Raw genomic sequence first — 57,908 nt, forward strand, 5'->3', positions numbered from 1 at the left:
TTACAAGGATGTTGCCAGGGTTGGAGGATCTGAGCTATAGGGAGAGGCTGAACAGGCTGGGGCTGTTTTCTCTGGAGCATCGGAGGCTGAGGGGTGACCTTATAGAGGTTTACAAAATTATGAGAAACATGGATAGGATAAATAGACAAACTCTTTTCCCTGGAGTCAGGGAGCCCAGAACTAGAGGGCATAGGTTTAGGCTGAGAGGGGAAAGATATAAAAGAGACCTAAGGGGCAACGTTTTCACGCAGAGGGTGGTACGTGTATGGAATGAGCTGCCAGAGGAAGTGGTGGAGGCTGGTACAATTACAACATTTAAGAGGCATTTGGATGGGTATAGAATAGGAAGAGTTTGGAGGGACATGGGCCAGGTGCTGACAGGGGGACTAGATTGGGTTGGGATATCTGGTCCGCGTGGACAGTTTGGAGTGAAGGGTCTGTTTCCATGCTGTACATCTCTATGACTCTATGTTCTTCTCATCTGTATGATCTCCTCCACAATAGGAGCATCCTATCTTTTCTCTGCAATTGTTCCGCCCACTGGGACTGAAGTGTCTATTATTACAATGCAAGACTGGTCTATTCTATCATGAATGTGCTCTAGCAGCTGAATAGAAAACTCAGCTTTCCTGAGCATGAGCTTGTCCTCCCTCAGTAGGCATGCTCTCAATGCAGGATCTCTTGTGTATAATACCATTTTATTTTCATCAGATCATCTGTTAGTTATGCAAATAATTCTGCAAGCTAAGTCAATAAAGTCATATATTGATCAATGAATCTTTTTTAACCCTGGATCCTAACATCATAATATGTACAATTGATAGCTCAAAGGTTTTCAGAATTGATAGAGACAGTGTAGAGAGGAATCTTTAATCTTTATCTAAGCCAGTGCTACAAATGTCTCAGGCGTTGGGAGATTTGCATCATCACCTCAGATAATGTTATTTTAATTTAGTAAGTTTCCGTTTTGCTCTATAAGTTTCCATTTGACTGTTAAATTGTGATTTACTTCAGTACCGTGGCCCAGTAGGGACTATTTAATTATTATTATTGAATTCGTGTTTCAGTAAAATAGTCAAGGGAACTTTACTCTCAGTTTACTCTTAGTTCAAAGAAGGGAAGAGAGCTTTACTCTGTATTTAGTCCCGTGCTGCCCCTGTTCCGAATTGTTGATGGGGATGGTGTGAAGGAAAGTTTGGGTTTAATTTTAGTTTGAGAGAGCAGAGAGAGCTTTACTCTGTATCTAACCCCAGCCCGTACCTGTTCCGGGAGTGTTTGATGCGGGCAATGTATGGAGGTCTGACTAAGTGCTGTGTCTGACTGCAAATAAATATTTCAAGTTAAAAACAGCCTATTGGGGAAAAAGAACTTAGCTTGCCGCTAATTGTAAAATGTTGCCCTTCTCAGTAGGTTTGGGATGAAAGTGGGGAAACCGTTGCTTTCTGCATCCACTATACTCATGACATTGTTTAACTTTCTGGCACTGACTGCTCACCAAGTGACCACTAGAAACGTGAGCTCTGAATTCTCCACAGCATGTATATTTGTAAAATAAATACACCGTGGTGCAGTTTCTTTAACAAAAAAAAAGGTCTCAGCCAAAACAAACCTGACAGCAAGAGTCCCTGATGGGGGTGGGGAGGAGAGGGTGTGAGCCCGAGATAGAGGGGGTGTTTGTGTGTGTATTGGGGGGGGGGGGGGAGAAGGGGACTTGGTCTGATTATAATTACTTCAACGTGAGAGATGTTGATCGTGCAATAAGTTGACATTTAAACGAGCTGGCGAAGTGGGGGTGCCGTTGTGATATTTAGGAAACAATTGCAATTCCTTTCCCAGCCTCTGCTCTGCAGCGAGAAACACCAAATGGGGAGCAGATCTGCTGACTAAATTCAGTGGAGTGGACTGGGGAGGGGGGGGGGGGTTCTGAGGGCCTGTGCAAACTTTTGGCCAGTTGCTTAAAGCTGGGTCTGCTATTGCCAAGCTGGTAATTGGAAGAGAACCTTTATATATTTGTACAAAGCTCTGACAGAATATTTCCACCCGTCGCAGTGAGCACTGACCTAATCAACTGCGCCGTGCTGTTTTTTTCAGCCTGACAAGTTTACAAATCACGGGACTGACGAAAACCTGAAGTCTTGTCATCCTTCCAGATAAATCTGAAATGAGGTTTTGGGCAGGAAATGGGCCCGGAATCAACGTCAAGCCAACGCAGACCGATGTGCTGTCAGACTGAAGGCTTTAATTTGTTATGAAGCTTAAGCAGCTCGACACTCAAATTTACAGGACTGTCACCAGGAGAGGTCTGTGCAAAAACAAACAGTGTAATCACCTTCACCTTATAAAATTTCGACGTGATCTTTTGTTTGTTACAAGCTGCTCTGAGGGGATTTGTGCACTAGTTGCAGCTACAGGTTTTTTTTAAAAATGGCTCAAAAGCATCAAGAATAGGATGCTGGGGAGGCTGAATAGCCTGTTAGAGTTTACAGCAGTTATGTGTCCAGCCCGCAGACAGGCTATTCGGCCCGCCTGATGTATTCAGGTGTTGACCCTTCACAAGAAGATCTTCACTTTCCATTTCATTTCGCTTGAAACTATATTCTTTCCCCTAGTGACTTTGGCCAGCTTTCCCTTAAGTACATCTATCCTAAACATATCAATTAATGTTTGTGACAGCAAATTTCACATTTAACAACAGTTCCTCTCCAACTCACTAATGTATTATTTAGTGGCAATCTTATACAGCTGACTTCTGGGTTTGGTCAGTGGAAATTTCTTTACGGCCGATCCGTGTCTTAACTCCACGTTTTCACTTAAGTTGCACACTCCTTGATCTACTTGCATACCAAATGAGATCCCCAATTACTGAATATCCTGTATTGTGTTCTGACTTACTTTGCCAACAGACTCAGGAATGGAGTCATTCACAGCCCGGGGACTGCCTGTAATCGAAGCATTGAGAGATATGATTTAGAGGAGCCGGCGTTGGACTGGGGTGTGTAAAGTTTTTTAAAAAAATCACAACACCAAGTTATAGTCGAACAGGTTTGATTGGAAGCACGAGTTTTCGGAGCATTGCTCCACAACCACCTGATGAAGGAGCAGCGCTCCGAAAGCTAGTGCTTCCAAATAAACCTGTTCGACTATAACGTGGTGTTGTGAGATTTTTAACTTCAGAATAGGAACAGGAGTAAACCATTCAGCTCCTCAATCCCATTCTGCCATTCAATTAAAACATGACTGAGCTGTGCCTAACTACATATATCTGCCTTTGGCCTATATCCCTTTAAATCTTTGCTTTGAAAACAAAATCTCATTAAAAATTAACAACTGACCCTGTATCCATTGCTGTTTGTGAAAGAGTTCAAAACAACTATCACTCTTTGTTGTGGGAATGCTTCCTAACATCTCTCCTGAAAGATCTGGCCCTATTTTTTTAAAAAAACTATTCCCTTAATTCTAGAATCCCCAACCAGGAAATAACTTATCCTTATCTATAGTCTTTTCCTGCTAATATTTTGAAGTCTTGGATCAAGTCACCCCTTAACCTTCTGAATTCTAGAGAAAATAAGCCTACTTTGTATAATTTCTTTTCATATTAACATTTGCTCGATGATATATATAAAAAAGAAACTATTTTCCCTGTTTCTGCTTTGTTCTAAACTTGCCCCAAAACTTTTAACATTAGAGCTAAGCACTTTAGCAATGAAATCAGAGCACTTTTTTCCAGACAAAGCCAAGTAGGGGGGATTCTGGAAGTCTTCACCATGAAAACCGGTGGATGTTGACAGAGAGCAGTCAAGGAGTCAATTGGAATGTTTAAGACAGATATAGTTAGAAGAATATTGAGGGGTGGAAGAAAATTCAGCTACAGACAAAGGAAATTGATGGCATAAGGGTATTATTACTAGACTATTAATCCAGACATTTTTACCTCATTAATCCAGACAGTCAGGTAAGGACTTGGGTCCAATTCCAGATGGTATTTGAATCCAATAAATTATTGCAATTAAGAGTTGTTGATTGTTGCAAAAACGTATTTGGTTCACTAATTTACTGTATGGAAGAAACTGCATCCTCACTTGGTCTGGCTTACATGCGACTCCAGATCCACAGCAATGTGGTTGACCTTTAACTGTCCTCTGGCTAATGAGGGATGGGCCATTGATGAGGGCAGAGCAGTAGATGTGATCAATATGGACTTCAGTAAGGTGTTCGACAAGGTTCCCCATGGGAGACTGATTAGCAAGGTTAGATCTCACAGAATACAGGGAGAACTAGCCATTTGGATACAGAACTGGCTCAAATGGAGAAGACAGAGGGTCATGGTGGAGGGTTGTTTTTCAGACTGGAGGCCTGTGACAGTGGAGTGCCACAAGGATCGGTGCTGGGTCCTCTATGTTTTGTCATTTACATGAATGATTTGGATGCAAGCATAAGCGGTACAGTTAGTAAGTTTGCAGATGACATCAAAATTGGAGGTGTAGTGGACAGCAAAGAGGGTTACCTCAGATTACAACAGAATTTGGACAGATGGGCCAATGGGCTGAGAAGTGGCAGATGGAGTTTAATTCAGATAAATGTGAGGTGCTGCATTTTGGGAAATCAAATCTTAGCAGGTCTTGTACACTTAATGGTAAGGTCGTAGGGAGTGTTGCTGAACAAAGAGACCTTGGAGTGCAGGTTCATAGCTCCTTGAAAGTGGAGTCGCAGGTAGATAGGATAGTGAAGGAGGCATTTGGTATGCTTTCCTTTATTGGTCAGAGTATTGAGTACAGGAGTTGGGAGGTCATGTTGTGGCTGTACATGTCATTGGTTAGGCCACTGTTGGAATATGCGTGCAATTCTGGTCTCCTTCCTATCGGAAAGATGTTGTGAAACTTGAAAGGGTTCAGAAAAGATTTACAAGGATGTTGCCAGGGTTGGAGGATCTGAGCTATAGAGAGAGGCGAGAGAGGCTGGGGCTGTTTTCCCTGGAGCATCGGAGGCTGAGGGGTGACCTTTATAGAGGTTTACAAAATTATGAGGGGCATGTATAGGATAAATAGACAAAATCTTTTCCCTAGGGTCAGGGAGTCTAGAACTAGAGGGCATAGGTTTAGGGTGAGAGGGGAAAGATATAAAAGAGACCTAAGAGGCAAGGTTTTCACGCAGAGGGTGGTACGTGTATGGAATGAGCTGCCAGAGGAAGTGGTAAGGCTGGTACAATTGCAACATTTAAAAGGCATTTGGATGGGTAGAGGACTAGGAAGGGTTTGGAGGAATATGGGCTGGGTGCTGGCAGGTGGGACTAGATTCGTTTAGGACATCCACACTAACATACATCAAGAGCATTTCCGAACTGACAGCCAGACTACTGCGACCACTAGGACTCATAACAGCACACAAACCAACAGTCACACTCAGACAACAACTCACCAGAACGAAGGACCCAATACCCAGCATGAGCAAAACCAATGTAGTGTACAAATTCCCATGCAAGGACTGCACAAAACACTACATAGGACAAACAGGAAGACAGCTAACAATCCGCATCCATGAACACCAACTAGCCACAAAACGACACGACCAGTAATCCTTAGTAGCCACACACGCAGATGACAAGCAACATGAATTCAACGGGGACAACACTACCATTATAGAACAATTCCAAACAGCCAGGGAATTCCTAAAGGCATGGCACTCATCCACAGATTCAATCACATCGACCTGGACCCAATATACCGACCACTGCAGCGGACAGCTGGAACTGACAACCGGAAGCGGCAGATTCAAACCACTACAAATGCCGGAGGAAAGATCACAGAAGCGCTTCACAGGAGGCTCCCAAGCACTGAGGATGTTACCTAGACAGGGGACGAAATGTCTCCAACACAAATTCCCAGCTCCGCAAACAGAACCACAACAACGAGCACCCGAGCTACAAATCTTCTCACAAACTTTGAACCTGTTAATTATAGGCCAGTGAGCCTTACTTCAGTCATGGGTAAGGTGTTGAAAAAGGTTATAAGAGTTAGGATTTATAAGCATCTGGAAAGAATTAATTTGATTAGGGATAGTCAACATGGTTTTGTGAAGGGTAGATCATGCCTCACTAACCTTATAGAGTTCTTCGAGAAGGTGACAAAACAGGTGGATAAATGTAAGGCAGCTAATGTGTACATGGACTTCACTAAGGCGTTTGATAAGGTTCCACATGGTAGGCTATTGCACAAAATAAGGAGTTCAGGATTGAAAGTGATTTAACGGTTTGGATCAGAAATTGGGCTAGCTGAAAGAAGACAAATGTGTGATCGTTGATAGGAAATGTCCATCCTGGAGCTCAGTTACCAGTGGTGTGCCGCAAGGCTCTGTTTCGGGGCCACCGCTGTTTGTCATTTTTATAAATGATCTGGAGGTGGGCGTAGATGGACGGGTTAGTAAATTTGCAGAGACACTAAAGTAGGCAGACTTGTGGATAGTGCCGAAGGATATTGTGGGTTACAGAGGGACATAGATAAGCTGCAGAGCTGGGCTGAGAAGTGGCAAATGGAGTTTAATGTAGAAAAGAGAGGGGTAGTTCACTTTGGAAGTAATAACAGGAATGCAGAGCCCTGGGCTAATGGTAAAATTCTTGGCAGTGTAGATGAACAGAGATCTCTCAATGTCCAAGTGCATAAATCCCTGAAAGTTGCCACCCAAGTTGATAGGGTTGTTAATAATGGTGTGTTGACATTTATTGGTAGGGGGATTGAGTTTCAGAGCTATGAGGTCATGCTTCAGCTGTACTAGATAGTAGTAAGGCTGCACCTGGAGTGCTGTGTGCAGTTCTGGTCACATTATAGGAAGGATGTGGAAGCTTTGGAAAGGTTCAGAGGAGGTTTACTAGAATGTTGTCTAGAATGGAAGGTCTTACGTGGAAAGGCTGAGGGAATGGAGGCTGTTTTCGTTGGAGAGAAGAAGGTTGAGAGGTGACTTAGTTGAGATGTATAAGATAATCAGAGGGTTAGATAGGGTGGACAGGAAGAGCCTTTTTCCTCGGAAGGTGAAGGCTAACATGAGGGGACATAGATTTAGGACAGATAACAGGGGTAGTTTCTTCACTCAGAGCAGTAGTAGAATCATCGACGTTAAGGGCATTTAAATGGGCATTGGACATACATATGGATAATAATGGAACGGTGTAGGTTAGATGGACATCAGATTAAATTTGCAGGTCAGCACAGAGGGCCGAAAGGCCTGTACTGCACTGTAATGTTCTATATTCTAAAGTGGTAGGTAGTGACACATACTCAAAGGGCTGAATGACTTCCTCCAGTATGTAGATTAGGACACCTTTCAATGTTAAGTCGGTTCTGCGATAACATGAGTTTCTTCAATGTGAATTGGCTACAACGTGATTGAAGAATTTAGATCATCATTACTTGTAGAATGCAAACTTTCCTTACCTTGATTGGGTATTATGTGATTCCAGTCCTATTGGCTTAAATGGTGCTAGTATTGTGTGTTTTTCTCATAACACAGGAACTGAACTATAGCATTGCAACAGAGCAGTCTGTACTTTCCAGTAAAAAGTCTTTGGGCAATATATCATGCAATACCACGTTTATCCACAAGATGCCAGTAGACTCCTTTGATTCCTGATTTGACCATTAGCCCAACTTTTCCAGGAAGACTAGTGCAAGTCATAGAACTCCCAAAAATAAGAACAGCTAAGGGTGGGTATTGTGCCTACCTAGTATCCCCTTCCTTGGAAACCACAAATATCTCAATCACAGTGAAAATACACTTTCTCCACCATCAGTGCAGAGTGGCTTGTTAACAACATAAGAAATGGATCAGAAGGCCACATGACCCCTGGAGCTTGCTCTGCCATTCAATAAAATCACAGCTGATCTTGTATCTCCTCTCGAAATCTTTATCCTATCCCCAAGAGTCTAAAATCTATTATTGCCAATCCTGAACATACACAATGACAACACAGCTACAGCTCTTTGAGGTAGATAATTCCTAAAAATTATGCAGTATATACTAACAACTGGTTGTACTGCAGCCATTCACCGAGGCTTCTTCAATAGTGTTTGATCATTACTCATTATCACAGTGCACTGGAAATCAAGCCCCACTCTTCCTGGAGTTGTCACAAATGTGAAATTCAGTGACTTGCCCAACTTTACATCTCTAACTCAGGTTGAAGAAATATCTATACCAGGCTTTTCCCTATAACAAGAAAATAACTATTGTAGTTTAACTTTTTAACCAATAGCAAGGTATAGAAATTACTAATACATAATTTTATAATTTAAACTCTAACAAATGTTAAAATTCCAATACATATTCAAACAAGCAACGAGACAAGTATTATGGGAGGGGGTTAAAGTTAGACATGTACAATTCTGGTACCAGTCTGGATCTCACACATTGAAGTTTTATTTCAGATTTCTTTAAACTCCTTCAGATTCTTTGCTAATAATACAAGGTTATGGATATAACAATTCTTGCTCTTTCATTCACACTGGTTAAGGATTCATCTTTTCAGTTCCTCTATAGGTTGCTTTCTCCCTTTTCCTTTGGAAAATTTCCAAAGGGGAATTTGAAGAGAGAGCAGTTACAGGAAAATGTGAATCGGAACACCTAATAGGAGATTTTGTTAATTCTTGACAGAGGAGACAGGTTTAGGTGCTGTTTCTTAGCAGGCTAAAAGCAGTTTTGCTTATTGAACACACTGAGGATATAGTTACCTACTCAGAAACAATAATTTACAAAAAGGAAATCATGCTTGGCAAACCTACTTGAATTTTGAGGCTGTTACTTGTAGAATTGATAAGGGGGAGCCCACAAATGGGGTTTACTTGGATATTCAGAAGCCTTTTCATAATGTCCTACATGAGATTAGCAAGTAAAATTGAGAAGCGGGGATTGGGGGTAGTGTACCGACAGTGTAGAGAACTGGTTGGCAAGCAGGAGACAGTAATAAACAGGACCTTTTCTGAAATGACAGGCAGTGACGAGTGGTATACCACAGGGTTCAGTGCTATTCACAATATATAGATTTAGATGAGTGAACTAAATTAATATTTCCAAGTTTGCAGATGACACAAAGCTGGGAGGATGAATTGAGACAAGGATACAAGCAGCAGAAAAAAATTAAAGCGAATGTGGCTTAGTCCTCATTATAAGCACTGCACTGGCTGACATGATCCTTGATGCTGTTACTCATGTACGGCCAGTAGAGCACATCTCTTGCTTTCCTCAGACTTGCCTCAATTGGCTCGCATGATGGCTTGCATGGATATACTGTGGCATTTCTCCTCTGAACTAATTTGGGATAGTGACAGTTTTCTTTCTACAATATGCCATCTTTGTGCTATCAATTTGTATCAAAGCAACAGGCACATCCTTGATGCCTTTCATGACTACTATTTGCAACACTGGGAGTTGCAGTTTGTTAGGTCATTTGCTGGAGTTCAGCAAGTCTGTTGTTTTCCCAAAGGAAACTAATGGGGCGAAAGAACAATACATCCTCTGAGCCTGATGGAATGGATCCTAGGATATTAAAACAAGTGGGTAGAAATAGTGAATGCATAAGTCGTAATGTTCCAAGAATGCTTGGATTCTGGAAAAGACCTAGAGCACTGGAAAACTACCAATGTGACACCTTTAAAAGGAGCAAAGCAGACAAAGAACAGGTCAGTTAGACTAACATCGGTTACTGGAAAAATGTTAGAGCCTACCAAAAGGGTGCAATAACAGAGTACTTAGAAATAATATGATCAAGCAGAGTCAGAATGGCTCGCCTGAAGAGAAATCATACTTGACAAGTGTATTGTAATTCTTTCTTGAGGTAGACAAATAGGAAGTAGTGGATGTAATATATTTGAATTTTCAGAAGATGTTGAATAAGGTACCACGCATTAGGCTATTTAATAAGATAAGCCACGATGTTAGAAGTGGTACATCAGTGTGGATAGAGATTTGACAAAGTTGTACAAGACACAGCGAGATAAGGAGGCATTTTAGGATGGCAACCTGTACATAAGAGTGCCACAGGAATTAGTGTTGGGGCTCACATTTATTTACAATATATATTAATCACTTGGTTGAGGGGAGTGGGGAGGGGAGGGGAGGGGGGGGGGGGGGGGGGGGGAAGGAGGGGAGGGGAAGTACTATAGCCAGGTTTGTGGGAAACACAAAACAAATAAGTGGGAAAGCAGTTGGTGACGATAACACAGATTCTACAGACAGGTTAAATGAGTATTCAAAACCTTAGCAGATGGAACATAATATGGAAAAATGTGAAGTTATACACTTTGGCAACAGGAATAGAGGAGCTCCATGTCATTAAGTGGAGAAAGACTGAAAAATGCTACAGCACAGATGGATTTGGAAGTACTTGTGCATAAATCTCAAAAAGCTAGCATACAAATGTTCAGCAGATAATAGGGAAGGCAAGTGGAATGCTGATCTTTATTTCAAAGAAAATAGAGTACAAAATAGAGGAAGTCTTGCTAAAATTATACAAGGCACTACTCCGACCACAGCAGGAATATGGTGAACAGTTTTGAGCTCCTTATCGAAGGAAAGGTTGGGATTGGGACAGTCCGGCTAAAGTTAATTAGGCTGATCCTAGGTATTGGGAGATTGGCTTATGAAGAGACCTTATTGAAATATACAAGGGATTTATGGGACTTGACAGGGTAGATATAGAAGGGTTGATTCCCCTTATGGGAAAGTCGAGGACTAAAGTGCAAAATCTCATAATTGAAAAGTTGCCTTTTAAAACAGTGATGAGAAGGAATTCTCAGGAGTTACTGAATCTGAAATTCTTCACCAGAGAGCTGGTAAGTCTGAATTGTTAAGTATATTCAAGGCTGAGATTTTAACAAGCAAAGGTTATGGGAAAAAATTTTAAAAAGTGGATAAGAAGATGATCAGATCAGCCATGAACTCATTGAGTGAGAGAACAGACTCAATGGGCTGGGTGATCTTTTTCTACTTTACATCTTAAGGTCACTGGGCTAGAAGGAGAGCAGCAGAGAGAATTTTAAGCTTATTGGGTTGACCAAAATTATTGCAAGTAAGGGTAAAGCTATGGAGGAATTCGAAAACAAGGATGAGACTTAACTGTGTTTAGCTTTCAAATTCAGTGGAGATGAGAGAACAGATCAGTGCAACTTCAAATATGGGCAGAATTTGGACAATACCAAAGATTTGAATGAGCAAAGTTGGCTGGAAGTGTTTTGTGGATTGGTTTGTGATGGTGTTGGATTCTTGAAAGTTGTTTAAAGTTACTCTCATCTAGTCAGGTGTGGAATATTCCACCACACTCTTGACTTGTGAGTCATAAATGGCCAACAATCTTTGGGGAATTGCAAGACACGTTAGACGTTGCAGGAGGCTCTAAGGATAATCCTAGGCAAGAGGGGTTTTCAGAGGCAACCAAGACCTAGGCAGCTGAAGGCACGGCTTTTCATTAATATTTGCTCGTGGGACATAGGTGAATTAACTATCCAAATTGCCTGTGAGAAGGTGCTGGTAAACTATTTTCCTCATCCACTGCAGTCCACATGTGGACTTACACCAATGGTGCTGAGGGGGAGGAAGTTCCAGGTTTTTGGTGCCAAAGCAGTGAAGAAACAATGAGTTCCCAGTCAGGATGGTGGCATCACCTTGTATATGTGCAATTGCCTTTGACTGGTTTAGGTTGCAGTTTTTGAAGGTGCTGTCAAAAGTAGAACAAAGATTGTGAGGAATGTGTAAGAAACCAGAATTGAAGAAAGATAGAACTCTCAGAGAGCTGTAGGACTGGAGGAGTTTACTTAATCAAAAGAAGATTGAGAAAGACCATGAAGTAATCTGAAAATAATTCAAAATGACAGTGTGTAAAGGTTGGAGATGGGTAATATCATGGCTGCAAAAATAGGCACTGATGGGACGACATATGGAATTTTGAGCTGTGTCAAGCACATCATCATTGAAAATTAAAACACTCTGCTCAACCTTGCATTCTAAAAAGTGTGCTGCAATGTCGAAATTAATCCTAATTTTACTAAATTCAAGCTTCAGTGTGCTCTCATCTCTGGACAACGTGCCTTGGTCCAAATTTTGATTCTAGTTCCTTGCTGCATGTATTAATTCCAGCAGCATTTACATAAATAGGAATTAACAATCTCACCACCTGTCAAATAAACAAGCCGTTTATTTAATCAAAATGTTACTGAACCATTTCACAAAAATATTAGGCAAAACAAAGCCTTTAAAAATTACACTATTTGAATATACACTTTATCTACAGATAGTGCCACCAAACTGTTCCAAGCTATTCTTACATACCAACTGTAAAAAATAACTATGGGCACAAGTTCATAAATCCCATGATTCCAGCTGACTGAAGAATTTGGTCCTTTAGCCAGTGGATCTGGGTTCCACAGCCTACTACCGAACTTAGCCAGAGAGAAGTATGGAGCCTAGTTACACCAACATTTACAAAAAAAAAACAAACAATGATAAACAAATTGGTAACAACTTTGTGTGTTTGAGGGTTTCTGTCTTTAATTAATGGGACGAATTTTCTTCATGTTTTTTTTAAAAAAAAGAAAATCACAGGCCACCGCATTGGTTTCTGTCAAGACAGGTGTTTTTCAAATGCTGTAATATGATGTCCTGACCAACAACAGCTCTGTCCCACTGCACTGCCCATGGTCTGTAGTACAGTTGATATCACCAAGTTGCATTCACATATAATGCAATAGAGTTTCTCAGTATTAACGACCATCATGAAACAGATCCTGAATGGAGGCAGAAGACATACGAAGCAACCGCTCACAGGATGTCTTGGGGTCGTGGGAGGTGAGAAAGAGAGGTGTTGCCAGTGTTATACATTGTCTTAAAGAGCAATGATGAAATATTATTTCCTGAAAGGAATATCAAGGTTCCAAATATTCACAAGCACAAAACCTGAGTAACACCAAATTTTAATCCCAGCAGGAGTTGATACAAACCCATCAGCATCAGGAACTCCGCTTGATATTTTCCCTCATCTCCATAGCAGAGGATGATCCAGGCCAATTGTAGTATTTTTACCTGGTGTATGAGCATGAAGCATTCAAAAACTTTTTCCCCTTTCCAATTAAATTGAATGTCATTTTTTTTCCCCAGTTCCATCTACTCAAAATGTATTTGCAGACCACAGCCAAAGAAGACCAGTCCCCATTCCTTTAGACTCCCGGAACGGTAACCCTTCGTCTCTGCTTAGCAGCTCCTGAAGACAGTACCACTCATATCTGTAATTAACCACTGACAACATAAAAAGCCACAGCTCCTAAAGCACAGGATGCAGGTTCCAACTCACCAGGAAAACCAAAGTATTTCAGATAAGTTTGTCTTGTCATTCACCAGTTGTACTGCATCTTAAAGTCCAACTTTAAAGCGAGAGGAAGTGCAGTAAGGAAACAGTTTTAAATTTGATGTCTAAATAGCTTTTCCCAATGCAATTTATTGTAATCCTAAAGTCATGGTGATGTCGTGGGGATAGGGACAGCAGGGAGCACCCACTTCAATTGCGACCAGTTTAATCTGGATCCTAATTCAAAACCCGCAATGAAGATTGACTGACAGGATGCTCAGGGCTGGAAATTCACCTTATCAAACATCCCTATCCTCCCAACAAACACCTTCCATCAACAAAAGCTGAAAAGTCAAGCTTTTAATTTCTCCCAAGTAATGTAGGGTTTCATTGCCATAGATCATCACTATTAGGATGGCAAGAAAGCAAACAAAAACAAAACAAGGTGGTAAATGGGAAGGGTTGAGGCTAAGAGTGATAATATTGTTTTACAGTTCACAGAAACCAGAAGGTTACACCCCAATGCAGTAGAAAGACAGTTTATAACTGAGATGTGGCACTAGAAATGGCAACACAGACGCATGGCTCAAAACATCAGCTCAGAGAGAATGGGGCTGATAGTTTAGGGGACTGTTTTCATGACTTTGGTTGGGGAAGCTAGTTGATTTTCCCACTGATTCTATGATGAAAGAATCACCTTGAATGGCAGTAAAACCATAAAGGCCAGTGGCACCCTATCCATGTTAAATGGTCTCAGTTTCCTAAACTATGGAGTTAATTAAGAATTGTCTCACCCCTCCCCAACCCAAATCCATTGAATTCTGCTAGAAAAAGTATAGGCTGGGCATCAGTTGATGACAAGTTCAGGCTAAGAGGTGGGAAAGACATTGGAAAATAAACTAAATCACAGAGACGACAGAAAGGCAAAAAACATTTCTGTAAGTTCACTTAAAAAATGATCAAAAAGGAAACAGTTGAACTAAATGAAATAAAGTCAGCCTGCATTTAGCCTGAAAAGGACTCGACACAGAAGATTACATGAATGAAGCAGGAGTGTCAACAAGGTGAGCATCCAAACAGCATCTACTGGACAGATTCCCCTTTGACTACAACATAAATTATTAATACTCATTACTTTGAGCCATCGGCACAAGAGCAACCAACGTCTGGTTATCACATCCTAACCTGGTGAGAAGCTCTGAGCAATTGCACAATATTTTTCTGATGCATGTTGCCAGTTTCTCCTTGTATTTAGTTACAAAAACAGTTATACTTTAGAAGTACATTCAATAGGTTGGCAATACTTCACTGATGATCCAGCTGGTAGGAAAGGCAGCAAACAGCTGAGGCCATAATGATCAGGAAAAATCATGACCATGGGAGGGGACAACATGAGAAACAAAATTACACAGGGCTTCTGTAGCTGGTAATAATCAGGATCCTCTTGTTTGATTGGATAACAGGTAAGGGTAGGATTGGAGTTTGAAGTGATGCCCTCCTCAGATGAATAATTTCCCAAACACAGAGTTTCAAATTTGACACAGATTCAGGAGGGCAACCAGCACCTGTCCATGAAGCTGTGGTTACCTGAAGTCTTTCAGGGAAAGACAGAAGAAATGAAGGAAATGTCCATTTAAAAAAAAACTTCCAATGGTAAATTACGATAACATTGGTGTCTAAAAGGGCTCTGGTGGGACAGCTTGCCTGGAACAAAATTACACAAGTCACATTCTGCAAGCTCTAGATGGTAAAATCACAAACTGATTTGCCTCTCACCCAACCAATATTCCTTTGGCATTTCCATTATCTTAAAAGCAGCACACTTGAAATTCTAGTTCATTAAAAGAAACAAGTATTAAAATAGCCTAATAATGGAGACTGTGTATGGAGATTGGGCATCTTACATCAGAACTTCATTCTGCTCAGCAGGCAGTGTTTGTCCTTGAAGCTTCATGAGGGCTCATTTGCCACATGCAAGTCTCACTAGTTGTTTTTTTTAAAAATCAACCAAGGGGTTTCAATCCAAACTTGGCAAGCAGCGAGAGGTGATCAGAAGAGCAGATGCCATTGGGCAACCCGTTGGCCAGCCAGATGTCATGCTCAGACAACAAGGAGAGTCGGCCCAGTAGTTTGAGGGGACCATCCTTGTACCGCCTACGCCCTATTAGGAAGGAAAGAAGCGAAATTAGTGTGTTATAATGCCACAAGAATGGGATGAGAGCTGAGTGCTCACACTGATCACTTCAAAGGCAGAATTTAAACCTGTGTTATGGTGATTACCACACGTTAAATGCACAAATTGCCTTGGACTGTGGACGATGCTTATTCCACTTTAATTTCATGTCCCTGTCATAAGCTTAGCTCAATAATAAGGTACAAGTATATAGCACACGATAGTTTGAAACCAAGCATGTTGTACACACCGGGGAAAGCAAGGTGGAATATGTCATGTTATCATTCTGCTGGTGGAATATTCGCATGCATGAATGCAATCCCTATATCAAAAGAGAGCAGCATTCTTAAATCAACTTTTGAATACAAATCAACATTCCCACCACCCACGTTCTGCCACTTTCCAGGAGGCAAACCTTTTCCACTCTTATCGGTGACTAGTTGTGCCGAGTAGAAGATGTAATCCACAGTGAGGCCAAAACCAGATGAGCAGGTTGTAACCTCAGGCCGACCTGTATCAGGTAGGTAATGACTGTAGACTGATGTTAGGTTGAGCTTGTGTCGGAGGGTGGTTGGAGACCTGAGGGGACAGAAAGAAACCAAACAACATCATGTCTGTCACATGGTTAATTTCAGGAAGCCAAATATAGAGAATATAGTAGTGAAGTATACCTGCGATTATAATGCGATTAGGCAAGACTTAGGAGGCATAGAATGGAGTCAATTAAAATGTGGAAATGTGGAGCTGGTTTGAGGAACGGATATGGTGGTATTTGATAGGTATGTCCCTGTCAGGCGGGGGGGGGGGGGGAAGTGACAAGGTAAGGGAACCATGGTTTACTAAAGAAATTGTATCACTTGTTAAGCAAAGGCTTATATGATGTGAGACTGGATGGTTCAGATGAGGCAATGGAGAGTTGCAGATTAGCTAGGAAGGATTTAAAACGAGAGTTAAGAGGAGCAAGGAGAGGATGTGAGCAGTCTATAGTAGGTAGAACAAAGGAGAACCCCAAAGCTTTCTATAGGTTTGTGAGGAATAAAAAGATAACTAGGATAGGAATAGGGCCAGTCAAAGACAGAAGTGGGAAGGTATGTGTGGATCCTTTGGAGATCAGACAGGCACCAAAAATGATTTCTCATCGATTTTCACTCTGGAAAAGGAGAATGTTGTAGAGGAGAAGACAGAGATATGGGCAATTAAACAGGAAAGGATTGACGTTAGTAAGAAGGAGGTATTATCAATTCTAGAAGGTGTGAAAGTAGATAAGTCCCCTGGGCCGGAAGGGATTGATCAGAGGATTCTCTGGGAAGCTAGGGAGGAGATGGCGGAGCCTTTGGCCGTGATCTTTGAGTCGTCATTGTCTACAGGTTTAATACCAGAGAACTGGAGAATTGCAAATGTTGTGCCCTTGTTCAAGAAGGGCAGCAGAAATGAATCAGGTAATTATAGACCAGTGAGCCTTACTTCTGTTGTAGTAAAAGTTTTGGAAAGGATTCAAACAAATAGGATTTATAATCATCCAGGAAGCAACAATTTGATTGGAGATCGTCAACATGGTTTTGTCAAGGGCAGGTCGTGTCTCACAAACCTCACTGGACTTTTTTTGAGAAGGTGACCAAGCATGTGGGTGAGGGTCAGGCAGTTGATGTGCTGTACATGGGCTTCAGTAAAGCCTTTGTTAAGATTCCACATGGTAGGCTTTTGGAGAAAATGCAAAGGCATGGAATGGAGGGTGATTTAGCAGTTTGGATTAGAAACCAGCTTTCTGTAAGAAGGTAGCGCGTGGTGGTTGATGGAAAATATTCAGCCTGGAGTCCAGTTACTAGTGTGTGCCATAAGGATCGGTTTTGGGACCACTGCTGTTTGTCATTTTTATAAATGACTTGGACGCAGGCATAGGTGGACAGGTTAGTAAGTTTGCAGATGACACTAAAGTCGGTGGAGTGGTGGACAGTATGGAAGGATTTTGCAGGTCTAAGGGGGACTTGGATAAACTGCAGAATTGGGCTGAGAGGTGGCAAATGGAGTTCAATGTAGATAAACGGGAAGTGGTTCACTTTGGGAAGAATAATGGGAAGGCAGAATACTGGGTCAATAGAAAGATTCTTGATAGTGTGGAGGAGCAGAAGGATCTTGGTTCCTTGTACATAGATCCCTGAAAGTTGCCATGCAGGTTGATAGTGCTGTTAAGGTGGCATACAGTGTATTAGGTTTTATTGGTGGAGGGATTGAGTTCTGGAGCCATAATGTCATGCTGCAACTGTACAAAACACTAGTGCAGCCTCACTTGAAATATTATGTACAGTTCCGGTCACCCCATTACAGGAAGGATGTGGAAAAAGGTGCAGAGGAGATTTACCAGGATGTTGCGTAGTCTGGAGCAAAGATCTTATGAGGAAAAGCTGAGGGACTTAGTTTTCTTCTCTCTAATGAGAATAGACCCAAGAGGGGATTTAATAGAGACATACAAGATGATTAGATAGGGTGGACAGTGAAAGTCTTTTTCCTAGGATGACGATGACATCAGCTTGTACGAGGGGGCACAGCTGCAAATTGAGTGGTGCTAGATTTAAGACAGATGTCAGAGGCAGGTTCTTTACGCAGAGAGTGGTAAGGGCGTGGAAAGCCCTGCCTGATACTGTAGTTAACTCAGCCACATTAGGGGCATTTAAACAGTTCTTGGATAAGCATAAGGATGACGATGGGATAGTGTAGGGGGATGGGTTTAGATTAGTTCACAGGGTGGTGCAACATCGAGGGCTAAAAGGCCTGTTCTGCGCTGTATTGTTCTTGTTCGATGAACAGGAAGCCCACTGGGAGTTAAGAACTCAAATTCTACAATAAGTTGTGAAGGATATTAGTGTAATAAAATGTTAATTTAAAACAATGCAGCAGCTTTTATAGTTACTTATGCCATTGCCAAACTATTACAATCTTTCTTAAACAAAGCTATAAGTTTTGGAAGGACACTGCCAGCAATTACAGGGGTGTAAAACTTGTAGAAATCATTCAGGATAATTAGAAGTCATCTGAAAAAAAGAGGATTGATTAGGAAAAGTCAGCACAGATTTCTAAAAGAAAAATAGTGATTAACTAACTTGCTGGATTTCTTTTGAAGAGGTAACAGAAAGGCTCAATGACGGTAATGCTATTGATGTGGTGAACTTGGATTTTCAGAAGGTATTTCATATAGTACCACTCAGACTTGTGAAAAAAAAGATTTAGGTCATGACGAGAAAGGAACAGTAGCAATGTGGAAATAAAATAGGCTGGAAGGATCGGAAACAGAGTAACAGGCAATGAATTATCAAGGCTTGAAGGAGGTTTGTTATGGAGTTCCCAAGGGTTGTTATTGAGGCCCAAGCCTTTCTTGATATATACTAATGATTTGGATCTTCCTGTACAGGGGACAATTTCAAAGTTTGCAGGTAACACTAATCTTGGAAGAATGTTATACATTGAGGACGACAGCATGGAACTCTAAACTTCGATGCAGAAAAGATGCACTTTGGTCAGAAGAATATTGAGAGATAATATAAAATAAGGAGTACAATTCTAAGCAGGAGCAGAGGGAGCTAGATGGCAGGGCGGGTGGAGACAGTAATCATAGTGTTCTCAGTTTTATTAATAATGGCATAGAGTACAACACATTGTAGGCGGTTTAAATTGTACTGAACATTTGTAACACCTCAGCTAGAACATTGTGCACAATTACAGGCATCACATCTTAGAAAAGATGTGATTCCATTGGAGAGAGTGCAATAATGATTTATTAGAATGGTTCCAGGATTAAGAGACTTCTGTAATGAGGATAGTCCGAAGAACTTGGGACTGTTCTTGGAGAGAAGGCAATTCAGAGGAGATATGATAGAGGTTTACAAAATCATGAATAGGCTGGACAGAGTAGATACAAGAAACTGTTTCCACTCAAAGGAAATAAGTATAACATGGCATAGATTTATAGTGATGTGCAAACAACACAAGGCAAAATGTGACACGAACAAGTCAGACAGCAAGTAGTTAGAGTATGGAATGCTCAGTCTGGAGATGTGGAAGAAACAGATATTAGAGAGGACATTGGATGATTATTTGGATAGACATGATGTGCAAGGATATGCGGAAAATGTAGAAAGTTAAAAATCACGCAACACCAGGTTATAGTGGTGCTCTGAAAGCTAGTGTGCTTCCAATTAAACCTGTTGGACTATAACCTGGTGTCGTGTGATTTTTAACTTTGTACACCCCAGTCCAACATCGGCATCTCCAAAATCGGGAAAATGTTGGAGATTGGCACTCAGTAATAGAAATGATATAGGCATAATGGGCCAAATGGCCATCTTCTGCAATGTAATAACTCTGAAAATCTGATTAATAAACTGGATTCCATAACTTGCTGGGAATGGACACTGAATTCAAAACCTTTACAAAACCTAGTACAGTGGCATAACCACTACAAGAACAACATTTTTCACCCATAGCTAAGGAAGGACTCTCTCACATCTCATTAATTGTACAGGAGATAATAGCTCAACTGTATCCAAACCCCACCAATGCTAGGATTCATTTATGGATAAGCTGGAAAAATTATCTTCAAGTTTCTTTCCAGCTCTTGGATATTTATGATCACAAATCTACACAGTTCTGATCTGCTCAGGATGTTGCTAAAATTCTGAAAAGCCAATTGAAAACTCTAATCGAGGCACACTTTTAAACACAACTCACCCTGCTCATGCCCTTTTGCAAATTTTAGGAAATCTACAAAGCCCACTGCCTGACCAAAATCCAATACAAGTGCTGGAAGATTTTTCTCTGCTACGAGAGTACAAATATTACAATTTAATTTAAGGTAATTCACAAAATGGCACATTCTAAGGTTTGGAAAGGATACACATATTTACTAGAAGCTTAAAAAAGAATGAGGGAATTTAGTTATGTGGAGACTGGAGAAGTTGGGATAACCCGTCTTACAGAGAACCTTAAGGCAATATTTAATGGAAATGTTCAAAACATTGTGACAGATTAAGTTTGCAATGTGCCAACCTTCCTAAGAAACACATTCCAAGAAACTATAGTGACAAGAGTTCCAATATTTCAGCACTGTAAATGATACCATCAACATTTCCAGTTGCCACTTAAAGCTAGATTTTATAAATGCTGTTTGACAACACAATACATACCTATTACAGAAGAGTTCATCCTCTGGCTCGGACACACTGACGTAGCGTTCTGAACCATCCCCTGGAGGCTCTGAATGGAGATAGCAATAAGATTGGCAAACTGAGAAACAATGGCCTCACTATTAAACTCCATCACAAAACAAATTGGAGGGGAACTGTAAAAAATTGTCCAACCTGATCCACACATGGCCACTCACATGGATTAGAGAGAGAATACCCAGAACAGATAATTGGGCATCGCCTTTTCAATTGAACAGGCCCCCACTCCATCCCTACCTCTCAGACAAACACAAAGACACACACACAGTCATGCATCTTTGCTGTTCCCTCCCATCTCCACATTAATATCAGGAACAGAGCTTCACTATTAGGGGAGTGTTAACAGATTAGACTTGAACATCAGCCCTACTGTACCTGGTTTTGCATCAGTTACACCTTCAATGAAGACAAGATTCTCTGGACGTTCAAGAGCTGGTGTGGAATATTGAAGCTGAAGGAGAAACTCACGACCATATCTGCGTTTTCCTAAAATGAGAAAACAAAACCAGATACCAAGCACTGCAAACATATCACTTGAGTAGTGAAACTTGGCAGAAAGCCGCAAAGTGTGAGACATATAGGACACATTGAATTTCCGAAGTTTGGCAGTGATACACTAAACAGATATTAAACACAGCCTACAAGACAACAGGTTTGACAAAGAGAATTTCCAAACTGATCTTGTACTTGTTCTTTTAACAGTCTGCTACAGAGCAAGAAAGAAGATCATACACCAAATCCATCCAATAGAGCAAAAGCAATCAAAATAATGAAATTAAAACACCTTAAATCCAAACGACAAAAGCATAATGGTGGTAATCAAATTGGTTGCAACTCCAAAACTTTCACACAGTTGTACAAATTAACAATTCATTTCCTCAAAACTTGTTAAATGTCCACTAAGTTGCAACAATAATTGTGAAGAGGTTGGGAAAATGCATGGCTTTGCCAAGCTTGGGTTTTATTTCTATTATTTTGCATTTTCATAAAGTGTACTCACTGTAAAATGTAGAAATATAGAACATTCTCAACATTAAGTTACACATTAAACAGCAAGAGAAAAGAAAAATTCTTATTTAAGGAAGTTCTACTTCAAAATATATATGTTTCTTACTGAAGTTCATTCATACAAAATAGATTCGATAAAACTGTGTCCTCAGTGTAATGTTGTAAAGTTCATAGAATCATAGAATACAATTACATACTCCCTCCATTGTGGAAGCAGCCCATTCAGATTATCAAATTCATAGTGACCCTCCGAAGAGATCCAGATCTACCTCCCCTCCCTATCCCCATAACTTTGTATTTTCTATGGTTAATCTACCTAATGTACATATCCCTCGATATAATGGGCAATTTTGCATGGCCAATCCATCAAACCTGCACATCACTGGACCGAGGAGAAACTGGACCACCAGGAGGGAACCCACGCAGACATGGGAAGAATATGCAAACTCCACACAGACAGTTGCCAGAGGGTGGAAATGAACCCAGGTGTCTGGTGCTTTGAGGCAGCAGTGCTAGTGACGACCACCGTACCACCTTATTCAGTGTGCAACCTATGCTGAACGTACTATTTAAAGGTTTGGAGGCAACCAATCTATAATGTTCTGCCACACCCTAAATTCAAGCATCACAAAACAGGACTTGTGTCAAATTATCCTGGTTTTACATCGCACACTACATTCCAAAAAGAGGTCAGCACCATGATGAGGCCTCAAGTGTGCAGAATAATTCAAACTAATAGTTGGCTATCTACTTCAATAGGTCAGTTGTAAAATTAAACAGTTAATTTACACCACAACTTCATTTACCTGCTTTTACATTCTATAACCTTACTCATTAAAGATCTTGCAAATTTCAAGAGATCCATAGCTTCTATCAGAACAGAATTTCAGTTTACAACTGTACTTTATATAAAACAGTATTCCTGATTTTATTTCTGAACGGCCTGTCATCTTACGACACTGTGCTCTTGTTCTGGACCCTCCCATTAGAGGTAATACTTTCTTTGTAACTATATATTCCTTTATCATCTTAAACACCTTTATGAGATCACCACTCAACCTTTTAAATGCAAGAGAACACAAGCCAAATGTATACATGTCCTAATAATTTAACTCTTTCAACCCTGATATCATTCTGGCCAATTCTTATTGCACAATCTCCAAGACGAATATATCCTTTCTGAGGTCCAGTGCTCATAACTGAACTAAGTCAGATAGATGGATGACTGTCACGAGAGGTAGGAACATAGTGCAGGAGTGTGGCTATTCATCTCTCAAACAGATATACATTTCGGCTACCTGTGGTTTGGTGGGGTTGGGGGGGGGGGGGGGGGGGAAGGGGGAGGGGTTGGTGGAGGAGAGAAATTGAGTCATCTCTCAGAAACCAGAAATGGAAACCGATCTTGGGTACCAAGAATGAATTTTCTGTTGAGTGGAGTGTGTCAAGGTTCAAATGAGCAATTGTTTCAGGGACTCTCCAGTCAAAGACACAGACAGCAGATTTTGCAGCAAGAGAGAGAATTCAGGCTGGTATGTTACTTCCCTGGTGCCAGGGTCAAGGACACCTCAAAGTGGTTGCAGCATATTGTCAAAGGGGAATGTGAGAAGCCTGAAGCTGTTGCAAGGACACTGGTAAGAAAGGCATAGTTAGGTTTGAGACTTTGAGGTTCTGCTTTTGATACTCCTACCTAATTTCCTATATTTGCTCTGCAAAAGATAGTAATATCTTGATTACTCCCAGTGTCAAGTGCTAGAGACAGTAGGAAGACGACGACTGGGAAGATAAATCAATGCCCGAAGAGATGGTTCAGTGGGCAAGGACTCCAATTTTTGGATCATTCAGATTTCTTCTGGGGCAAAAAGACCTGTTCAAAAGAGACAAGTTTCACTTGAATTGAAAGGGGACCAATATCCTGGCAGGGAGATTTTCTAGTTTTATTTGGGAGCCTTCCAAGTAGTCAGCAGGAAAGTGAGGAGCAAGTATGTAGAGAACTCTCAGATATATGCAAGATTATGAAAGCAGGCCTTTTGGTCCATCAAGTCCACACAGACCCTCCGAGGAGCATCAGAAAGCATGTAAAACGAAGCAGATGATGATACAAAGTAGAAATTAAATGTACATGAGAGGCAAAGTTTCAGTTCTTGGATAAAAGTTCAGAACATACGGAGGCGATAAGCAAAATTGCAACTAACCTGTTCTCTTCTTTTCACACATATCAACATACTGACAATTGTCAGTTATCCTGAGTCTGCTTGGCCACAAAGGGCCATAGAGTTTCCTTGAACACATCTGGTGAGAACAGTCCTCCTGACTTGACACCTGCCAAAACATGAAATAGAACAGCTCAAAATGGTCACTGGTCTTTCTTGGAGACAGACAGCAGGTTATTTAAAAAAAAAATCTAATTTTGAAAATTGGCCTAATGTAATTTACCTTCCAGGTTGGCATTCCATAATAGTAGAGCTCTCCATTTTGGATGAGTTTATACAGAGGAGATTCCGGGACAGAGTTCAGATCACCACAGAGAAGGATTGGACAGCGATTACCATCAGAACCTGCTGTGTGTATTAGTTGCTCAATTTCAGCAAATAACACAGCAAGTTGGGTGAGTTTAATATCACCCCGTCTGGGATTGAAAATCAGGTGAGTGTTTGCCACACAGATGTCAGGAAATTTTGAGTTTTCTTCAACACAGTCTGGAGTCAGGGGTCGGAGGAGAACCAGCAGCGCTACATTATCTCTGTTCAACGTTTCCACAATGGGTCGAAAATACTCCACAGGGTGTTCGGAAACCAGGGAAAACCGCTCCTTTTTGTAGCACACAGCACACCCATCCGTCTTGATACCAGTGCGTCGTTTATAAACGCACTCGTAACCTGCAGAGCAAACAGTAAGACTAGCACTCGGGTAACCCATTCAGATTGTTTAGAAAAAAAAAAGAACCATGGATGCTGAAAATTATAAACAAAAACAAAAAACACAGAAGTTGCTCATAATTCACGGAAAGGGATAGTTCCACCAATGCAGTGGAGTGCTGCTTCTTGTTATGGTCTGTAAATGGAAGAACATCAAAATGGAACCTGAAATGGATCTAGTGAAGAATTCAGCTGAGTTTTCCCAGCAATTTCCATTTTTGTTCCATTCTGTGTTCTTCCATTTACAGACAGTAACAAGAAACAACACTCCACTGCATTTGTGGAACTCAGTCTTTCCATGAATCACAAGCACAGTGACTTTCAAGTTCAAGTTTATGTTTATGCTGAACAAATGAACTCGATGTTTGGTCGTATATAATAAAAGTGGACAATTTATGAATAGGGAATTTCAAATAATGCCACTAAAAATAAATGTTTCATGGTATCTAAGTACACAATTGGTAATCATAAGGTGAGCTCCCGTTTCCTGTTAAACCAGACCTTTGCTCTCACCATTGCTAGCTCAATAACTTTCTTTGAGTTATTGCCAGCACAACTCCAGAAGGTCACAATTTATGATAATAAAATATTTACATTGCCCTATTGACATAGCTCAAAGTACCTCTGGTGCAATACAGTGAAGTACAGAAGTTAAAATATACCAGAAAAACCCATTCAACAGCAATTGTGTAAATGACTAGGATATCTGAATTGAAAATCAGGAGGCCATTCAGCCCTTCCAGATCTGTCCTGCCATTCAGCTAGAATGGCTGATCTTTACAATAATTGCATCTACCCACCCTAGGTTTTTAATTTAGCAGATGTCTATCAATCTTAGTCTTGGGAATGGTTAGGTTGATTGAGAAAAAATTGCTATTGTGAACACCGAAAGAAAACTCCACTCGCTTTCAAATCGTGCCATGGGATTTTTAATATCTAGCAGTTTGGAGTGCTAAATTGACCAGGGTGGTATTTCTACTCTTGTTTCCTAGTCAGTGATCACTGCTGGGAAAATGCACACATGTAGTTTTTTCAGTGAGGTATCCCAAGACAAACAACTTCAAAGCACTCTCTACATTAATATAAAGGTGACAAACTGTAGATTCTGTCAGGCATACTGAGCATTTCCAATAGTTTCTATTGCTATCTCTCAACATTCTTTGCTGAGACTCAGACATGGAGACATTCCAGTAAAGTGAACAAAAGGAAAAATAAATAAGTTAATGCTGACACTTCATCCCTCATTGTTTCTACAACACTTACCCTGCAGTTGGAGAGCTGGTCGAAACTGCTGATGGTAGTGATTCTCCTGAACTTCCTGGAGGCACAGAATCTGAAACAGGATCCACAAGATGTCAGGCTGTCACATCCTATTAGTACCTGGTTTGCACTTTAAAAATATTTATTTATATTTAGTTGGACACAGTAGCTGCACAGAAATGAAAAGACAACCATTTGATCTGGCAGTAATGTCAGTCAGAATAAATGGCCAGGAATATAACCTAGCTCTAGTGTGAAATATTTAAGATCAGGTGTACAAATCAACTACAGACTTAAGTTCAGAAAAGGCTGCTTCAGAAAAGTTACACATTTCACACAGCAGGTAGTCTCATTCAGGTAGCATACCTGAATTACATAGTCAATTCACTCTCAATTGATCTCTTAATGAACATAACCAAGGATTTGGATGAATCTGACCAAATCATTTAATTCAGAATCCTTTCAGTTCAAAAAGATTCCCTCATTTTATGCAGCGCAAATATTAAGCTGTGTTTTGCAATGCTCTTATTTCTAGCTAACAGTCAGAACATCAAGTCAAATACACTGTTCGGTGTGGGGAACTTTGGCAACAGGTATGCTCACTGACACCGCTGATCAGGGAAAACAAGCCATCCAGTGAACCTTCAGGCAGCAGGATTAATGATTAGATTAGATTACTTACAGTGTGGAAACAGGCCCTTTGACCCGCCGAAGCGCAACCCACCCAGACCCATTCCCCTACATTTACCCCTGCACCTAACACTACGGACAATTTAGCATGGCCAATTCACCTGACCTGCACAATTTTGGACTGTGGGAGGAAACCGGAGCACTCACGCAGAGAATGTGCAAACGCCACACAGTCGCCTGAGGCGGGAATTGAACCCGGGTCTCTGGCGCTGTGAGGCAACAGTGCTAACCACTGTGCCACCGTGCCGCCCAAAATTAAGTTGATAAAAATCTCTCAACTGTCTGCACAAATTTTACAATTTAACCTGGATTCCCAAGTGAGATTCAGCGTTGTTTTCTTTCCATTTTCTTGCCCAAAAAGTATCCGACCTTTGCTGTAACTTAGTGAGCAATTCTGCATATCAAAGCACCCAATCATAGCAGATTGCAGGGTCGACAGGATATTGATTTACGAGAACTCACTGACTAAATATTTATCATTCTTTTGTGAGGCAGACAGCAACCAATGGTTAGGCCATTTGACAGAGAATGTCATTTCTCTATGGGATGTTAGCCCAATCATCTCCAGTTGTTTCAACAACAGCTTCCCTTCTATCAAAGGTCTAAAGTAGGGATGCTCATTGATAATTGCACCATGTGCAGAACATTCCAAATTGCTGTTGAAAAGGTGGTGACTTTCTAGAATTCAACTCAATAGCCTGTGAGACCACTCCAGAGGATAGTTAATAGTCAATAGCATGAGCACGGGTTGGAATCATGTGGGTGGAGGGACGACGAAAAAGTGGACTCATGAAGATAATTTCCTTTCCTACAGAACACAATGGGGAGTAAAACAATCCAGTATTTTGAGAGTCACAATTATTCACACTGACTTTTTAAATCAGACATTTAATTAATTTTAACAAAATGTTGGTTCATTTGGACTGTACTCACATCAGGTTGCCAGGTCTCAAACTCCTGCAGAATATTCTGAAATCGGAATTCCCATTTCAGGAACTCAGGCTGACAATGAGAGTACAAATCAGAATTTGTCTCCAAAAGGTCCTGTGACAGAATATTGTACGACATTATGGTAAACTCAAATGACTTGTTGTCATCATTGCCATCCACTTGGGGTCTTGACAAATCCTCCCATACTCTGGCAAGAAGACCTGTAGGGAGAAAAAGATAAACAATACATAAGCAAATATTAATTAAGATAGGAGATGTTTTTAAGAGTGAGCTGTTGTTGGGTGGGCAGTTGGCCAGTTGTAATTTGTCACTTTGGGGTTTGAAGAGGGGGGATTTTGTAATTGTCAACACACATCTCATGCACAATCTTACTTTCATAGCAGATTCACACAGACTGTGAATCAGAGCTCCTTACTCTGCGTTACTCACAAGGAATTCATATCAGCTGGATAGACACAAGCACAGTAGAGATCTGGAAACAGTCCTTCTGGCCAGAAATTGTACACAATAAGATCAAATGGTTGAAAAGCATCTTGCACATAGATTTATTTTTCCAAATGGATATGCAATTTCTCTCTTCCACATTCAAGTTAAAATATTAGGCAACGATCATTTACAACAAGCTCCATCTATTTTTCAACATTACCATCATTGCATCATCTACTTCCTTACAATTGACCAGTTTTTTCAGAGAGGTGTCTGCTGGGTGGGAAGTGCTTAAAAAAATGAGTCTCTTCTTTCAACGTATACAAGAGGTGAAATATTTGACTGACCAGGTCAGAGTTGTTTCAAGGGTTTTGTTTCAGCAAAATTCAAGGCCAGGCCAAACTTCTCTTAGGCACTTCACCTGACAAAGGAGCAGTACTCCGAAAGCTTGTGATTTCTACAGCCTGATGTCGTGTAACTTCTAACTTTGCCTATCCCAAGTCCCACGTGGCCACCTTCACAAGAGTTAAAAATGACATAACACCAGGTTACAGTCCAACAGGTTTATTCAGGAGTACTAGCTTTCAGAGTGGTGCTCCTTCATAGAATTGCAGAAATCAAGAAATGAAAAATTCTTGTAAACAGTGAGCAATAAAGTAATTGCAAAGAGTCAATCATGTATATCAGTTTACTTTTGGCAACTGAAAGTAAAGAGATTTCTAAATAGATGGTATTTAATAGAAGACTAATGATCTTTGAGGAGTTGAATATCCACTATCAAGTACATTATAAACTCTAAAAGGTCTCTGTGAAACATGATTTGGAGATGCAGGTGTTGGGCTGGGATGTACAAAGTTATAGTCCAAAAGGCTTAATTGGAAACACTAGCTTTCGGGACACAACCACCCCATGGAGCAGTGCTCTGAAAGCTAGTGCTTCCAAATAACACCAGTTATAGTCCAACAGGTTTATGTGACTTATCTTTGAAACACAGCAGCATTGACACTAATGATTGGGACAAGCTGCTGCAAATCATACAGAATGATGAAAGATAGTCTGACAAGCTGCATTGGACTTGAATACCAATGTCTTAATGATGAGGCATAGAAAAAAAGCAAAACAAAATAAAACCTGCACTCTGGATTCCACTACCTCATGAGATATCCTGTCCCATGTGCCCAAATTTGAGAATTAACCTGTTCAGTGATGTGAAGACCCATGAAAGAAACTCACCACTATGAGTAAATCTCATCTTTGAATCAAGGGACAGCTAATGACAATTATCAATCAGAAGCTGAGCTGGACAAGCCATATAAATATTGTAGCTAAAAGCACTGGTTAGAGGCTGGGAGATTTGTGGTACTTCATTTTCTCATTCACAAAGCCTACCAATATTTACAAAGTATAAGCAGGAATGCAATGGAATACTCCCCATTTGCCAGGATGAGTACAACTTGAAAAATACTCAAACACACATCAGCTAGGATAAAACAACTTGCTTGACTGCCATACCATTCACCAGGGTTGCATGGCAACACCATGTGTAACATCTACAAATTGTGCTACAGCATTGCACCAAAGAACTCTGACAGCACTTTGTTCTTCTAAGTAGTAGAGTTCAAGGTTTGCAAAGGACACCATCTAAAATGTTTCCCTCCAAAGCAGACACCATCCTGACTTGAAACTATTAACTCGAACAGTTTTGTTCTCTTATCTATGGAAAGATAAAATGGCATTGCAGGCAATCCAAAAAGGTTCACTAGTAGGAACAAATTACTCCAGATGCTGGAATCTATACTGAAAACAACAGGTGCTGGAAATCACAGCCGGTCAGGCAGCGTCCATCGAGACAGGGCAAGCTAACGTTTCGAGTCTAGGTGACTTAGTCATGGAATCCTACAGCATGGACACAGGCCTTTGGCCCAAACTGGTCCATGCCAATCAAAATGCCCATCAACACTAACCCCATTTCCCTGAACTTGGCCCATATCCTTCAAAGAAGAAAGTAAGGATTGCAGATGCAGAAGATTAGAGTCGAGAGTGTGGTGCTGGAAAAGCACAGGTCAGGTAGCATCCAAGGAGCAGGAGAATCGACGTTTCAGCCAAAGCCCTTCATCGAGGTCGTTTACATGAAATGTTGATTCTCATGCTCCTTGGATGCTGCCTGACTTGCTGTGCTTTTCCAGCACCACATTCTTAACCCATATCTTTCAAATCTTTCCTATCCATATATTTGTACAAATACCTTTTAAATGTTGTTAATGTATCTGCCTCAAACTCTTCTGCTGGCAGCTCATTCCATGTGTAGCACCCTCTGTGTAAAAACGTTGCCCTTCAGGTTCCTTTCCATTCTTTCCCCTCTTACCTTAAACTGATGGCACTTAATCCTCGATTCCCCAACCCTGGGAAAAATACAGTGCATTCATCCTATCCATGCCTGCCACGATATTATACACTTCTTTAAGATCCCTCCTCAGTCTCCTACGCACTAAAGAAAAAAAGTCCTAGCTTGTCCAACCTGTCCCTATAACTCAGGCTGTTGAGTCCTTGCAACATCCTTGTAAATTTCTTCTGCATTCCTTCCAGTTTAATAATATTCTTCCTACAGCAAGGTGACCAAAGCTGAACACAATATTTCAAGTGTAGCCTCACCAGTGTTCTGTACGACTTCAACATACCAACTTCTATACTTAATGCCCTGACTGATAAAGGCTGATGTGCCAAAAGCCTTCTTCACTGCCTTGTCTACCTGTGGCTCCGCTTTCAGAGAACAGTGCACCTGAACTCCAAGGTCTCTGTTCTGCTAGACTCCTTAAGGCCTCACCATTCACCATGAAACTCCTGTCTTGATTGGACTTTCCAAAATGCAAGACCTCACACATACCTATATTAAACTCCATTTGCCATTTCTCACCTCACTTCTCCAGCTGATCAAGGCCCTGTTGCAATTTATGATAACCTTACTCACTGTATACAGTACCTCCTACTTTAGTGCCATCTGCAAACTTACTAGTCATGTCTTGTAAGTTTTCAGCCAAATCATTGATACTGGTAATCAACAGCAATGGGCCTTGCACCGATCCCCAAGACAGGCCTTCACTCCTTCCACTATTATCCTCTACTTTGTACCATCAAACCAAATGTGTATTCAATTTGCCAGCTCCCTTGGATCCCATGAGATCTAAAATTCCAGAGCTGCTTACCATGTGGAACCTTATCAAAGGCCTTACTGAAATCCATATGAACTACATCTACCACCCTAGAGAAAGTGAGAACTGCAGATGCTGGAGATCAGAGCTGAAAAATGTGTTCCTGGAAAAGCACAGCAGGTCAGGCAGCATCCAAGGAGCAGGAGAAGCAACGTTTCGGGCATAAGCTTGTGCCCAAAACGTCGATTCTCCTGCTCCTTGGATGCTGACTGACCTGCTGTGCTTTTCCAGCAACACATTTTACATCTACCACCCTGCCCTCAGCAACCTTCCTGGTCACTTCATCAAAAGAACTCTAACAAACGTTAGAGGCATGATCTCCTACGCACAAAGCTATGCAAACTAGTCCAAATCAAACCCTGTCATTCCAAATGCATGTATATCTTATCTGTCAGCAAGTCAATCAGAGCTCTGATGAAGGGTCATCTAGTCTCAAAACATTAGTTTGCTCTCTCTCCACAGATACTGCCTGACCCGCTGTGACCTCCAGCATTTGTTGTTTTCAGGTTCACTGGATTGATACCAGGTATAGACAGACAGACTGTCTCATGAGAAGAGGAGGAATATATTTGGGCCTATTCTTGTTGAAATATAGAAAAATGAGAGGAATTCTTGTTGAAATATGCAGGACTCTTAGAGGATTTGACAGTGTAGATGCAGAAAAGTTGGTTCCACTTGTGAGAGAGTGTATAAACGGAGGGCATAATCTCAGAATAAAGGGTCGTACATGAAGGAGAAATAAGGAGGAATTTCTTCTCTTAGAAGTATAGAATCATAACCTACTTCCATTAGGTATTCTATTTGGCTTATCAAGTCCACACTGACCCTCCAAAGAGCATCCCACCCTCAGCATGCTCTGCCTCCATCAACCCCCATCCCCCAATCCTAGCAACCCTGCATTTCCCATGGCTAATTCACCCAACCTGCACATCTTTGGACTGTGGGAGGAAACCACAGCATCTGTGCAGAAACCCATGCAGACACGGGAAGAATGTGCAAACTCCACACAGTCACTCAAGATTGAAATCGAACCTGGGTCCCTGATGCTGTGAGGTAGTAGTGCTAACCACTCAGGCAGATTTTTAATTTTTGAAGAAAATCAGGGATATGAGGAAAAAGGCAGCAAAGTGGATTTGAGGATTATCAGATCAGCCACACCACAAATGGCAGAGCAGACTCAATGGACCAAATGGCCTATGCTTGCTCTTCTATGTCTTATGGTTTTACTGCATGTATGTGGAAAAACAAGACCGATAACATTAACATGCAGCCATAATCTATTACCGAACAGTTTCTATCATGACCAGCAAATCACTCACGTGCTCAAATGAAGTATTTGGATTCATTTCAAGTTTCAAGGTCAAATATCCATATCTGTATTGCTGGGAGTGTGACTGGTGTTTACTGCACTAAACTACGTAAATTTAAAAACCAACCTGCACACTTTACGGACAGTCTGACTTGTTACTACTCAGAAGACAATGTACTTTTGACTTTCATATTATTGTTTTGAATTCTTTTCACTGTTAACAATACATAGCAGGTTAATTGTTGGTTTCAGAGTTATCACTGAAAGGTGCAGAAATATGCATTGTTGTTTTAGTAGTTGGCCGGGAACTTGGTTTTTGACAAAGAGAAGAGTATGCCAATATTAATTCAAATGTAAAAAGATCAACTTAATTTTACTGCCTGGTGGGTGAATACATAAAAATTTAAGTGCCAGTTTGATGCCCATCTTTCTACTGCATTGTTGGAATACTGTGCAAGGAGCCATTCCAGTGGGGGGAGAGAGGAGAAATGAAATATAAGAAATGAGCTTGTGGTAGAGATTGAAATTGGCAGGTATGACATGGTGGGCATCACGGATATGTGGCTGCAAGAGGATCAGGACTGGGAGCTGAATATTCAAGGATATATATCCTATCAACAAGATGGGCAGGTGGAGAGAGGGGTTGGGATTGCCTTAATAGTAAGAAATGAAATAAGGTCAGATGGTGCAGAATCTGTGTGGGTAGAATTGGGGAACTGCAAAAAAGTTAAAAAAAAGCAGAGCTGGAGTCATGTACAGGCCTCCAAACAGTAGTCAGGAGCTGGGTAGCAAGATACACCAGAACATTGTTTTTCCTACACATAGAAACAAAGTTACAGTGATCATGGGGAATTTCAATATACAGGTGCGCTGGGAAGATCAGGTTGGTAATAATTCACAAGAAAAGGAATTTGTGGAATGTCCGAGAGATGAATTTTTGGAGCAGCTGGTGATGGAGCCCATTAGGCAACAGGCAATAGTGTTGTGCAATGAAGCAGACTTGATAAGGCAGCTTAAAATGAAGGAACCTTGAGGAAGCAGCGATCATAACATGATCAAATTTACTCTGCAATTTGAGACAGAGAAGACAGAATCAGAGGTAACGGTATTACAGCTGAATAAAGGCAACTTTGGAGGCATGAGGTAGGAGCTGGGTAGAACTGACTGGGAGAGGAGTCTAGCAGAAAGGACAGTGGAACAGCAGTGGCCAGAGTTTCTGGGAGTAATTCAGGAGACACAGCAGAGATTCATCCCAAGGAAAAAGAAGCATGGCGCAGGGTGGATAAGGCAACCATGGCTGATGAGGGAAGTCAGGGACAGCATAAAAGCAATAGAGAAAGCATGTAAAGTAGCAAAGAAGAGTGGGGAAACCAGAGGATTGGGAAGCTTACAAAGATCAACAGAGGGCAACAAAAAGAGAAATAAGGAGGGAGAAGATTAAGTAGGAGGGTAAGCTAGCCAGTAATATAAAAGGAAGACTATAAAAGCTTCTTTAGATATATAAAACGGCAGAGGCAAAAGTGGACATTGGGCCACTGGAAAGTGACACAGGAGAGATAGTAGTGGGAAACAAAGAAATGGATGAGGAACTGAATAATTATTTGTGTCAGTCTTCACAATGGATGACACAAGTAATTTCCAAAACATTCAAGACAGTGAAGGGGCAGAGCTGAGTACGGGAGCCAACACCAAGAAGGTACTAGAAAAACTGAATGCCTGAAGATGAATAAATCACCTAGACCAGATAGCTATCTCCCTTAGAACTCCAGGGTGTAGGCTGCAGAGATAGTGGAGGTGTTAGTGGCAACATTTCAGGAATCACTAGAGTCAGGGAGAGTCCCAGAGGTCCAAAAAACCTTTAATGTGACACCCCTGTTTGAATGATTCAAATTGCAGAGTAGATTCAGAGAGCGTGAGTGCGAGAAAAATAGAATCAATTCTAAGGGAATAAGGAAAAAGACAGAAAATTACAGACCAATTTGCCTAACCTCGGTCGTGGATAAGATCCTGGAATTCATTGTGAAGGATGAGATTTCCGAATACTTGGAAGTGTACGGTAAAATTCAGCAAAGTCAGCATGATTTCATCGAGGGAAGTCATGCCCAACAAACCTTCTAGAATTCTTTGAGGAAGTAACGGGTAGATTAGACCTAGGAGAACCAATAGATGTTATCTAGTTGGACTTCAAGATGGCCTATGTCAAGGTGCCACATAGGAGGCTACTGAGTAAGATAAGGGCTCATGATAGAAGAGGCAAAGTGCTAGCACAGATAGAAGCTTTGCCATATGGCATAAAGTAGGGAGTGTGTATAAAAAAGGTCCTTCGGAGGGTGGCAGCTGGTGACAAGTGGTGTTCCACAGGCTCAGTGCTGGGACAACTTTTCAGTTTATACATTAACAATCTAGATGAAGGAACGGAGGGTATTCTGGCTAAGTTTGATGCAACGATAGGTAGAGGGACACGTAGTATTGAGGCAGCGGGGTGCTGCAGAAGGAATTGAACAGGTTAGGAGTGTGTGCAAAGAAATGGCAGGCTAATTACAAAATAGGAAAGTGAGAGGTCATGCACTTTGGTAGAAAGAATTGACGGTTTTCTAAATGGGCAGAAAATTCAGAAGTCTGAAGTGCAAAGGGACCTGAGAGAATCTTGAAGTAGAACTCCCAAGTAAACTTGCAGGTTGAGCTAGTAGTTAGGAAGGCAAATGCATTAATGGCATTTATTTAGAGAGGACTTGAATATAAAAGCAGGGATATACATTTGAGGCTTTTTAAGGCTCTGGTCAGACCACATGTGGAATACCGTGCAGAGTTTTGGGCCCCATATCTCAGGAACAAAGTATTAGCCCTGAAGTGTGGTCAGAGGAGGTTCACAATAATGGTCCCAAGAATGAAGTTAAAAATCACAACACCAGTTATAGTTCAACAGGTTACATTCTCAGGTTAACTGAGACTTTTAAAAAAGAAAATTTTGTGATTTACATATGAAAGAAGTGAAATGATCATGGCATTCAAACAGATGAAAGACTCAACAAACAATCAAGGTATTTTTCAATGTATAACTTCTGTTACATCACACTGTAAACGTTTGCTATAAATTCTGTGTCTTACAATTGTGTCCTCCACAACCACCCGATGAAGGAGCGATGTTCCGAAAGCTAGTGCTTCCAATTAAACCTGTTGGACTATAACCTGGTGTTGTGTGATTTTTTAACTTTGTACACCCCAGTCCAACACCAGCATCTCTAAACCCAAGAATGAAAAACTTAACACATGAGGAACATTTGAAGACTTTGGGGCTATACTCAATGGTGTTTAGAAGAATGAGGGGGGATCTAATTGAAAATATAGAGAATACTGAATGGCCTGGACAGAGTGAATGTTGAGAAGACATTTCCATTGGTAGGAGAGGCTAGGACTCAAGGGCACAGCTTTAGAGGAATGGGAAGACCTTTTAGAACAGAGATAAGGAGAAACTTCTTCAGCCAGACAGTGGCGAATCTATGGAATTCACTGCCACAGAAGGCGTTGAAGGCCAGATCATTGACTACATTTAAGAATGTGATAGATAGGTTCATGATTGTAAAGGAGATCAAGGACTACGAGGAGGAAGTGGGAGAATGGGATTGAGAAACTTATCAACTATGATTGAATGTTGGAGCAGATTCGATGGGCTGAATGGCCTAATTTCTGCTCCTTTGTGTTATGGTAGGAGAGGGAGGCAAGTGCAATTAGGTCTTTTATTCTGACACTTTTATAGGATCTCGAAGCAAGTTTGTCTTAGTTACCTGGCATCAGGTCAAAGAATCAAACCAGCCAGGGTTATTGATGCTTTAACAGCTGCATCAAACATGAAGACACAAGTTTAGTCTGAGCAGGGCATCGTATCCTGCAGACCATTTTCTTGGACAGCTGTCATCAGAGGTTCCAATTACAGTTTCTACTGGGATACTCACATTGAGATCATAGCCTACATTCAATGTCCAGTCAGTAAAGACTCAGCTTGTTTTGAATGTGTTGCTTCAAAAATCTAGTATATTTTGAAGGGTAGTTTGGGGAAATTTATTCTTATTCACATGGGCATCACTAGCTGGCCAGCATTTATTGTTTGTCCCTAGTTGCCTTCGAATGGCTGGCTAGGCCATTTCAAAGGACAGTTGGAGAGTCAACCACTTTGTTGTAGGTCTTGAGTCACATGAAAGCCAGACAAGGTAAGGATGGCAGTTTCCTCCCCGAACAGTATCAGTGAACCAGATGGGTTTTTCCTGACAATCGACAATAGTTTCATAATCATCAGATTATTATTGAATTCAAATTCCACCATCTGCCGTGGTGGGAGTTGAAACCCCATCCCCAGAACATCAGCTGAGTTTCTGGATTAATAGTCGAGTGATAATACCATTAGGCCATCGCCTCCCCATGGGGCATGTATTTTGGTTATGTTTTCACATCTATTGTGAAACTTACATATACAGGTCGTTCTGCTATAATGCACATTTTGTTAATGCGAATTTGCTGTAATGCGATTCATCAATTGTGGATACTACTTCTAAAGTGTGAACCTTTAAAATGTGTGTTGGCTGTAATGTGATTACATCACCACCACTTGAAGCACTGTTTCTAAAAAGTGTGACTTTTTTATCATGCAGGGTTGCACAAGAATGTAACCACTGCATAATAGAAGAACTATCTGTACCACGTCTAAGTACTAATCATTTTTTTAAAAATTCCATTGAAATAAATTGGTGCTTCCGAACCCAAGACTCACTCTGATAGAATGCAAATTCAATTTGCCTCAACAGTAATGTATGTTCTGGGAGTGCACTTCAAATACCAGCAGACTGGTATCTTGCTATCATTTATATTGGTATAGGGTAGGCAAAAGCAAAGGGGACACACGTGAGATTGGCATGCTGTATTACTCCATAATGTGGGATCCGAGCAGAATAGCTAACATAAAAGATAAAAGAACTGCAACATTGGTGGCCTGATGGAATATGAATATCCACCATGAACGGACTATAGTTACACCAAAATTATGAAATAGCAGCAGTATCCTACAACAATCTCACTTACATGGCTACTTTGATTGGTGATTCAATAAAAGTGGTCTATAGTTGAGAGGCATTATTCAATCATTCGCCGTCCTTACCTTGATACGGGTCTGTGCCCATTACAAGATTACCTTCACTTTGAAACTGCCACAGTTCATTTGCTGCTGCATTCACATCCAACAGAGTGGGAAACTGCCACCCTGTAGTTGCAACTGGCTCATTCATGTGTGCTGGCATCGATTGCCATTCCATAATACCACCACGCTGGCTATCATGCTGCCGAGGTTGAAACTGCCAGCCTGTTGGGAGCTCAAACCCACCCACATTCTGAGCAAGTGCTGGTGTCCAACCTGCAGTTTCATCCTTCAGTCCTTGGGTTGACAATGTTGGCCAGCCTGTGACAGTCTCAGATGTAGAGGTCAACTGCCATCCCACAATACTCTGGTCTTGATTGATACTCTCTACAGCAGCAGCATGCCACTGTTCTGACTGCTGGGACAATGTTGGCACATTCTTAGTTTGCTGCCATGCCATGGTGGCCTCTTCCACCTCCCAGTTGTCTGATGGTTGATCCTGGGGCTTTTTCTCCATGTCAACACTCACTGGTGTCTCCCCTGCTGATTCCCCTTTTGAAGGTTCACCTGGCCTCTCCCGAAACCAATCCTGAAGCAAAGCAGTCTGGTCTTTGCTAAGTGGTAGCCGTGGAGCAGAATCTCCATCAGATAGTCTGTCACTTTCCAATAATGATGCTGTTGAACATTCCCCTGAAGAGTCATCCTCAATGTAAGGGCCTGACAGAAAAAAAAATTAAAATAACTTGCTGCATTTATATAAGTATTCTGCATTTGCAGTTACATTTTGTTCCAAAAGCACACAATCTGTAGGCAGTCAGTCCACGTGAATTTTATAAATTCCTACTTTGGAAATAAAACCAGTCTGACTCAAGCATGGAATACAGGCAGACTGTAACCTTGTGCCTTTAATACATTATCTGAACTGAGATGTCACTTTTTAAAAAAAATAAACCCAAGTTCCCTCTTTAAAGAAGTTCTGGGATTTACATATTGATCACTCGAAACGTTGATTCCCAGTCTAAGCGATTAAAGACTTAACGGTACTCTAAGTTTGTTCAATACTTTGCATCAATTGCATGACACTTTGATCTTTTACTATAAATTCTGTGTCCTGTGATCCTGCCCCACCAGCTATCTGATGATGGAGCAGCGTTACAAAATCTTATGCTTCCAAATAAACCTGTTGGACTATAAGCTGGTGACATGCAATTTTTAAACTTGATCCAATCCAATCCAACGTTGGCACCTCCACATTACAGCACCTCAAAGACAACACTTAACAATGCCATATTCCCTCACTGCAGACTAGTATGAAGTTAAAAAGTGTTATGCTTTATCATCATTTAATGTTCTCCATTCAGAAAACCTTGTTCCACACACCCATATCTATAATCCCAGAGAGGCCAGTGATAATGGTTAACCAGTATCTCTGCTCTACACTCTGAGTCTTGAAGCCACAGGCTCCAATTCAAAGGCAGGAGTGTTAAAGATATGCAAAGTTGACATGTACCAAAACCATCACTTCAGGTCTTGCAAAACATAAATATCCACTATTTTCCAAGTGATTCTATCTCTTTCCTTGACACTTTGGACTGAATCAAAGATATGCAAAATACCACCAGAATATTGGGTTTGTATTTGCATTTCAACTCCACTAACACCCCACTCCCCAAACCACTCCACCCAGACTGCTATCTGCTAACCACTACCCCTTCACCCAAAGGCATCCACTGCCTTTGCCTCACACACAAAAACCACTAATATCTGGGTGAGAGATTTTTGCCAATATTCTCAACTGCAGCCTCCAACACTTCTCCTTGCATGTTCAAATTCTAGCCACCCTGCACCCTTCCAATTCTCATGCATCATCTGCATCCTCACTGACCTACAGTGTCTCCTTGTATGCTGACATAATGAAAAGAAATAACTGGATCTCCCTCTCCAAGATTTTTCTCCAGACTGTATCGGCAGCTTTTAAAACTAATGGCTTTGTGTATGAATGTTTCCTTTCACTCCATCTTTAGTGGAGGTTACCCAATCAGCCTGGAATCCTAAACTTGGAACTTACAATCCTCAACCCCAACACCTTTAAAATCTTATTAAAATCTGCCTTTTTGGCAAAGATATCCTCTAACTCTTGCCTCACAGTTTGACAAGTATTCATTTCTATCACCCTTCGGTAAAGGTAACTCTGTTAAACAAAATACATTTAATGTTGCAAGATCACAATTCTAGCCAGTGTAACTGTCTAAAGAAAGTACTGAATCTACTTCTTCAACTGCTGTAGTTCCTGGGGTCATGACATCCCCCTGACTGTTATGGAATTTAGCAAGTTAGCAATCAAAACAATGATGCTGTCCTGAAACTGGCTTAGGAGTGTTTTTGTTTAAATTAATTCACAATATATGACATTCAAAGTCAATATTCATTGCCAATCCCTAATTGCCCTTGAAAACGTGACAGTGAATTTCATCATTTAATAATCATTAAAATACAACTGAGTAGCTTTCTAGGTCACGTCAAATGGCAGTTAAGGCCAACCAAGTGCCACAAATCTGGAAACACTTCTAAGCAAAGATGATAAGGGCAGCAGATTTTCTTTTCTAAAGGATATAGGTGAGCTTGATTTCATTTTACTGACAGTGTTAGAACATAGAACAGTCCAGCACAGTATAGGTCATTTAGCCCACGATGGTGTGCTGAGCATTAATCTTAACCTAAGATCAATCAAAGCTACACACCCCTCAATTTACTGTCACCCTTGTGCTTCTCCAGCAGTTGCTTAAATGTCCCTAATTTCTCAGACTCTACTACCACCACTGGCAGTGCATTCCACACACCCACCACTCTGTAGCTAAACAACCACCACACTAAGTTTTTCATTCCAGATTTGTGAACAATTTCTGTACTCTAACTGCCAGGATGGATTTTAGACTTATGCCAGATCACCAGCCCGGCCCGTTACTACTGCCATGCTACTATCATGCCCTGCAAACAAATAAAAATGGGCTTGCATTTTTATAGCACTTTCCACTACCTCAGGATATCCAAAAGCACTAATGAAATAGTCACTTTTATGATGTTAGAAACATGAAATAACGTCCCCATAAACACAATTACTTAAGTGACCACTGGTTTTAGGCATGGATTGTCAGATGTGATGGCCAGGACACCAGAGAGAGAATTCTCCTGACTCTTCCTTGCCCAGGTGAGCACTAACAGGGTTTCTGCTTATCCAAAAAGCTCAAACTTCCACAATATGATTTTCCCCTCTAGCCACACAGAAACAGTGGCCCACAATACATCCTCCATGTTAGGTGTTGAGTCTGCAAACCTTTGGATAAAGAACACTGTCCACTGTGGATCACTTGCTGGTTTCCATGCTCCCCTGTGAGCCATGTGCCAGCCAAATTTCCACCTCACTGACATGGGCAGGTGTAAAAAGCACAGGCGAGAGAGGCTGGCTCAGACTGCAGCCTGGGGTGGTGTTAGGGACATGCCCTCAAACACACAGGCTGGACAGGGGAGATGTCATGACCCAATTACAGAGGGAGACCACCAGAGAAGCTGAAGCTTGAGGGACAACAAAAAGACACCCAACAAGTTGCAGTTAGACAAGACCTGGGCGGGGGGTGGCCCAACGGCGGGCCCTGGGGTCAGGGAGCCGTACACCGTCCTCTTCGCTCAGCGCCCGGGGCAACCGCCTGCCCCTGTCTCCGGGTAACGGGGCGCCAGGGCTCGCGCCCCGCGCCCCGCGCTCTGCTCGCGGGAGTCACTGGCCGCCTCAGAGCCCGGCGGACCCTGCACTCGCTTCCATCCCGATCCCACCCCCCGCCCCTCCCGGAGAGGGCCGCACTGCCTCCCGTGACCTAACCTGACCTGTAATCCGGCCGAGGAGCCGGGCCAGCGGCGCCAGGATGAAACAGAGCAGGGAGCCCACCATCCCGCCCGGGGCCGCCCGCGCGCACGCGCCGCTCCAGCTCCTCCACAACCAACTTTATTGACAGCAACGGCACGGTCACACTGGATCAGAGTGAGGTTACACTGGGATCACAGCCTGGTCACACTGGATCAGAGTGAGGTTACACTGGGATCACAACCTGATCACACTGGATCAGAGTGAGGTTACACTGGGATCACAGCCTGGTCACACTGGATCAGAGTGAGGTTACACTGGGATCACAGCCTGGTCACACTGGATCAGAGTGAGGTTACACTGGGATCACAGCCTGATCACACTGGATCAGAGTGAGGTTACACTGGGATCACAGCCTGATCACACTGGATCAGAGTGAGGTTACACTGGGATCACAACCTGATCACACTGGATCAGAGTGAGGTTACACTGGGATCACAGCCTGGTCACACTGGATCAGAGTGAGGTTACACTGGGATCACAGCCTGATCACACTGGATCAGAGTGAGGTTACACTGGGATCACAACCTGGTCACACTGGATCACAGCCTGGTCACACTGGATCAGAGTGAGGTTACACTGGGATCACAGTGAGGTTACACAGGGATCACAACCTGATCACACTGGATCACAGCCTGGTCACACTGGATCAGAGTGAGGTTACACAGGGATCACAACCTGATCACACTGGATCACAGCCTGGTCACACTGGATCAGAGTGAGGTTACACTGGGATCACAGTGAGGTTACACAGGGATCACAACCTGATCACACTGGATCACAGCCTGGTCACACTGGATCAGAGTGAGGTTACACAGGGATCACAACCTGATCACACTGGATCACAGCCTGGTCACACTGGATCAGAGTGAGGTTACACTGGGATCACAGTGAGGTTACACAGGGATCACAACCTGATCACACTGGATCACAGCCTGGTCACACTGGATCAGAGTGAGGTTACACTGGGATCACAGTGAGGTTACACTGGGATCACAACCTGATCACACTGGATCACAGTGAGGTTACACTGGGATCACACTGGATCACAGCGAGGTTACGCCAGGATCCCAGACTGATCACACTGGATCACAGTGAGGTTACACCAGGATCCCAGACTGATCACAGCGAGGCTACACCGGGATCACAGTCTGGTCACACCGGATCACAGCGAGGTTACACTAGGATCACAGTCTGGTCACACTGGATCACAGCGAGGCTACACCGGGATCACAGCCTGATCACACTGGATTATAGCCTGAGCACACTGGATCACAGTCTGAGCACACTGGATCACAGCGAGGTTACATCAGGATCACAGCCTGATCGCACTGGATCACAGGAAGATTACACCGGGATCACAGCCTGATCACACTGGATCACAGTCTGAGCACACTGGATCACAGCCTGAGCACACTGGATCACAGTCTGAGCACACTGGATCACAGCAAGGTTACATCAGGATCATGGCCAGTTTGCACTGGATCACAGCGAGGTTACACCAGGATCACCGCCTGATCACACTGGATCACAGTCTGAGCACACTGGATCACAGCGAGGTTACACCAGGATCACAGCCTGATCACACTGGATCACAGTCTGAGCACACTGGATCACAGCGAGGTTACATCAGGATCATGGCCTGTTCACACTGGATCACAGCGAGGTTACACCAGGATCACAGTCTGATCACACTGGATCGTAGCAAGATTACACCAGAATCATAGCCTGGTCACACAGGATCACAGCAAAGGTACACAGGGATCACAGCCTGATCACATGGATCATAGCAAGGTTACACTGGGATCACAATCTGATCACATTGGATCACAGCGAGGTTAAACCACGATCACAGCCCCTGATCACACTGGATCACAGTGAGGTTTAGACTTGATTCTGTACAGTATGGAAACAGGCCATTGGGCCCACTAAGTCCACACCGACTCTCCGTAAAGTGACCCCTACCTTACGTTTACCCCTGACTGTGGTCACTGGATCAAAGCGAGGTTACATCAGGATAGTTTTCTCATTTCCCCTTCCCCCATCTTACCCCAGTTCCAACCTTCCAGCTCAGCACCATCCTGATGACCAGTCTTACCTGCTAATCCTCCTTCCCACCTATCTGCTCCACCCTCCTCTCTGACCTATCACCTTTATCCCCACCTCCATCCACCTATTGTACTCTTGGCTACCTTCTCCCCAGCCCATCCTCTCCCATTTATCTCTCCACCCCGGAGGCTCCCTGCCTTCATTCCTGATGAAGGGCTTTTGCTCGAAATGTCTATTTTCCTGCTCCTCGGATGTTGCCTGACCTGCTGTGCTTTTCCAGCACCACTCTAATCTAGAACCCCCTACATCAGGATCATAGCCTGATCACACTGGATCACAGTGAGGTTACATCACATTATAGCCTGATCACACTGTGGTTACACCAGGATCACAGCCTGATTGCACTGGATCACAGCAAGTCTATGCCAGGATCACAGCCTGTTCACACAGGATAACAGCCCAATTACACCAGGATCACACCCTCTTCACATTCAATCACAGCCTGATCACACTGGATCACTGCTGATTACACCAGGATTACAGTCTCTTTACACTTGATCATAACCCCATCACAGCTTTATCTCACTGGGTCACAGCCCAGTCACACCCAAGAGCACAGCCTGTTCACACTGAATCGCAAGCCCATCACCACGGGAGCAGAGCATATTCTCACTGGATCACACCACTATCAACCCAGGTTCATAGCCCCATCACACTAGATCATAGCCTCATTACTTCAGGATCACAACCTCATCACACTACAATCATAGGTTAAATCAGGATCATAGCTCTGTCACACCAGGATCACACTGGATCACAGAGAGGACACACCATGATCAGAGAAAGGTTACATCAGGATGACAGTCTGATCAGTCAGGAACAGGACATGATTTGGATCACATCATGATCATCCTGATGCTGAAATCTAGACCACATCTTGGTCAGTCAAGGGACAGGTAAGGCTGCTTCCAGATTACACCCAGATCACCAGCCCACACACCAGATCCAAATCACAATCAGATCAATTAGGATGGAGGCCCTATACCAAATCACACACAAATACTCACCCCCTGGGATCTGGATTACAATTTGGACACATGCCAGTTCCTGGGATTTGAATCACACATACTTAACTCTGGATCCCACCTAGGTTACCCAGACATCGGAATCTGGATCAGTCCTGGATCAATCATTCACAGATCTGGATCAGGATAACACACAGATCTGGATTCAACCCAGCTCATTCATGCAGCAGCATACAATGAACTATGGATTTTATGCTTATGTTGCCATGTGGAGGCACAACCTTACCTTATTGGAGTCTCGTGTCCATGCTCAGTTACCCTCCAGAAATGTTGTACGTGAATCTTCTCAAAATTGTCCATTTCTCACACTCAAGCTGCTGCTTCTTACAACAACAGGAGAGGCAGAAAATGGAGGACATCCTTGCAGTTCTTTGACTGCTGAGAGGACAACAGCCTGGTCGATCAGCAAGCTGCCAGAGTTGATGTGTATTGGCAGCTGAAAGATGGGTTTCTCATCCATAGATGCAACACTGCCAATTTGTCCATAGAATCACTCACTGAAATATCAAAGTCTGTGCATTGTTGACATGAATAATTTTCCTTGTTAATTCTAAATAAGGTACTTTGTCTCTTATGTGCCTGATCAGAGGAGGATGCAGCCTCTCAGAAAGGACCATCAATCGTGCTCACCTTTAACTGTGCAGACACTCACTCTTTATTGGAGACTCTGGACAAGATGCTGGGCTCACACATTGCAGGACAAGGTAGTGCGACATGGAGAATCAGCAAATGGTCCCATTGAAGGTCTCTGGACATTTGTAACCTCTGGTCAGCTTAACCTCAGGATCATTCACGAAGACGGCACAGAATAGGGAATTTGTGTCAGCATTTCCAGGGACAGTACCTACCTTGAGAAAGAGATTTGAGGACGCCGTTGAAATAACTCCACAGAGGCCGGTATCCTATCACAAAGTTACCCTTTGTTTATATGTGGAGAATCCTTGACAGTGATCCAGTTATTTTAGAGCCAGCTGTCAGAGTGAATAGACCTCTGATTCTCCTGTTTATATCTGTCAGCCAGGGCTCCCTGATTGGACTAGATAAGCAACCCTAATCAGGGAACTTACTCTGTGAGGTCCACTGGCTGTGACGAGTAGTGTACCCAGAAATTTAAAACCATTATAAACTATTCAACAGACAGTACCAGTGTCTCTGCCAGTGGGAGGCAGCTCAATGCATCCACATTTGCTACTTGGCCTCTTACACAGTATTCCAAATTGCAATTTTGTGCACTTAGAATTAAAGCCCACCACTGAATTCGGCCTGAAGCTATGGGTGGCATTACCTTGTACTCTTTAAGAAGACCTAGCAGGGTTTGCGATTGGTTGTTATTTCAAATTTATGTCTGTAAAGGTATTGGTGGAATCTCCTGACTCCAAATATGACCGCCAAACCTTCCTTCTCTATCTGGGTGTATTTATGCTCTGCATTAGCCAAAGTCCTGGATGCTTACACTAGAACATAGATAGAACATAGAACAATACAGCACAGAACAGGCCCTTCGGCCCACAATGTTGTGCCGAACATTTGTCCTAGCTTAAGCACCTATCCAATTGCCACTTAAAGGTCATCAATGATTCTGACTCTGCCACTCCCACAGGCAGCGCATTCCATGCCCCCACCACTCTCTGGGTAAAGAACCTACCCCTGACATCCCCCCTATACCTTCCACCCTTCACCTTAAATTTATGTCCCCTTGTAACACTCTGTTGTACCTGTGGAAAAAGTCTCTGACTATCTATTCTATCTATTCCCCTGATCATCTTATAGACCTCTATCAAGTCACCCCTCATCCTTCGCCATTCCAATGAGAAAAGGCCTAGCACTCTCAACCTATCCTCGTACGACCTATTCTCCATTCCAGGCAACATCCTGGTAAATCTCCTTTGCAACCTCTCCAAAGCTTCCACATCTTTCCTAAAGTGAGGCGACCAGAACTGCACACAGTACTCCAAATGTGGCCTTACCAAGGTCCTGTACAGCTGCAACATCACCTCACGACTCTTGAATTCAATCCGTCTGCTAATGAACGCTAATACACCATGGGCCTTCTTACAAGCTGTATCCACCTGAGTGGCAACTTTCAAAGATCTATGAACATAGACCCCAAGATCCCTCTGCTCCTCCACCTTACAAAGAACCCTACCGTTAACCCTGTATTCCACATTCTTATTTGTCGTTCCAAAATGGACAACCTCACACTTGACAGGGTTGAACTCCATCTGCCACTCCTCAGCCCAGCTCTGCATCATATCTAAGTCCCTTTGCAGCCGACAACAGCCCTCCTCACTATCCACAACTCCACCAATCTCCGTATCGTCTGCAAATTTACTGATCCATCCTTCGACTCCCTCTTCCAAGTCATTAATAAACATTACAAACAGCAGAGGACCCAGAACTGATCCCTGCGGAACCCCACTTGTAACTGGGCTCCAGGCTGAATATTTACCATCTACCACCACTCTCTGACTTCGACCGGTTAGCCAGTTCTCTATCCAACTGGTCAAATTTCCCACTATCCCATGCCTCCTGACTTTCTGCATAAGCCTACCATGGGGAACCTTATCAAATGCCTTACTAAAATCCATGCACACTACATCCACTGCTCTACCCTCATCCACATGCTTGGTCACCTCCTCAAAGAATTCAATAAGACTTGTAAGGCAAGACCTACCCCTCACAAATCCGTGCTGGCTGTCCCTAATCAAGCAGTGTCTTTCCAGATACTCATAAATCCTATCCCTCAGTACCCTTTCCATTACTTTGCCTACCACTGAAGTAAGACTAACTGGCTTGTAATTCCCGGGGTTATCCCTATTCCCTTTTTTTGAACAGGGGCACAACATTCGCCACTCTCCAGTCCCCTGGCACCACCCCTGTTGACAGTGAAGACGAAAAGATCATTGCCAACGGCTCTGCAATTTCCTCTCTTGCTTCCCACATAATCCTAGGATATATCTCGTCAGGCCCGGGGGACTTGTCTATCCTCAAGTTTTTCAAAATGCCCTACACATCTTCCTTCCTAACAAGTATCTCCTCTAGCTCACCAGTCCGTTTCATACTCTCCTCTTCAACAATACGGTCCCTCTCATTTGTAAATACTGAAGAAAAGTTCTCATTCAAGACCTCTCCTATTTCTTCTGACTCAATACACAGTCTCCCACTACTGTCCTTGATCGGACCTACCCTCATTCTTGTCATTCTCATGTTTCTCACATACGCATAAAAGGCCTTGGGGTTATCCTTGATCCTACCCGCCAAAGATTTTTCATGCCCTCTCTTAGCTCTCCTAATCCCTTTCTTCAGCTCCCTCCTGGCTATCCTGTATCCCTCCAACGCTCTGGCTGAACCTTGTTTCCTCAACCTTATGTAAGCCTCCTTTTTCCTCTCCACTAGACATTCAACCTCCCTCGTCAACCAAGGTTCCCTCACACGACCATTTCTTTCCTGCCTGACAGGTACATACATATCAAGGACATGTCGTATCTGTTCCTTGAAAAAGTTCCACATTTCAATGACATCCTTCCCTGACAGCCTATGCTCCCAATTTATGCTCCTCAGATCCTGTCTTGCATTTGTGGGCGGCACGGTGGCACAGTGGTTAGCACTGCTGCCTCACAGCGCCGGAGACCCGGGTTCAATTCCCGCCTCAGGCGACTGACTGTGTGGAGTTTGCACGTTCTCCCCGTGTCTGCGTAGGTTTCCGCCGGGTGCTCCGGTTTCCTCCCACAGTCCAAAGATGTGCAGGTCAGGTGAGTTGGCCATGCTAAATTGCCCGTAGTGTTAGGTAAGGGGTTGATGTAGATGTAGGGGTATGGGTGGGTACGCTTCGGCGGGGCGGTGTGGACTTGTTGGGCCGAAGGACCTGTTTCCACACTGTAAGTAATCTAATCTAATCTAATCATCGTATTTACCCTTGCCCCAATTGTAAAACCTACCCTGTTGCATGCACCTATCTCTCTCCATAACCAAGGTGGAAGTCACAGAATTGTGGTCACCATCACCAAAATGCTCACCCACTAACAAGCCCATCACTTGTCCCGGTTCGTTACCGATTACCAAATCCAATATGGCCTCCCCTCTGGTCAGACAATCTACATACTGAGTTAGAAACGCTTCCTGGACACACTGCACAAACACCGCCCCATCCAATCTACTTGATCTAAAGAGCTTCCAATCAATATTTGGGAAGTTGAAATCGCCCATGACTACTATCCGGTGGCTTCTGCACCTTTCCAAAATCTGTTTCCCAATCTGTTTCTCCAGATCTCTGCTGCTATTGGGGGGCCTATAGTAAACACCCAACAAGGTGACTGCTCCTTTCCTATTTCTGACTTCAGCCCATACTACCTCCAGAGGCAGATCCCCCTCGAACTGCCTTTCTGCAGCCGTTATACCATTTCTAATTAGCAACGCCACACCCCCTCCTTTTTTACCACCCTCCCTAATCTTACTGAAATATCTGTAACCAGGAACCTCCAACAACCATTCCTGTCCCTCTTCTATCCACGTTTCTGTGATGGCCACAACATCGTGGTCCCAAGTACCAATCCACGCCTTAAGTTCACCCACCTTATTTCTGATACTCCTTGTGTTGACGTATACACACTTGAACCCATCTCTGTGTCCGCAAGTATTCCCTGTCAGTGCTACCTTCTCCACAGCCTCCCTACATTCTTGGACATCCTGAAAAACAGCTAACCTACTTGCTGGATTACCGGATCCCATCCCCCTGCCAAATTAGTTTAAACGCCCCCGAAGAGTGCTAGCAAACCTACCTCCCAGGATATTGGTGTCCTGGTTCAGGTGCAACCCATCCTGCTTGTACAGGTCCCAGAATGCAGTCCAATTGTCCAAATACCTGAAGCCCTCCCTCCTACACCATCCTTGCAGCCACGTGTTCAACTGCACTCTCTCCCTATTGCTTGCCTCACTGTCACGTGGCACCGGCAAAAACCCAGAGATGATGACTCTGTCCGTCCTAGCTTTTAGCTTCCAGCCTAACTCCCTGAGCTCCTGAATGACCTCCCCACCCCTCTTCCTACCTATGTCGTTGGTGCCAATGTTCACACTGTTGGGCATTCCTCTCGATTGGGCCATTGCTTTTCATCTGCCCTAATGTCATTGGCCTGGAAAAAAGAACCCATTCTTTCTACATCCTGGGCCCAGTCTGAGTCGACAAGTTCAAACAAGTGAAGCTTCCTAGATAACCATGATGCCAGAAATGCTTACCCTAACTCATAGACAACTGTTGCGAATGAATCTCTTCAGGAGTGTGCTTTTCTCTTGTTGCCACTGAAATAATTCCACAGAGGCTGGTATCCTGTCATCAAGTCACCCTTTATTTATATCTTGACAGTGATCTGGCTTCCTCAGTGCCAGCTCTCAAAGTGAACAGAACCTCTGAAACTCCTGTTTATACCTTTCAGCCAAGGCTCCTGATTAACAGCCCCAATCAGGGAACTCATATTTTATGAAGTCCACTTGGCTGACCTGTTTGTAATCACTACAGCCTTCTCTATCATAAATGCCATGACTGTTATCTTAGATAGGCAAAGGTGAGGACTGCAGATGCTGGAATCAGAATCTAGATTAGAGTGGTGCTGGAAAAGTACTGCAAGTCAGGCAGCATCTAAGGAGCAGGAAAATCGATGTTTCAGGCAAAATCCCTAATTAGTAACTGAAACAGTTAACTGACTTCATCCAATAAACTCACCCATAACAAAGGATTGTTATTGGGAGGAGTTGACACCTTTAGTTCCAGTTGTTTTCCAGCACTAATTTCCATGTAGCTAACAGGAATGTAGTCCTTACTGTGAAGTCTAACCTGATGGTTTCACAGGAGACTGATAGGCTAGACCTAACAGTAAGGACCACATTCCTGTTAACTACATATAATTAGTATTTTCTTTTTAGTCATAGGTTATGGGTGTCTCTGGCTGGGCCATCATCTATTGCTCATCCCTAGTTGCCCTTGAGAAGGTGGTGGTGAGCTGACTTCTTGAATTGCTGTAGTCCATGTGCTGCACAATGCTATTAGAGAGGTAATTCCAGGATATTGACCCAGTGACACTGAATGAACAGCGATATATTTCCAAGTCAGGATAGTGAGTGAGTTGCGAACATGATCACAACTCACAGACATAGTGTTGTAGAACAGAGAGGGGTGACCTTGTGGGTTACAATGTGTGGAATAAAGAGGTGGTAGATGCAGGTATAATTTCAACATTTAAGAGACATTTGGATAAGTACATAAATAGGAAAGGTTTGGAGGAATATGGGCTAAATGCAGGCAAGTAAGACTAGTTTAGTTTAGGAATATGATCAGAGTGGACTAGTTAGACCAAAGGGTTTGTTTCCATGCTGTATGACTCTATGACATATGACAGTAGTCCAGATACCATCTCATATACCAGTGACAACTTGGACATTTGCACTGCCTTTCACCTCTGTAGGAAGCATGGTCACCTCTGTGGGGAACAACTTGCAGCAGGGAATCTCTTCTGACCCAAGGTCAGAAAGGTCACTTTAAACAGAATAGAGGAAAGCTTCAGCTTGGCCATTCAATGCCTTTGTAAAATGAAGCCAAGTGTTCTCTAGTTGTTGCCTACTAGTGAACAGTAGAACAGTGAATAGTGAACTACTCGTGAACGAAACAGAATTTAGACAAAGAGCACATGGAAATAGGAATTCTTCTCAAGGTGTTCCCACTTCTCATTCCTTTCTCCAATCCCTCAGAGACTCACATTCTGCCTCTACCCCAGGCTGCAGCTGGTGCATTCTTTCATGAGGCCCTCATAGACTTCAAACTCCAGAGGATGGTGGCCAAGGCACTCAGAGAAACATAGGAACAGGAGTGGGTCATTTAGCCCCTTGAGCCTGTTCCGCCATTCAGTGAGATGATGGCTGATTTGTGGCCTAACTCCAGAAACCTGCCTTTGGCATATATCCCTTAATATCTTTGCTTAACAAACGTTTACCTATTTCCAGCTGTCACAGCAGCCTGCCTCAAGGTCTGCTAGAGCAGTCAGAGATAGAAGTAGCAGAAAGCAGAAGGGGAAGGTTTACTTGTTCCCCTTGGATGTTTATAATGATCTCAACATTATATATTTTAGATGTAGGTTTGCTCGCTGAGCTGAAAGGTTCATTTCCAGGTGTTTTGTTACTTTACTAGGTAACATCTTCATTGGATCTCATGCAAAGCAATGCTGAAAATTCCTGCTTTCTATTTATATGTTCAGGTTTCTTTGGGTTGGTGATGTCATTTCCTGTGATGATGTCACTCCCTGTTCCTTTTCTCAGGGGGTGGTAGATGGGGTCTCACTTGATGTGTTTGTTGATAGAGTTCTGGTTGGAATGCCATGCTTCTAGGAATTCTCGTGTGTGTCTTTGTTTGGCTTGTCCTAGGATGGATGTATTGTCCCAGTCAAAGTGGTGTCCTTCCTCATCCGTATGTGAGGATACTAGTGAGAGAGGGTCATGTCTTTTTGTGGCTAGTTGGTGTTCATGTATCCTGGTGGCTAGTTTTCTGCCTGTTTGTCCAATGTAGTGTTTGTTACAGTCCTTGCACGGTATTTTGTAAATGAAGTTAGTTTTGCTCATTGTCTGTATAGGGTCTTTCAAGTTCATTAGCTGCTGTTTTAGTGTGTTGGTGGGTTTGTGGGCTCAAACCCACCAACACACTAAAACAGCAGCTAATGAACTATATGGGCGGCATGGTGGCACAGTGGTTAGCACTGCTGCCTCACAGCGTCAGAGACCCAGGTTCAATTCCCGCCTCAGGCAACTCTCTGTGTAGAGTTTGCATATTCTCCCCGTGTCTGCGTGGGTTTCCTCCGGGTGCTCTGGTTTCCTCCCACAGTCCAAAAATGTGCAGGTCAGGTGAATTGGCCATGCTAAATTGCCCGTAGGGTTAGATGAAAGGGTAAATGTAAGGGAATGCGTCTGGGTAGGTTGCTTTTCGGAGGGTTGATGTGGACCTGTTGGGCCGAAGGGCCTGTTTCCACACTGTAAGTAGTCTAATCTATACAGACAATGAGCAAAACTAACGTAATTTACAAAATACTGTGCAAGGACTGTAATAAACACTACATTGGACAAACAGGCAGAAAACTAGCCACCAGGATACATGAACACCAACTAGCCACAAAAAGACATGACCCTCTCTCACTAGTATCCTCACATCGAATTAGACCCCATCTACCCTGAGAAAAGGAACCAGGGAGTGACTTCATCATAGGAAATAACATCACCACAGAAAATGACATCACCAATCCAAAGAAACCCGAACATATAAATAGAAAGCAGGAATTTTCAGCATTGTTTTGCATGAGGTTCACTGCAGATGTTACCTAGTAAGGTAACGAAACATCTAGAAATGAACCTTCAGCTCAGCGAGCAAACCTACATTCAAAACCTCAACCTGAGCTACAAATCTTCTCAAAACTCAATATATATTTGAATATTTCCATGTAACAAGCATTTTATTGTAACTCTCTGTTGCATCTTCAGTTTTGTATTCCATTTGCCAAATCAATACTGAACTTTGGGAGAATAGTATGATTAGAGTGTAGGATGAGGAAAAAGTGTTTATGTGATGTAAGAATTTTTGACTGTGCAAATAATATGCAGATTTAGCATTTTTAAATTATTTCTTAAAATCTGGTGCCATAATTGCCCCTGTGAAGCCAGCAGTGAATTGATTTGTTGACCCACTGCAGCTCACATGGAGTACGGTTCTCCAAAATGATGTTCCAGGTGCTCAATGGGTTTTTAGAATTTTGACACAATATAACAGTGAAGGAATAGTGAATATTTCCAAGTAAGGCTGGCGAGTTGCTTCAACAGGACCTTACAGCTAACACTGTTCCCATGCATCTAATGCCCTTCTCCGAGTTGGGAGGTTTGTGAGTTTGGAAGGTGCTATCTGAGGAGTCTTAGTGAGTTTGTGTAGTGCATCATGTAGATGGTACACATTCCTGTGCTGTGCATTGGTGTTAAAGAGAGTGAATGGTGCTGTGATTGGGCTGCTAAAATCTATTGGCTGCTTTGTCCTGGGTGGTGGTGAACCTCTTGAGTGTTTCCAAACAAATGAGAGGATGTTATCATACTCTTGATTTGTGCCTTGTAGCTGTTGGACAAACTTTGCAAAGTCAGGAGGTAAGAACAGACAAGAGGGAGAGGTGCATTGAATAATTTTCACTGTCAACTTATGTCCCAATCAGATATGTATTTTTAAATTGTTATTTCTTTTCCTTTTAAAATTGGCTGTGATGTGTTCTCTCAAACTAAGAATGTGAAGCCCAATTTAAAATGATACATAGTAAGTTCTTTAAGGTCAAAGCAAATGAGAGATGATTATTGCATTAAATTACTTTTCTAATTATTACTGCAATCTGAGGAATGGTATGCAGCATATGCACAAACACATACATCCAAAAAAGAAAGGAAAGAGAAAAGACGAAATAGGCTGGGGCTTTTCTATTTGAATTTTGAAGAATGATAGATGATCCCATTAAGACATACAGGATTCTTAAGGAGCTTGACAGGATAAATGCTAAGAGGATGTTTCTCCATCTGGGCAGTCTCAGAATAAAGGGGCGCCAGTTTAAGATTGAAATGAGGATAATTTCTTCCTTCAGAGGGTTGTAAGTCTTTGGAACTCTTTGCCACAGAGAGCCGAGGGGCAAAGTCCTTATGTATATTTAGGGCTAAAATAGATAGATTCTTGATCAATAAGGCAGTCAAGGGTTGTGAGGAAAGGGCAGGAAAGTGGATGTAAGTAGTTTTGGATCAGCCATTATCCTATTGAATGGAAGAGCAGGCTTGAGAATTCGAACAGCTTACTCCTGTTCCCATTTATTATATCTTATAGGAATTGAAATAAACAAGTCACAAATGACTTAAAATCAAATATATCAGAATTTGTTAATGCGTATGAGAGAGTCCAATAAGTCAGTTTCCAGTTAAGACTTTTTTTCTATTGGCTATGCACAGCAGTTTCTTTCACAGAAGCACAGATGCATTCAAATAACTGGTGAAGGTGTAGTGGTTGTAAGCTAAGTATTGGTACATTTAACAGGAAAACACAGGTTTCTTTCCACAACTTTTGAGAAATATTGAGATCTGAGGCATGCATTTAGCTAATCCTGGAGTTGCTTACTCTTCTGGTATTACATACTGACTGATAAAGTCCTGGCATTCCCTCCCTAAGGGCATTGTGGGTATACCTACAGCAAATGGACTAGAGGTTCAAAAGACAGCTCACCATCAGCTTCTCAAAGGCAATAAGGTTGGGTAATAAACGCTTGCTAACCAGTGACGCCCACGTCCCACAAGAATAAAAGAAAAGAGGTCAAAGGGTGGCACGGTGATTCAGTGGTTAGCACTGCTGCCTCACAATGCCTGAGACCCAGGTTCCATTCTAGCCTTGGGCGACTCTGTGTGGAATTTGCACATTCTCCCCGTGTCTGTGTGAGTTTCCTCTGGGTGCTCCGGTTTCCTCCCACAATCCAAAGATGTGCAATTTAAGTGAATTGGCCATGCTAAAGTACTCCTAGTGTTCAGTGATGTGTAGGCTAGGTGCATTAGTCACGGGTAGGGGAATGGGTCTGGGTGGGTTACTCTTTGGTGCAACATCAAGGGCCAAAGGGCCAGTACTGTGCTGTAATGTTCCAAATTCAAAGCTATATAGTTAAAATTGATTCAAACAAACTACCAGTTTCAGTCATTTGACTGTGAAGTCATAGGACTTTAGATTGCAAATCTCAGTGAGGAAGGTGGATTTGATGCACCCATATCAGATTGTTTTGTAGCAGGTAAATACGTATTGAGTAAGGTAATAATGGGTTTGATGGTCTCCTTGTTGAGAACTGACTGAGATAAATATTTCATCTACTGGTTTTTGTTTTTCTGGAATATTCATACAATGCAAAGAGTGTCACATTCCAGAAGGTGATGACCATTGATTTTGGACTGGTAATGGATGAACATTTCTGAAATATATCAGAAATAGTGGTCATGTTAAAATCCAGTAATAGTCCACATAAAAACAAAATTAAACAAAAATATAATTTTTCAAAACATGATTTAGATCTCTCTCTTCCTGCCTTCAAGGAATTACCATTATTCCCTGAAAATTCCCAGCATCTGACCATGACTTATAGCCACTGTATATAGAGTCGTAGAGATGCACAGCATGGAAATAAGACTCTTCGGTTTAACTCATCCATGCTGACTAGGTATCTTAAATTAATCTAGTCCCTTTTGCCAGCATTTGGTCCATATTCCTTTAAACCTTCCTATTCATATACCTATCCAGATACCTTTTAAATGTTGTTATTGTATCAGCTTCCACCACTTCCTCTGGCAGCTCCTTCTATATGTGCACCAGCTTCTGCTTGAAAAAGTTGCCTCTTAGGTCCCTTTTATATCTTTCCCCTCTCACCCTGAACCCATGCCCTCTAGTTTTGGACTCTGCCACCCTGGGGAAAAGACCTTGTGTATTTATCCTATCCATGCCCCTCAAAATTTTTATAGACCTCTACAAGGTCACCTCTCAGCCTCTCCATATAGCTTAAACCCTAGCAAAATCCTTGCAAATCTTTCCTGAACCCTTTCAAGTTTCATAACATCCTATGGCAGGAAGACCATTATTGCATGCAGTATTTCAAAAGTGGACTAACTCATGTACAGCCACAAGATACCCTCCAAACTCTTATACTGAATGCACTGACTAATATAGGCAAGTGTACCAAACATCTTCTTCACTATCCTATCTACCGGCTACTTCACCATCTGCCATTTGCTACTCCATCTGCCACTCCCAGCCCATTGGCCCATCTGATCAACATCCCATTGTACTCTGAGGTAACCTTCTTTATTGTCCACTCCACCTCCAATTTTGGTGTCATCTACAAACTTACTAACTATACCTCCTGTGTTCACATCCAAATCATTTATGTAAATGACAAAACGTAGTGAACCCAGCACCGATCCTGTAGCTAATATATATGGTTAATCCAGTTCAGGTTCTGGTCAGTGGCAACCTCCAGGATATTGATAGTGGGAGACTTAGTGGTGGTAATGCAATTGAATGTCGGTTAGATTCTCTCTTGTTGACGATGGTCACTGCCTGATACTTGTTTGGCAAGAATGTTACTTGCATCCTATCAGCCTGAATGTTGTCCAAGCCTTACTACATTTGGACATGAACAGCTTCATTATCCAAGGTGTCATGAATGATGATGAGCAATGTGCAATCACCATCAGTATCCCACTTTACTGATTTTTGAGAGTAAACTGATATGGCAGTATTTTACTGTCATGGATTTGTCCTTTATTTTTTGTGGAAAGGACAAAGCTGGGCAATATCCTGTATTGTCAGGTAGATGCCAGTATTTGTTGTAGCTGTACTGAAACATCTTGGCTAGGGGTATGGCTATCTCCAGAGCAAAAGCTTTTAGTACTTTTGCTGGTACTTGCTCAATGATTGCCCTTGTGCCGAGAAGGAGCTGGTGGTGGAAAAAAATCAGGTTTGTGATTACCTTGATGACCACTGAGCATTTCCACCTGGCCTACAGAGAGGGAGGTTGTGTTTCAAAAAGATGTAAATGTCAACAATGATCTGATACAGAAGCTTGAGCCTCCTGAGGTACTGTTATTTGTCATGTTATGGAAGCTGATGCACTACCTGTGTATCCTGTAGTAGAGGGTTATTGCATTCTTCAGGCTGGAACTCTTGTGTCCACCCTTTTTGTCCTCTGGAGTAATGTGTAGTTGTGTGGAAGGCAGATGTTATTGCAGTTCCTGGTGTGCTGGTGTTGGCTATAGACAAAAAAAACCTGCAGATTTTGGAATTCTAAGTAGACAGGCAGGATGCTGGAAGAACACAGAAAGCCAGGCAGCTTCAGGAGGTGGAGAAGTCGACGTTTCAGGTGTAACCCTTCTTCAGGACTGGGGTTGGGGTGGAGCTGCAGATAAAGGGGGAGGCGGGGGCAGAGGGGTGAAATGGGGATAGGTAGAGGGTATGACCGCTTCTATTGTTCCTCAAGAGAGCTCCATAAAATAGCAGCATTAAATGCTCCCATTGTCAATTGAAGACCAATAGTGGGAAAGTGTGGATAAAAGTGAAATGACTCCCAGAAGTTTGGAATTCACATATAAATCTCTCAGAACACACACTGTAAGCAGACAGCTTTCACATAGACAGGTTCCACATTTTAAACACTTTCCCCTACTAGCAATGACTTTCCAC

General features: G+C 42.4%; 1 protein-coding gene across 2 annotated transcripts; it reads right to left on the reverse strand.

The window, feature by feature from the left end:
* Positions 1–12,157: 12,157 nt before the first annotated feature.
* Positions 12,158–41,607, reverse strand: LOC140476066 (protein angel homolog 1-like). Of its 2 annotated transcripts, none has more exons than XM_072568049.1 (10): positions 41,483–41,607; positions 37,628–38,320; positions 27,517–27,734; positions 25,897–25,966; positions 24,152–24,594; positions 23,911–24,037; positions 21,086–21,196; positions 20,672–20,741; positions 15,910–16,073; positions 12,158–15,482 (listed from the first exon to the last, which is right to left on the reverse strand). In XM_072568049.1, the coding sequence occupies exons 1-10, from the start codon at positions 41,544–41,546 to the stop codon at positions 15,325–15,327; spliced, it is 2,118 nt and encodes a 705-aa protein (XP_072424150.1). In that variant the 5' UTR covers positions 41,547–41,607; the 3' UTR covers positions 12,158–15,324. The 2 variants fall into 2 exon arrangements, with proteins under 2 accessions (XP_072424150.1, XP_072424152.1); XM_072568051.1 differs by lacking the exon at positions 41,483–41,607 and adding an exon at positions 41,225–41,376.
* Positions 41,608–57,908: the final 16,301 nt, after the last annotated feature.

Source organism: Chiloscyllium punctatum, chromosome 4 (genome assembly GCF_047496795.1).
Source record: "Chiloscyllium punctatum isolate Juve2018m chromosome 4, sChiPun1.3, whole genome shotgun sequence".
Taxonomy (NCBI): domain Eukaryota; kingdom Metazoa; phylum Chordata; class Chondrichthyes; order Orectolobiformes; family Hemiscylliidae; genus Chiloscyllium; species Chiloscyllium punctatum.

Coding starts and splice junctions, on each gene's coding strand:
- LOC140476066 (XM_072568049.1), bottom strand. CDS start 41,546: ATGGTGGGCTCCCTGCTCTGTTTCATCCTGGCGCCGCTGGCCCGGCTC. Junction 25,967..27,516: donor TTGAGACCTGGCAACCTGAT/GTGAGTACAGTC, acceptor ATCCTGTTTCAG/ATTCTGTGCCTCCAGGAAGT. Junction 15,483..15,909: donor CACCGATAAGAGTGGAAAAG/GTTTGCCTCCTG, acceptor CCTTCCTAATAG/GGCGTAGGCGGTACAAGGAT.